The sequence below is a fragment of the Juglans regia genome, chromosome 10 (genome assembly GCF_001411555.2).
Source record: "Juglans regia cultivar Chandler chromosome 10, Walnut 2.0, whole genome shotgun sequence".
NCBI lineage: Eukaryota > Viridiplantae > Streptophyta > Magnoliopsida > Fagales > Juglandaceae > Juglans > Juglans regia.
The window spans coordinates 29913697-29985785 of NC_049910.1; the positions used below are offsets into that span (position 1 = coordinate 29913697).

Consider the following 72089-nt stretch of genomic DNA (forward strand, 5'->3'; position numbering starts at 1 on the left):
TGTGGCTCTAATGCCAATGTTAGAAATACTAGATCAAAGTATACAGCGGAAGCGATATTACCTCATCGTAAATATCTAGGATCTAGTGCGGTTGTTCCACAGATTCTTCGTCGTCGTTTATCAGGAATCTCCCGTATCGATGGTGGAGTGTGCTACGTGGTAATACCAGAGCAACACCCATATATTCCATAGCCTAAATGATGGGACTAGAGAGAACCATTTGAGAGAGAGATTTCTTGTCTTTGATGCAAGTGTCATCCAAAGGGGAGAGGGGCTTAGCCCCTCTAAGTGGAACCCCTGGCTGGCCCTTAATGGCCAGTCATCAAGTTTCATGAAGTGGTTAAGAACCACTTCATAACCACTAAGAGAAGGTGAAGGGGTGCCCACTATGGGTACCCCTTTCTTACACTCCCCCTGGGGGTGGTTCGTTGCTTTGTAAAGGTGTTGAGTCACGTTTCGGTAGGGGTGTAAACTCAAACCGGAAAATCAGAAAACCGGACCGAACCGGACCGGTTTTACTGGTTTTGAACCGGTCCGGTCCGGAACCGGTTTTCAAAACGTAAAAACCGGCCGGTTCCGGTCCGGTTCGGTTCCGGAATTTTTTGGACCGGACCGAACCGGACCGGACCGGTTGATTAAAAGAAATAAAAAATAATATTTTTATATATAAGTTTTATACAAAATATTTTATATATATTAAATATTAATATATATAAGGTTTATATATAATGTATAATTATAAATGTTTATGTGAAATTTTATATATAACATATATATTCATATATTATTATAATTTATAAATTATTACATAAAATGTTAATACTAAATCACTAAAAGTTTATAATTAATACTAATATATAACTTATAACTATACCAATAGTCTAATATTAATAATATTATATAGTCTAATATATTAATAAAAGTATAAAACAGTTTTTTTTAAATCAATTTTTTTTTTTATAAACAAAATTTTAATGAAAAATTGTGAAATTTACATTTTAAAAAAACCGAAAAACCGGACCGGACCGGACCGGAAACCGGTAAAACCGGAAGTACCGGTGCGTAATCGGTTTTGAAAAATACAAAACTGGTACATACCGGTTCGGTCCTAGATTTTATCCAAAACTGGACTGGACCGGACCGGTTACACCCCTACGTTTCGGTCTATTTCTTCTAAATATTTAGAGTGAATATATGAATATAGTAGAAAGAAAACAATCCCTGAAGTGTCTAGTAGTGATGTTGGGTGCGAATGTTGCTTTCTTCCTCTTTCTAGATCTCGGTAGATGGCCGTTAGATAGGGGCCGATATCTCTATTTGACTCAGTCTTGTCTTTGTTTAAATTTTGAGCATGTCTTGCTTGCCATCTTAACAACTTTCACTATCATAACAAACTACAGAGTGGGTCATACTCTTAATTAACAAATGCATTCCGGATGAATTTTCGGTAATATCCCGTGAGCCCTAGGAATCCTCGCAAGGCCTTCACATGCTTGGGCTCGGGCCACTCTAACATAGACACAATTTTAGAAGGATCAGCCATTACCCCTTTATCATTAATAATGTGGCCCAAATAGTCAACTTCATCAACCGTAAACCGACACTTAGATTTTTTTGCATATAGGCAGTGCTGTTTCAGCATGTTTAACACTTCTCTTAGGTGGCCCACATGCTCTTCCTAAGATTTACTGTATACCAAAATGTCTTCAAAGAACACAAGCACAAATTTCCTCAAGAAAGGTTTGAAAACATCATTCATTAACCCTTGGAATGTGGCTAGAGCATTGGTGAGGCCAAAAGGCATCACCAAGAATTCATAATGTCCATCATGGGTACGGAAAGCTGTTTTAGGAATATCACTAGGCACCACTCTCACTTGATGGTAACCCGATCTTAAATCAAGTTTGGAAAAAATCACCGAGCCAAAGAGTTCATCTAGCAATTCATCAATAACGGGAATTGGAAACTTGGCCTTTACCGTGTCTTTATTAAGTGCCCTATAGTCCACGCAAAGCCACCAACTTCTATCGGCTTTACAAACCAACAAAATAAGGGAGGAAAAAGGGCTAGAACTGGGTCTAATCACTCTCGATTTCAATAACTCAGCCACAATCTTCTCAATTTCAGTTTTCTGGTAATAAGGGTAACGGTAGGGTCTATTTGTTATGGGTTGAGTTCCCTCCTTAAGGACTATTTGATGGTCATGAGTACGAGGTGGTGGTAACCCTTGGGGTTCATCAAATATTGTCTTAAACTCCTCTAACAGTTCAGAAAATTGCCCTTCCACCAATTCATAATTTCCCTTCACTGCCCCTTCACACACAATTTGTAAAAAAATGCCTTTCCCTTTCGCTAAGGTTGCCTTCAATAACTTTTGGCCATCCTCTACAACTGAGGAATTCAACTTCAATCCCTTGAACTCAATAGTTTTACCTTCGCACACAAAGGTCATTAGGAATTTCGAAAAATCCCAAGTTATGGGGCCCAAGGTCTCTAGCCATTGGACTCCAAGCACAATGTCATACCCAGCAAGATCCAAGCACAATGTCAGCACCTTCAACTGGGCTGTCTTGCAAATGCCCTCACTGTTAAGGCCTTGGCCATTTGCCACTCTAACTTTTAAGTTCGCTGAATAATCAATAGGCAGCTGCAACTTTGCTGCTAAGGCTGAGTCTATAAAATTATGGGAGCTGCCTGAATCCACTAGTATCACCATTTGTTCTCCACAAAGACTTCCTAGTAAACGCATTGTTCTCATCGTGGGGGTTCCTGCTATAGCAGCCAAGGAAATTTCTAGTTCTTCCTTGCTACTGGTTGGTGTGGCTGGTGTTTCTTGTGCTGGTTTTTGTTCTATTTCCACCACTGGCAGCTCTTCTTCTTCTTCACACACTTCCTCATTCACCTCCAAGAGATAAATACGAGGAGTTTTACAAGTGTGTAGAGGATTCCACTTCTCATCGCAATTAAAACATAAGCCTTTGCGTCGCTTTTCATTCATTTGCTCGGACGAAATTGGTTTAGCACCCCCCATAGGTTTCCTCCATTTGTTAGAATAGTCACTAGAATAAGACCCAGTAGAGTAATTTCCCCCTCCCATGGAAGTGGTTGTCTCTCCCGTTGATTTAGCAACTTTTCTTATACTTGGAAGGTATTCCTCTTGCATCTTTGCTAACCCATATGTTGCATTTAAATTCACAGGGTATAACATACGAACTGGGATGCGAATTTCATCTTTTAAGCCACTAAGAAAGCAGCTGAGTTTGTGCGACTGAGAGAGACCTTGTAGGCGGTTGGTCAACCCTTCAAATTGGTTCATGTAAGATGCCACGGTACTGGTTTGTTTCAGTCTCGTCAACGCCTCCATTGGATCATCATAGGCCGTGGGTCCAAAACGCAGCAGTAATGCTCTAGAAAAAGCTTCCCAATCACGGCACAACCCTCCATCAACGACATTTTGGAACTATACCAGTGCATCTCCTTCCATATGATAAGAGGCCATCAATAATCGTTGAGGCAATGGTGTTTGGTAGAACTCGAAGTAGTGGTTGGATTTAAAAAGCCATATAGCTGGATTAACTCCTTGGAAATGAGGGAAGTCAAGCTTGACCCCTCTGTTGTTGAATCTTCTTGGGTCATAATTCTCCATTTCAAGGTTGGTTTCATGGTTAAAAGGTGGAGGAGGAAATGGATGATGATGTTCGTTTACAAGGGTACGTAGCATATCTTTCATTTCTTGGACATCAGTTTTGAGCTCCCTGATATCAGCTTTTACTGTAACAAATTCCTATTGGTGTTGTTCTACTTGAGTTTGTAAAACCTCAAGGTGTTCGTGTTTAGATCTGGTATTCTCAGCCATGGTAGTGATGGGTCTGTGTGGTTCTGTTTAGGTGGTGATGGAATGGATCTGTTTGGCTAGAGTTAGGTTTGGTTGGTAGGAACGATTGGCTCCCTGATACCAATGTTAAGAACCTGCTATTCTGATGTAATGAAACAACGATGTATTAAAGGAAAGATGATGGAACCAGGAATGTAGTTGCAGCAATGGATAAGCAGAATGCACACCAAGTGTTTGTCAAATTGCTAGAAAGGAAATTCACTACTGAGTATTGCTACGGGAGTAACTTTCAGGGCTCCCAACCTCCAATTGCAAATACAAGTTCAGACTATTTTTTTCTACCCTTTTCCTGTGCCATTTCTGAATTCCCATATGGACGCAGCCCATCACTAACAAAACAACTTAAATTGCAGCACGTGGAATGTAAAAGAACAGAAATGGAAATATTGTTATATAAAACACATCGTTTGACCATGGCCCAGACGCTGCGTCTAACTAAAGACACTGACCCAAACTACTTAAAAACGTACAGTTTTATTAATTGTAGTGACACACACCCACACGGCACCGTTTCCTCTTCAGCTTGATGGCCTTCTCAATCAACACTTCACACGGCGTCGTTCCCACTTTCCACTTACAGATTCACTTCACTTCATGCACACACTTTAGTTCTTCACTTCTCATCTCACTTCTGCACTCTTGAAGGAACAGAGCACCCTTTTTCTTCTCCATTTTAGGTTACACTACTGGAGTCATGATAGATAGATTAAAAAAAAAATTACTTGATTATGCTTTTTCATAGACTACGTACATATATACCTCTCCTAAGCTTCTGACTTTCATATATTAATATGTGCTAGCTAGGGACTTGTAAATTTTCTTGTCCCTCCACCAAAAAGGGGAAAAATGATTGTGATCACATCCTTATGAAAACATATCATACTTGCTAGCAAGGCTGAGGTCCCATTGGAAGCTATAGAAGGTTCTGAGTTGCTTGCCATTTTCAGGGGTCTGCAGCACTGCATTACCATGGGTGTGTCTAATATTATTGTGGAAAGTGACAGTTTGCTGAGCATTGAAGCGTTAAAAGATGATAATATGACTAACTCTCTTTTAGGGGTGTTATATCATGAGATAAAGAAACTTGTAACACATTTTGAGAATTGTTTGTTTTCACATATATATAGGGAAGGAAATATGGTAGCACATAAGTTGGCTAGAAATGCATTCAGGGTAGAAAGTATGGATGTTTGGTGGGATTGTACTTCAGACTGTGTTTCTCAAGCCCTATGGCTTGATAATTGTCTGTAATCATTTTCTATTGATTAATGATATTCTCATTTTATAAAAAAAAAAATGATGTTTCCTAATAAAAAAGGTTTCAATCCTGATATATTATTACTTGGGTCTTTATCAACTTCAATGCCTGTCCCTCCAAAATCGCAAGCAGCAGAAGTAGCCCCATTTTGTTGGTAGAAACTATTGAAAGCATAAGATGCATGTGGCACTAGACTATCTGGCTCAAAACAAGGCTGGCTAGGCTGAATAACAGTGCAGTCCACATTCCCAGGACCATAAGCCCAGTCCAAGGCATTCTGCAACTCCATTTCAAAAGACTTATTTGAAGCTATGCACCATATTTTTCCGTCTGAACTAGTCATTAATGCACGCAACACCTTAATTTTCCAGTGAAATCCAGTTTATAATAACATTTAAAGAGTGGGTTAACATGAACTATATTGTTTTGGCTATTGCATATGTTAAAACTCTGATTTGCTTACTGTGGTTAATGCCTCCAACTCAGATGCCAAGAATTGTAAAATAAATTATAAAGAACTTGAAACAACACATAGCAGGAATGTAAAGAACACAAAAGAATTGACGTGGTTTGATCTTAGTGATCTACATTCATGACAACAATAGTCAAGAGACTTTCCTTTATTGATTATCAAATACAAACTTGAGATTACAAGAACACTCTCTCATGCACACCTCTCTCTTTCTTGGAGCCGTACTGCAGATGTTCTCTCTTTTTCTCTCGTGTATTCTCTATCTTTCAATCCTACCTCAAGTACAATTAAAGGCCTCTATTTATAGAACTTAAGTTGTAACAATAAAAATTGTAACAGAAGGATAAGTTCCTATTTCATAGAAGCAGTCCAGTACTCTAGTCTTTCCACGTGTAGCCATGTGCACATGTGCACATGTGCTTTTCTCTAAATGGTTGACACTAACATAACAATTCTCCACCTTGGAAATCATTTAGACCTTCCAAGCTGCCTTTTCCCCTCTTTGACTGTTGCTACTGATCCACTCTAAGTGGCTTGGCAATTTTCCGTATTGATCAAGTTCAGGCAATGTCTAACAGTTTTGAGTGTTGCCCCATGGGAGTGCTTATAGATTTCAAATGATCCATGCCAAAACTTTTAAGAATCTTTGAAATATATGTCTTTTGTGATAAGTACAGTAGCCTATTCTTCATGTCTCTTACTATTTCCATTCCCAAGATTCTCTTGGCAGGCCCTAGTTCTTTCATTTCAAATTCTGTAAGTACTTGACTTGTTCAATTAGATTGGAGTCTTTACATGCAATTAGCATGTCATCTACATACATCAGTAGATATACTAAGACTTCCCCAACTTTCTTGTAATACACACAGCTATCATACCCACTTCTCTTGAACCCATTTTCAACTATGTGTGGATCAAACCTTTTGTACCATTGCCTAGGGGACTATTTGAGCCCATACAGGGATTTCTTAAGTAAACACACCTGATTGCTGTTAATCTCATTCGAATACTCTTCTGGTGGCTGCATGTATATGACCTCCTTGAGGTCTCCATGTAAGAAAGTTGTTTTTATATCCAATTGTTCCAAGTGCAAGTCTTCATAGGCAGTGTAAGCAAGTAGTAGCCTTATGGAGGTGTGTTTGACCACTGGAGAAAAGATTTCATTGTAATCAATCCCTTCTCTCTGTGTAAACCCCTTGGCTACCAATATTGCTTTATACCTTGGACCCTCAACCCCTGGTATGCCTTCTTTTCTCTTATAAATCCACTTAGATCCTATCAATTTTTGTTTCTCTAGTTTAGTAACCAGTACCCATGTTTTATTTTTGTTCAGAGACTCCATTTCCTCTTGCATTGCAAGTAACCATTTATCAGCCTCCTTACTACCCATGGCTTCTTGATAAGATCTTGGATCTAAATCCACTACCTCTTCTGCAACTGTCAAAGTAAATGCAGTCAACTCAGCATACTCATATCTCTGAGGTGGCTTGATAACTCTCTTTTGCCTGTCTCTTACCAGGTTAAAAGAGTTTACTCCACCTTGATGTCTGTCATCTAAGCTTGATTCCTCAGTTTTCCCAAATTGATCATCCAAATGAACTGGTGTGGCTTCTCCTTGCTCCACCTTAAGTTGCATACTGTCAGAGACAAGGTTCTAAGTTATTTCAGTTGTTTCCTTTTGTACTCGAGTAATTTATTGTTCATTGAAAGTCACATCCCTACTAATCATACACTTATATTTCCCAAGTTCATCAACCCACAATATGTAGCCTTTGACCCCTTCTGGATACCCCACAAAGATGCACTTGAGTGCTCGAGGTTGTAGCTTGTTTGTTCTTGAATGAGCATAGGCAACACAGCCAAACACTCTCAAGTAATCATACCTTGAGGGTTTTCCTGACCACATTTCTTGAGGGGTCTTAAAGTCAATTGCTGATGAGGGACTTCTATTTATCAAATATGCTGTAGCAGCAGCTTCTGCCCAAATTGATTTTGGCAGGCCTAAGTTTGATAGCAGGCACCTTACCCTCTCCAAAATGGTCTTGTTCATTCTTTCAGCTAGACCATTTTGTTGAGGGGGTTCTTTCACTGTCTTGTGCCTAGCCAGCCCTTCCTTTTGACAGAAAGTGTTAAACTCCTTTGATAAGAACTCTAGTCCATTATCAGTTATGAGTTTCTTCACCTTCCTTCCTACCTGGTTTTCAACTAAAGTTTTACATTCCTTGAACTTAACAAAAGTGCCACTTTTGTTTTTAAGGATATAAATACATACCTTTCTCGAGTAGTCATCTATGATGGATAAAAAATAGTTTCCTCCACCATGAGAACTAACCCCTACAGGTCCAAACAAGTCTGAATGAATATAGTCCAGAACATGTTTGGTGTGATGGACTGTAGGCTTGAAACAGGTCCTTGTGGATTTTCCAAGTATGCGGTCTTCACAAAATGGTAGTTCTCCCAATTGTTTCTCACCTAACAGGCCTTGCTTCTGAAGTTCTTGAAAACCCCTTTCACTAACATGCCCCAGTTTCTTGTGCCACAACACAACCATGTCATCCATTTTGTTATGAAAAGATGATGCCTCACCACATATAGTTTTCCCTATAGGCCATTTTTTATTATGCATTTCATTATTATTAAAGATCCCCTTGTCACCTTTAATACCCCTGATTCTGACTTGAATGAGCAGCCAAATTGGTCAAGCATCCCAAGAGAAATTAAATTTCTCTTTAACTCTGGTATGTACCTTACTTCCTTCAGTAGCCTTTCCATACCATCATGTAGCTTCAATCTGACTGACCCTATTTCTAGAATTTTGCAGGTTTTGTTGTTACCAAGGATCACTTGCCCTCCATCTACTTCAGTGAAAGTCTCAAACCATGATTTCGAGGGGCACATGTGAAATGAACACCCTAAGTCTAAAATCCAGTCTTTACCAAAATCTACATCAGATACATTCAACATTTCAGCACTATCATATCCATCTAATGCAATAGCAACATTTCTTTCTCCCTTAGGTTTGTTTCCAAGGTTTTGTTTCCTCTCAGGGCAGTCTCTTTTAAAGTGCCCCTATTTGTGGCATACAAAACACTTAAGTTGTTCTCCTTTTGATTTTGACCTTGATTTGTTATTCCTTCCCTTGTAACTTTGTTTTTCTACTCTACCCCTTACTGTCAAGCCTTCCCCAGTTTCTGTTTTTGTGTCAGCCTTGTTTTGCAATTCTCTTGAGTGCAAAATAGACTGCACTTCATCTAAGGTCAAACTTTCTCTACCATACATTATAGTCTCTTTAAGACTTGTATATGAGGTGTCTAAAGAACTTAGTAATAGAATAGCTTGATCCTCATCATCAATTTTAATGTCTATGTTTGCAAGATCCAAGATGATCTTATTACACTCATCAAGATGTTTTCCCATAGACATACCTGAGGTCATTTTGAAGGTGTAAAGCTTGGTCTTCTTATGGAGCCGATTTGCCAAGGATTTGGTCATATAGAGGCTTTCTAACTTTAGCTAGACCCCTTCTGATGTCTCTTCCTTGCCAACTTCGCTCAAGACTTTGTCGCCAAGGGAAAGAATTAGAGTGCTGTGGGTCTTCTGCAAGGTCTCAGTTTTTATTTTTTCAAGCAAAGAACTCATGTTCTTTTCACCAAGAAGTGCATCCTGAAGGCCCTGCTGAACCAGAAGAGCTCTCATCTTGATCCTCCATGTTTGCAAGAAGATTTTTCCCATTGAACTTCTCTACATCGAACTTGACATTTCCCATCTGATCCTAAGCTCTTGATACCACTTGTTAAAACTCTAATTTGCTTACTGTGGTTAATGCCTCCAACTCAGATGCCAAGAATTGTAAAAGAAATTATAAAGAACTTGAAACAACACATAGCAGGAATGTAAAGAACACAAAAGAATTTACGTGGTTCGATCCTAGTAATCTACATCCATGGCAACAACAGTCAAGAGACTTTCCTTTATTGATTATTAAATACAAACTTGAGATTACAAGAACACTCTCTCATGCACACCTCTCTCTTTCTTGGAGCCTTACTGTAGATGTTCTCTCTTTTTCTCTCGTGTATTCCCTATTTTTCAATCCTACCTCAAGTACAATTAAAGGCCTCTATTTATAGAACTTAAGTTGCAACAATAAAAACTGTAACAGAAGGATAAGTTCCTATTTCACAGAAGCAGTCTAGTACTCGAGTCTTTGCACATGTGCAGCCATGTGCACATGTGCTTTTCTTTAAATGGTTGACACTAAGATAACAGCCTATGTGATAGAAAAAACAAACAACAATATTATGTGCAATCCTTAATTGGTCATGTAAGGATCGTAGAGTAGTCTTGCAGCAAATTAAAGCTTACCGTTAGAACCAGTACTACATGAACTCATGGTGGGGATGCTTAAGAACTAACGCCAGAACTGTGAGCTACTTACTATAATCATGAAAAAAGATTATATGAACCTTTGTACCTCCGAATTAAAGACCCGGCCAACTTGCAACCTTGGCAAACGACTTGTTCACCTTGATCGAGTTTGTTCTTAAATGCTCAATCATGTGTATTAATAGGCCGGTTTTCTCTCAAAGTAGACATTATTATAAGAAGCTTTGTGCCCCCCTCGATCTGATCTGATCAATCTTGAAATTCGTGCATGATGATCTATATAGACTTGGGCTTGATCAGGTAGCTTATAAAAAACTTCAAGTTTAATTAAAATTGTCATTCTTGAAATTTTTGCTCGAGTCAATGCCGATCAAATTGTGTCCAAGTATCACTCGGCCACCCATGTCTCGTGTGTTTAGCAAAATTCATTTAATCCAGAGGTCTTGCGTTCAGTCTAGAAAAATTTATTATTGAGTTGTTTTAACCTAATAAACATTAGAACTTGAAAATCTTTGTGAAATATGAAATTGTAAATCTTGTTAGCTTTCGAATTAATGCCATCAAGATCGCCTTAATCAGATGTCATGAGGATAAAAATTATGACGACTTTAATTTCATTTAGGTTAATCTGATGAAATCTAGCGCACAACTCGCTATCTTTACTCAACATGATATTTAAACTCAATTATGGTTATGTTTTAATAAAATTGAAATTTGAAAAAGTATTTTTTAAAATAAATTGAAATATGAAAATCCAAATCCGATTAATGAGAGCCCAGAATTGCCAAATTAAAATTTCAAATGGGCTAAGAAAAAAAAAAACCCAATAAAAAAACTCAAATCCAACTGCATCCCAACTCCCTACAAGTCGAATCGGAGGCTAGAAGAATCTAAGTCGGAATCGGAGGTCGGATTTAACCTCCGACAAAGTTGGAGTTAGAGTTGGAGGTAGAGCACTCTGACTACAACAATGTTGGTACTCAGCTACTGCATGCTTTCCCAAATGTTTTAATTTCCTTACTTATCATTTAATCTCGGCTTTCATATCATCAGAGTTATGGTTGGCAAGAATGAAGCAAAAATTATGGTTGGTATGTTTGGCTCAAGTACTCTCACTATTATTCTTTACTTTATTATTATTTTTTACCTACTTTTTTACTATTCATTACTTTTCATCTATTTTTTACTACTATTTAATATTTTATTATTACTTTTTCATTACTTTTTCACTACTATTCACAAACATTCTCAACACTTCTCAACACTTCTCACTACCCAAACGTACCCAGAGATTTTTTGGTTACTAAACATATTTCAACTCATCTCAACTCATCATTACAACTTTTTCAAATCCCAATACAAAATATAATAAATAATTCTATTTTTTCAAATATCAAAATAATAATAATATTAAAAAATAATATTCTAACAATATTTTATCATCTCAATTCAACTCAACTCAATTCAGTTCAACATCCAAACACAACCTAAGAGAGATAAGTTATCTCATTAAGTGGATCCTTGAGAAATAAAATCAGATGAAAATTTTATAAATAGTAAGATGGTTTTTGCGATTTTAAAAAATGAGAGAGGAAAAAGTTGAATAAAAAATATTATTAAAATATAATTTTTATTTTAGAATTTAAAAAAATTTGAATTATTTTTTATTATTTGTTTAATAGTTTGAAAAAGTTGTAATGATTAGTTTGAAAAAATTATAATAATTAGTATGAAAATGTTTATATTTAAATGATATTTAAGAAAGAAATGAGATGAAATTGGATGAGACCAAAACTATTTACAAACATCTCTTTAGAAAATTTCTCTAACTAGTTAAATAGTTCTTTTACATAAAAGATTTTTATTTTAGAATTTAAAAAAATTTGAATTATTTTTTATTATTTGTTTAATAGTTTGAAAAAGTTGTAATGATTAGTTTGAAAAAATTATAATAATTAGTATGAAAATGTTTATATTTAAATGATATTTAAAAAAGAAATGAGATGAAATTGGATGAGACCAAAACTATTTCCAAACATCTCTTTAGAAAATTTCTCTAACTAGTTAAATAGTTCTTTTACATAAAAGTCAGTACGCAAAACACACCCTCCATTTAATTGACATGCAAAAATTTGATTTGTTAAAAGTTTTAATTTTAAATTTCTCTAATAAATAAAGTCTTGCGATATCAATTAAATCCAGCTTCCAAATAGAATTTTTTTAAAGCGAACACCCTTGTTCTAAGTTTCGACTTTAAAGATTGGGTTGGTTTCGATTTAATGGTTTCGTTCTAACATTATCGTGAGAGTCAGAGAATATCACAATACATTTTTAATAGGAGACAAAGACAATAAAGGTAAAGTAAAGGGGTAAAACTGCAATTGACGATTTTAATTGCATTACGCGGTCTTCTCGGTTTGAAATACTGAGGAGCAATCGTCCGTCGCCTTCTGAATACCAATACCGCAATACACACACAGTCTCTCTCTCTCTCTCGACCTGGTAGAAGTGATCGAAAATCCTAAGCAGATCAAACATGAAAATCAAGACGCCATTGAAGCAACTCAAGCTCTCCGTCCCAGCTCAAGAAACCCCAATCACTTCCTTCCTGTACTTTTTTCTCTGTTTCATTTCCTGCTTCTCTTTCTCTTTATGCTTTCAGATCGGACTTCTTTTTCTCGCTTTACTGAATTCATTTTTGGATTCTCTTTACTGCTTCGAAAGGATCGATGCTTTCATGCCTATCACTGTTGTTCTTTGATCCTATTCATTTATCCTCCATGCCTATCCTCTGTTTGGTTACCGAGAAAATGTAGGAAAAAGAAAAGCAAATAACCTGAAGTCTTGTATCTTTTAGCTTTTCAATCTTTCTAATCAGCTGCGGACACATTGTGGGGAAACTGCAAATAACTTAAATTGAGAGTCTAATACATCTACATATGTTGTCTAATATATATTCATATGCATGGACTAGTACCATTACCCCAGTTAAATAAAGCTTGGGAAAATTGAAACCATTACTCCATTTGACTAGGACTAGTACAATTTATTCCCTGTCTAGATGTTCCCTTTTTACAGGTTCTCTGATAAAATAACCGAACCATGCGATTGAGATATGAATTTTTTTGTTTGGCCCTTTAACAGCAACTGCAAAGCTAGTTCTTTGAGAATATTTACTTTTTTTTTTTAAAGTAATGTAATCTGATCAAAAAGCACAGAGGGGCGCAATCCAAGTACACTAGAAGTTTGAGAATTTATGTTTTATTTGTTGTTTTTAATTCCTGCAAATTTTCAGGACTGCAAGTGGTACATTTCATGATGGTGATCTACTCTTAAACCTGAAAGGGTTGCGGCTCATCTCTGAAGAAAAGGAGTCCCGCGTAAGCTAATATTGATTCAGATATGTTTTGTGGGTTTATATTGCTGCACTCAATTTCACATTGTGTTAGTTGTTGGGGAAATCAACACAGCGGAAGGGATAAAAGCGGTAATAAAAGAGTACACTCATGCACTCAGTGACACCAAGAATTTAACGTGGTTCGGCAACTGCCTACATCCACAGAAAAGAGCTTCACTAATAAATAGTGAAACACATTAAAATATTACAGAGGAGGGGGAGAATTGTTGAGTCCCTGCCCAAGCAAGCAGTCATTGTTGACTGCTTGCTGCTTAACCCCTAACGCCCAACTCTCAACTGTCCATTGAATGCAACAATAAATGCATTCATACGTAAAACAATGCATCTATAAATTGAGGCTTCTGGCAAGAGTCTCAGATACACCCAAGGAGAAAAGAAAAGAGAGAGAGCCGAGAGAGCTCTGAAAGAAAAGAAGAGAGTTGAGTTGAGTGGAGTGTGATCCTCCTCCTCTGTAATATTTTCTTGTGTTCCACTATTTATTAGTGAAGCTCTTTTCTGTGGATGTAGGCAGTTGCCGACCCACGTTAAATTTTTGGTGTCACTGAGTGCATGAGTGTACTCTTTTATTACCGCTTTTATCCCTTCCGCTGTGTTGATTTCCCCAACAAGTGGTATCAGAGCGTTTGTTGGAAGAAGTTTTTTACAGAAAACTCGGTTTTAGTGTGTAGCTCAGTTTTCAAATTTGAGCATACCACTGTGTTCGTCTCATCCAGACAAGAAAAGCGGTGGAAACCAGAGGCCAAACGGAGGCCGCACGCGCTCCCACGCGCCGTCTGAAGATCGGAGAGTGAGACCCACTCTCGACACGCGTCACACGCGCCAAGGAGAGTACCTAGCGCGTGAGTCCCACGCTCGACACGCGCCACACGCGCTCCAGAGAAGCCATTGCGCGTGAAGTTCACGCGCCTGACGTGCCCCTGACTCCATATAAGCGCGTGAGTTACACGCGCCTACGCGTTCCACGCGCACCAGAGGAGTTTCAGCGCGTGAGTTACACGCGCCTACGCGTTTTGTTCGCGCCACGCACTGCACGCGCGACAGAGTTCCTGTTTTGGTTCTTTTGCTCATTCCTTGTGCTATCTGAGTCCGATTTTGACGAAACAAGACTCGTTTCTAATAAAATCAGACGTTCCGGACACAACGGTGCTGTCCGTTTTGTGATATTCCACCTCAAAGATCCTGTACTTGTATTTTGTATTTAGAACAATCTAAATCCATGGAGGATTCAGCATCAGGCGCCATGATAAAGCTGACTGCCTCAAACTACAGTCTTTGGAGACCTCGAATGGAGGATCTCTTGAACTATAAAGATCTGTTTGACCCTTTGGAAGATGAAGGGAAGAAGCCAGATGAAGTTACGGATCAAGTGTGGAAAAAGATGCACAAGAAGACTATTGGTCAGATCAGGCAATGGATTGACCATAGTGTTTTTCACCACGTGGCCCAGGAGACGGATGCATATAACCTCTGGAAAAAGTTAGAGGATATGTATCAGGCTAAAACTGCTCGAAACAAGGCCCTCTTGATGAGACGGCTTGTTAACTTGAAGTTGAAAAGCGATACCTCTGTTGCCGAGCATACTAGCGAGTTTCAAAACCTAGTTAACCAGCTCGGGTCCGTCAACCTGAATCTTGGCGATGAAGAACAAGCCCTGCTACTTCTCAGTTCATTACCAGACAGTTGGGAGACGCTGGTGGTCTCCCTAAGTAACTCTACTCCAGATGGCAAACTTACCATGACGATGGTTAAGGATGCTCTGTTTAATGAGGAGGCCAGACGAAAAGAGACAAGCATGAATCAAACTCATGTCCTTGTCACCGAGAGTAGAGAAAGGCCTCAAGGTAATGATAGAGGGAGAAGTGGAGGCAGAAACAGAGGGAAGCCTCAACCACGTGGAAGGTCCAGCAGCAGCAGGAACCAGCAGACGGGTAACATAAAATGTTACCATTGTGGCAAAGAAGGCCACATGAGGAAACACTGCCGCAAGTTTTTAAGGGAGCAAGGTCAAAGCAGTAAGCTGAAGAAAGAAGATGGTGAAACCCTTGTCACTCTTTCTGGAGATGTGGCAATACTCTCCACCAGTGACGAGACGTGTCTGCACGTTGCAAGCCATGATGTTGAGTGGGTGGTAGACACAGCAGCATCATACCACGCCACTTCCCACAGTGAATTTTTCACTACGTACAAAGCAGGAGACTTTGGTACGGTAAGGATGGGGAATGCCAGTTCCTCGAAGATCGTGGGAGTTGGCGAAGTGCAGATAAAAACCAACGTTGGTTGCACCATGGTGTTGAAAGATGTTCGACACATTCCTGACCTTCGGCTCAACCTGATTTCCGGGACAGCCCTTGATCGACAGGGCTATGACAGCTACTTCAGCAAAGGCACTTGGAAGCTGTCACAAGGTGCCATGGTTGTCGCCCGAGGACATATTTGCGGTACGTTGTACAAGACCCATGTGAAGATCGGTTCTGATAGCCTCAATGCAGTGGAAGACGAGGCATCACCGAATCTGTGGCACAAGAGACTCGGACACATGGGTGAAAAAGGGTTGGATACGCTTGCGAAGAAGGCACTCATCAAAGTTGCCAAAGGAACAGCGTTAAACCCTTGTGAGTACTGTTTGTTTGGCAAACAATGTAGAGTCTCGTTTAAATCCTCTACGAAGAGAAGATCAGAGTTGTTGAGTCTGGTACACTCTGATGTATGTGGTCCCATGGAAGAAGAGTCATTGGGAGGTAACAGATATTTCGTGACATTCATTGATGATGCTTCACGAAAAGTCTGGGTATATGTTTTGAAGTCAAAGGATCAGGTCTTCGAGCACTTCAAGAATTTCCACACCCTAGTGGAAAGAGAGACAGGAAAGAAGTTGAAGTGCTTGCGAACGGACAACGGAGGAGAATATGTCTCCAAAAGGTTCGCTGCATACTGCGCTGATCGCGGTATTCGACATGAGAAGACGGTCCCATATACCCCTTAGCACAATGGTGTAGCCGAAAGAATGAACCGGACCATCATTGAAAGAACAAGATGCATGCTCAGTATGGCCAAGTTACCAAAGCCATTCTGGGGTGAAGCTGTTCTAGCTGCCTGTTACCTGATCAACAGATCACCTTCTGCACCACTGGAATTTGAAATTCCTGAGAAGGTTTGGTCTGGAAAAGATGTCTCTTACTCTCACCTGAGAGTGTTTGGGTGCAAAGCCTTTGCACACGTATCCAAGGAGCTGAGACAGAAGCTCGATGTCAAGTCAACTCCATGTATCTTTGTTGGATATGGAGATGAAGAATTCGGATACAAGTTATGGGATCCAGTGACAAAGAAAATTGTCAGAAGTAGGGACGTTGTGTTCCATGAAAACCAGAACATAGGAACTGAAGCTTCATCAAGAGAGCTTAGTTCCGATACTCCAAATCCTGCACCATTACAGTCCGCCACAGATAATGAGGAATATGCAGGATCGAGATCCAGAAGCAGAAGAAGAAGCTCAGGGTGTCGAGCAGGGGGAGCAAGAATCCTCTCCACCAGCAGCTGGTGTACCACCACAAGGGTTAGATGGTGACGAACCTCCTTTGGTTGATGAACCAAGAAGATCGGCAAGAGGCCGCCTACTGATTCCGTCGAGGAGATATCCGGAATCAGACTATATTCTGCTTACTGATGAGGGGGAGCCTGAGAGCTTCCAGGAAGTTCAAACTCATGCTGATAGAAGCCTATGGGTGCAGGCAATGCAAGAAGAGATGAGTTCTTTGCAGAAAAATCAGACCTATGAGTTGGTGAAACTTCCTGAAGGAAAGAAAGCCCTAAAGAACAAATGGGTGTTCAAGCTGAAGAAAGATGGCCAAGGAAAGCTGATGAAGCACAAGGCCAGATTGGTTGTCAAAGGATTCCAGCAGAAGAAGGGAATCGACTTTGACGAGATATTTTCTCCGGTGGTGAAAATGATGTCGATCCGAGTCATACTCGGATTGGTAGCCAGCTTGAATTTGGAACTCGAACAGATGGATGTGAAGACAACCTTTCTCCATGGAGATTTGGAGGAGGAGATCTATATGGAGCAACCAGAAGGGTTTGCAGCTCCAGGGAAAGATCACTTAGTCTGCAGGCTGAAGAAGAGTCTCTATGGCCTCAAGCAAGCGCCGAGGCAATGGTACAAGAAGTTCGACTCATTCATGATGAGTCATGGTTACAAGAGACTTGTTGCAGATCAGTGTGTCTATGTTCGAAGGTTCCAGAATGACAAGTTTGTCATACTCCTTCTTTACGTTGATGATATGTTAATCGTTGGTGAGGATAGGTCCATGATTAACAAACTAAAGAAGGAACTATCCAAGTCCTTTGACATGAAGGACTTAGGCCCAGCACAGCAAATTCTGGGCATGAAGATTGTTCGTGATAGGAAAGTCAAAAGGGTGTGGCTATCACAACAAAAATATGTTGAACAGGTCATTAGACGTTTCAACATGGGAGATGCTAAGCCAGTCAATACTCCACTTGCTAACCACTTCAAATTGAGCAAGAGCTCGTGTCCTTCTTCAAAGAAAGAGATTGAAGAAATGGAAGCAATCCCCTACTCTTCAGCAGTAGGAAGCCTAATGTATGCAATGGTTTGTACCAGACCAGATATTGCTCATGCTGTAGGCATGGTGAGCAGATTCCTTTCAAATCCAGGAAAGGATCATTGGGAAGCAGTCAAGTGGATTCTCAGGTACCTGAAAGGTACATCGAATATGTGCTTGTGTTTTGGGGGAGCTAAACCAGTTTTGGAAGGCTATACAGATTCAGATATGGCAGGAGATCTGGATAGCAGGAAATCTACTTCAGGATTTCTCTTCACCTTTGCAGGAGGAGCTGTCTCTTGGCAGTCCAAGTTGCAGAAGTGTGTTGCTTTATCCACAACAGAGGCAGAGTACATTGCCGCAGCGGAAGCTGGGAAAGAGATGTTGTGGATGAAGCGTTTTCTCCAAGAACTAGGAGTTAGTCAAGAGGACTACAAGGTACATTGTGATAGTCAAAGTGCTCTAGACTTGAGCAAGAATTCAATGTACCACTCCCGCACCAAGCATATTGACATCCGCTATCATTGGATACGCGAAGCGATGGAACAACAGCTGTTGAAGCTTGTGAAGATCCATACGAAAGAGAATCCAGCGGACATGCTGACGAAGGTGGTTACAAGTGAGAAGCTTGAGCTATGCAGAGACATAGCTGGGATGGAGAGCATCTAGGTAAATGGGCATGGAGGGGGAGAATTGTTGAGTCCCTGCCCAAGCAAGCAGTCAACAATGACTGCTTGCTGCTTAACCCCTAACGCCCAACTCTCAACTGTCCATTGAATGCAACAATAAATGCATTCATACGTAAAACAATGCATCTATAAATTGAGGCTTCTGGCGAGAGTCTCAGATACACCCAAGGAGAAAAGAAAAGAGAGAGAGCCGAGAGAGCTCTGAAAGAAAAGAAGAGAGTTGAGTTGAGTGGAGTGTGATCCTCCTCCTCTGTAATATTTTCTTGTGTTCCACTATTTATTAGTGAAGCTCTTTTCTGTGGATGTAGGCAGTTGCCGAACCACGTTAAATTCTTGGTGTCACTGAGTGCATGAGTGTACTCTTTTATTACCGCTTTTATCCCTTCCGCTGTGTTGATTTCCCCAACATTAGTTAATTTTGATGTTAGTTATCAGTCTTCGGCTAATTCATTTGATTGTACCTTAAAGCATGTACTAAATCATATGAGCTTGTTTAAATTTTTATCAACATATGACATATTTTACTTCCAATCTTCAAGAATAAAATCGTGAGAAATTTGGGAGTCCTGCAGTGCAAAAGAGTCTCTTAAAAAGGTTACAATGATACGGCAGTGTTACAAACTAAGACAGTACTGGTTCACTATTTCCGCTTAACCTTCTTGCTTTGGCTACTAATCTCTCTCTTCTACCTTGGTGAATTTTTTTATTTACGTTGCTTGAAAGTTGGGATTGCTCTCCTTTAAGTTTACCATTACCCAAGTAACCTCGTTTTCAACAATGAGGGAGACCTTAAGAAAGAGATGCTTTCATTCCAACTTTGAAATTTTACCATGCCAAAACATCAATTTGGTAGTTTTCTTGCTCCCATTAACCAGATCCAGTTTTTACCCCCTTTTTTTCATTCTTAAGGAGGGCCTGCTAGCTTTTTCAACTTCGAAAGCATTGGACTCTTTTGGTATGCTTCTTGAAAACTTCCGAAAGCTCCAAATTTGATATATCACACATCTTGTCATAAGTTCACTTATCCAAGTCCCAAGCCTCTTATGAAAGATATCGTCGTTCTTGCGTTAGTAACATCGCTGCATGGGCTATTCACTTTCAGGTTTTGTGTGTGCGCTCTCTAAATTTGCTGCATATTTTCTTTTCTTTTCTTTTTTATTGGTATTTTGCTGCATATTGTCCTTGTTATATATACATTAATTTTATTATTCATGTTTTCATAGTCCTTATTCTTTGTTTTTTGTTTTATTTTTTAACATGTAGTGTTGAGCCTCATAACATTGGCCTTCTTGTCGTGTTTGGACAGCCTGCTGACAGTAAGGAGCTAGAATTTGAATTCTCGTTGGAGGATTTTGAGACTATCAAAGTTGTTGGAAAGGGAAGTGGTGGCGTAGTACAACTTGTTCGCCATAAATGGATTGGAAAGTTATTTGCCTTGAAGGTCATTATACCAGTAAAACCAATTTTCTGCAGTTAGTCATTTTTTTTGGACTTGCCTATATGATTATATACTGTTATTACCTACCTTTACTTTTGAACTTTATATGGTCTCATGTTACATGATGTAATGAAAATCATGTCCAAACTCATAATCTTATCGAATATACGGAGATATGAAATCATCATAGGGTTTGTATCACAAATTAGAAAGGACTATATCACCATTTGGTTATACAAGAAGATGGGATGTGCCATGGATGGATGCAAATGCAGTGACCAAAGCATGGAGATGTTTATTAGAGGATGGCCTGTGTAATTTTCTGCTTGCTACCTTAAAAAGCAAGTCTGTTTTGAAAAGCAAACTTTATAAAGGTATGGGACATTATCAAAATTTAATTAGTGGACCATGGTTAAGACCAGAACAGTCACTTACATATACAAAACTCCAGAATTGCAGGGTTTGCCACTTCTCCTGGCCTGCTTTTCTTGTTGTTTGTTATGCAGGGTTGTCCACTTCTGGCTAAGCTTTGAAATTATAATCACTGATTGTGGCATTTTTCTACTTAGGTTCATCTAACTGTATGATAACTGAGGTTAACATCTTATCCTACTGCTTGTTTAGACATCGGCTCTCCAAGTATTTGCAATTGCGGCTTCTTTTATGTTGAGTTTGGTATTGCACATATTAAGATCTCAAATGATTTAGACAATAATTAGGAAGTTCCAATTAGGAGGGTGTACTTGTGTTAAATAGGAATTGTGTACTTTTGTGTTATAGGTTATCCAGATGAACATACAAGAAGATATCCGTAAGCAGATTGTGCAGGAGCTGAAAATAAACCAAGCAGCTCAATGTTCAAATGTCGTAGTTTGCTACCATTCTTTCTATCACAATGAAGCCTTTTCTCTTGTGTTAGAATACATGGATCGTGGATCTCTTGCGGATGTGATCAGACAAGTGAAAACAATTCTTGAACCATATCTTGCAGTTGTCTGTAAGCAGGTCTGTGAGCTAATTTATTGTGGCTTTTAAGATTAATCTAAGATTGGTAAGTTTGGAGAAAGTCTTGTCACACGGTTAAAATCTATGTTAATAATGCAGGTTTTACAAGGCCTTGTATACTTGCACTATGAAAGACATGTAATACATAGGGACATCAAACCATCCAATTTGCTGGTTAACCACAAAGGGGAGGTCAAGATTACTGATTTTGGAGTGAGTGCGATGCTAGCTAGCACTATGGGCCAAAGGGATACGTTTGTTGGAACTTATAATTACATGTCGGTAGGTGGAATTTCTTGCTTAAAAAATGATTTTTTTTTTCAAGTCATTATGAAGTTCATTCTGATGGTAATTTATAAGAAAAAGAATGAACATTCTAATTGTGTGTATTTTTTTTTTTTTTTTAAATTTTAGCCGGAGAGAATTAGTGGGAGTACTTATGATTATAGCTGTGATATCTGGAGTTTGGGCATGGTTGTCCTCGAGTGTGCAATAGGACGGTTTCCTTATATGCAATCTGAAGATCACCAAACCTGGCCAAGCTTTTATGAGCTTTTGGAAGCAATTGTGGAAAGCCCATCACCTTCTGCCCCAGCAGATCAGTTCTCCCCAGAATTCTGTTCATTTGTCTCAGCGTGGTAATGATATGTGCTCATGTTGCATTCTATGTTATTTTAGCATGGTGCAGTTTTGACTTTGTTTTAGCCCTTAAATGCAGATGCTTTTTCTTTTCCTCAATTATCTATACTTTTAAATTTTGGACTACCGCCTTTAGGTGGTTCTATACTCTTGGCGCCTCACAAAGCAAACCTTGTGTGAGTCCTACTTGCAAGCTAGTGTGCAAGACACTCTCCCCACTGTTGAAACTTAAAATGGCAAAAGATGATTCGCAAGAGAAGTTTAAAAATTTTAAATTTAATTTAATTTTTTTCATTCTAACATGTCAGCAGTTAGGATAGTGTGTCCTCTATCGGTTTACAAATAGAATTTTTGTTTGTTTTTAGAGCCCAAGTTGTGTACCCTAAGTCAAGTTGATGTTTGGTTTTTGAGTATAATCCACCAGGTCATCCTGCTGATGATGTAAACGTGATAAGACTATGGGATGCCTCCAGTAATTAATTTGATTTGCCTGGTTGAAACCTTATAATGAAACTGAGCAAAGAAATGTAAATACTTTATTGCCAGGCTTCTATAGAGTATCATTGAAAGAACAGCTTGAAACTACAACCAAATAATTGTGAACTAGGTTACAGTATTGGTGTAACAGCTTCTCATAGAAATTTCATTAGCTATCGTTGTGCTGTTTCCAACATATGCTATCTACTTGGATCTCAATTGCTGAGAGTAAAGTCCCTAGAAACGCTTGGAAAATCAGTTTTTTGTTTTTTTCCTGAATGGCTATGTTATTTCTTGCATATCTAGTAAATATATCTTTGTCCTGATGCTGAGGAATTTAGAGTTGAATTGTTGCCACAATTTTCTCCAACTGATGAATTGAGATATTCAGAATTGTTTGACTCTTCCCCGGGATGGTTTTCAGTTCACAAATTCTCCTTGTTGATTTCATTTCTGATTGACTTTTGCAGCATACAAAAGAATCCCCGAGACAGATCATCATCTTTGGATCTTTTGGTAAGTGATTTGGTATATGTGTCGGTTTCTTTCAGGAATTTGAGTTGTATACGCCAGAATCTTGATTGCTACCTATCTTTCTTGCTTCCAGAGTCATCCTTTTATCAAAAAGTTTGAAGACAAAGACATTGATCTGGGCATTCTTGTAGGCAGCTTGGAACCTCCTGTAAATTTCCCTCGATAGTTTGTTTACCCTGTCATATTATATATTTGCAGTGTAAAATGTATTATTAAGTCATCAGTTTTTGTCAAACATATGATGGATTTTCATGAAGCAGTTTGAACATATGATCCATAAAGCTCCTTTTGACATATTAAGGTTTGATATTCACTTTGTGATTGATTAGCTTATAGAATTTATATTGGGAGCTCTAGTGATGATGCAGCTTTGCCCTCAAAACCGTTGGTGAAGAAGATAAGATATCTAGCGATAAATTATAAGTACTATCTGCAGACGAGCAAAATGCAAAAAAATAATTATTTGTTGATAAATGATATATACAAGTCTCAAATGCACAAATCCCGCATAGTCCTAGTTTTATAAAACGGTAGTCGGTAGACACCATTAAAAAAAAGTTTGAAAAACTCACCCTATTTGTGGGGCTTACATTTTTATAAAAGGCTTACGTAAAATTTATACATTTAAAACTTGTACCGAACATTACTCCGTTTATGCAAAAATGGAAGTTCATCATGTGCAAACCATAATTTATTGAAAAAATGGAGTCACATATGTTGAAAACTAATTTATTAATTTTATATATCTTAGACATCATTAAAGCCTTGTTGCAAGGCTGCACCTTTACTTTTCTCCCTCATAATAATGATATAAACTCCAAAGGACACAAATTTCTCCCCCAATATGCAATGTTCCATGATTTGCTGAAGGCGCAAGAAGATGTTTGTAGAATGATGGACAAAAAGAATTATTTATTTTTTCTACAAAAGCATGATCATCTTTTTGCCAAATCATGATATAAATATAAATGGGTTGCAGATCAGAAACAAGCTGCTGAAAGTGGAGAAAAACAAGCAGCTGAGAACACAGAATAGAGAGGAATGGATAAGATCATTATAAAGAATAAAAAAAAAAAAAAAAGGGAAAACACATGGTGATAGAATGATAGGAGGCCTACCTGTAAAAGCATGTGGTGGCAGCTTGAGTGCCCATCAAATTTTGCCAATCCTCTATCTAACCTTTGAATGACGTGTATCCTAGTCATTAGTCAACCTCCTTATCCTCTCATTCCCTCCTTTCAAACCGACTCAACCCTTGTCTGCCTCTCAAATCTTTTATTTATTTAAACAACTAACATATATATATTTATTAGATAATATAGAAAATATTAAACAAATCTCAACAGGGATGAATGTTAGATCTTGTCCTTTGGATCAGTATTGCCATGCTGATTCTTTCTTTTTTTTTTTACACTTGGAAAATGCTTATTGGATTTTTGTTATAAAAGTCGCGTGAAAGACAGGCGCTACAGTTAAAAAATAGTGAAAATGAGGAGAAAGTGAACCGTAACTTGCTAATTAGGTTAAAGTAAAACAAGGCTTGGGGCAAAGAAAACACAGCCATGTACGTATATATACCCATCAAATTAAACTACTTGTCTAAACTTATAATGGAAAGGTTTCTATTGGATCTAACAGAGATTCCACCTAGAGAAAACCATCTAGAGAAAACCTATGGATTACATAAATCTAACCTCGTTTAGTTATGCAGTTTAGATGATATATTTTGTTGAAAATTAAATAAAATATTATTATAATATTATTTTTATTTTAAAATTTTAAAAAAATTAAATCGTTTATTATATTTTATGTAAAAATTTAATAAAATTATAATAATTATATGGGATAATTTTTGTAAAAATTTTATGATGCCTTTTCATATCAATGACGCTTTAAAAACATTGAAATATTCAAAAGAAAATGGCTTGGCTTTATGAGGCAAAGTAGCCCAGTTGTTGACCTCAGTTACACCAACGATACAAAAAGAAAAGAAAAGAAAGGGTGACTCGGATATGGATGTCTTCAATAGACCTTATCCCTTTTCCTTGTAGTATGGGAAAGCCAATAAATTTAGACCATAAGGTGATGATAATGACAAATATTAGGATAAAGGCGTTACAGGAAAGAACCATTTTCAAATCATTAAACTATTCAATATTATCCGATTCTTCATTAATAATCTTACGTGCTTCCATGTCTTTCATCAGTTCATGTTATTAATATTTTCTATATATATATATATATATATATATTATTATAATGGTATCAATCGTGTCTAACTCATATATATAATACTCATATGCTTCCTCCCAGAAAACTTGTTGGATATCATTCAGCATCAGAAAGTTTACATTAACTGAGATCTTCTTCTTCTTCTTCTTCTTCTTCTTCGTCTTCTTGGACGAAATCAAAATGGGTACTGAACAAGCTGCAAATTCAGTATTTGGTGATCCAAATCTAAAGGAAGTTGGTGGTGCTAATGGAGATAGGCATGACAATTGGATGGTGGTGGTGGAAGTTGGTGTTGATATTTGTGACACAAGATCTATCGAATCCTCCATAAACTCTGAGGAATCATCATCTTCGTCAGAATTGATAGAGGATGCCTCTTCATCAACATCATATTCATCGTCTTCGTCTTCCTCGCTTACAAATGGACCTTTATACGAGTTATCTGAGCTCATGTTCCATCTCCCCATAAAGTAAGCCCTTCAATACATGAAATGATCACTACTAATGATCACCCCCTCATGTTCTTCACATTTTTTGTTTCTTTTCATTGATATTGTTGGATACATTATTATTACAAGGTTTCTCAGTTAGATTGAATTGTGTTTTTGTGGATATGTACAGGAGAGGGCTTTCCAAGCATTTTCAAGGGAAATCGCAGTCTTTCACATCTTTAGCAAGTGTGAAGAGCTTAGAAGATCTTGCAAAGAGGGCACCACAAAGGAAGAAAATGAAGTCATGCAAGAGCTATGGAGGTGGTCTAGATGGTCATAAATCAAGCACTTCTCCTAAGGCTATTATATCCAAGAAGGCTTCAAGATCAGGATCTTTGTTGTCTTCATTGAGTAGGAGAGGTAGTTTGTTGGGTGGTCGTTCTGGGCCTTAAATTTCATGTACAAAAGAACTTCTGATATGCAAAAACCTCTTTGTTCTTGCATGGTTTGCAATATACAACTTTAGTTTCTCTGAGAAAGTAAATTTCATATCAAAGTTCATGATTTGTGTTTCACATGTTGAGGTTGGACATTTCGCTTAGGTTTTTGCTTGCAATTATTAGCAGAAATTATGGAAACTCATTTGCATTTGAGGAGATTCACTCGGTTTATGTGGAGCTGGAATTTGAACTTAAGCAAAATTTTCTAAACCCGTTTTTGTATTCCCTGAATTTCAAAACTCGATGCTCACTTCAGATCAGTTTCAACTAATTTTAGAAAGCCTACTCCTCAATGAAATTCAATCAACTTAACTCGAGTCTTGAATACATGATATATGTTGCTAATAGCCCAATAAAAAAAAGGTAGGGCTTCAGGAAGAACAAACACACGATATCTCTGGAGCATCCGCAGGTTTAGGTATTGTTCTTCCAATGATCGTAGTACCAAATATTTCCTGGCGAGCTCTAATATGATCAGATTTATAAGTAAGCATTTCTTGTAATATATGAGCAACACCAAACCCCTCTAGAGCCCAAACCTCCATTTTTCCTACCCACTGTCCTCCTTGCTTAGCCCTTCTTTTAAGGGGTTGTTGTGTAACAAGTGCATAATATTCGCTGGAAGGTCCATATATTTTATCATCAACTTGATGAATTAATTTCAAACTATGTTGAGACGACGTCGGAAAATCTCCATAGACGAAGGAACATGAACAACTCTGAGCAAAAAAAAAGATCAATCCCACACTTATTGAGGGTTTGGGGTGAGAGTTGTTTCTCGATCGGAGGATGGATGTGAAAAGAGTTGGGACTGTTGTCGGACGGTGACATATGAGACTCGTGCTGTCGTGCACTGGTGGAACGGGGTTTTGATATCAGAGTTGGGCTAAAGCTGAGGGCAGTTCATAGAGGAAAAAAAAAAAAACAATGAAGAAAGAAAATTAAAAAGAAAAAGAAAAAATAGAGAGGGGAGTGGGGAATGCAGGAGTCCGAGTGGGGAAGAGAGGAAATCAAGAATAAATCTTTATGATTTTTTCATACTCCACGTTTCATATTTTTTTTTTAATTTGTATTATTTTTTTTATCAAATATTTATTATATGAATAATAAATAAAAAATTTGAAATAATTTTAGAAAAATAAACTTAAAAAAAATTTAAAAATTTAAAAATTTAAAAAAATGTAGAATGTGTAATGTGATGGAAGTTGAGTAGCAAAACTCAAAAATCAATACCTTGGTTAAGACCACTTCCATACAAAATAAATACAAAACTTTACCAAGTTGGTAAAATTGGCAGTACATCCTCTCTCTCTCTCTCTCATCTTCTTTTATAGTATAAGAAGTTTCCCATCTTGTAAAAGAAGAGTAATACTATACACCATATTCTTATCTTATTTTTATCATATAAAATAATATGTGACATATTTATTATCATTATATGATAAAAAAATATACAATAAATGATCATTTAATAGTGATAATTTAATATTTTTTTTATTATCATTTATTAATGATAATTTATTATCATATAATTTTTTTTTATTATCACTATTAATGATCATTTATTATCATTATGTGACACATTTAATATTTTTTTATCATATAATAGTGATAAATGTATCGCATCGTACTTAATGAGATGAAAGTAAGATTAGAGTATGGTGTATAAAATTTTTCTTAAAAGAAAAAAACAAAAAGTGGCTTGGTCTATGAAAAATCATATACAATGACAATAGCCTTCTACAAACTGAATCAAAGAATATCAGTTTTTAAGAATGGATTGTTTGATTCATAATCCATTTCATCTAGGGGTGTAACTAGTTCGATTTGGTCTGGTTTTGAACAAAATTTGAAACTAAATCAGTATACACCAGTTTTGAATTTTCAAAAACCGATTCCGCACTAGTTATCTCCCTATACTTCCGGTTTTATCCGTTCCGATCTGATTCAATCCAATTTTCTGATTTTAATATACTATATTATATATTATATAATAATATATTATAATATATAATACTATAATGATAATATATTGTAGTAGATTATAATATATATTATAATTGTATCATAAACTATAGTGATATAGTATTAATATAACTATTAATACAATAAATTTAATATTATATTAATTAGTAATTTATTATATAATACAGAACTATTTTATATATAATTATATATTATATATAAAAATTATGTACAATATAAAAAAATTATAATATACATATGATCGGATCTAGTTCGATCCGATCTGGTTTTAGATAAAGAAAAATCAAAATCGGATTAATTTTGACTGATTTTAAGAAAAATAAAACCGATACCGAACCGAACCAAAATGGGTACTGGATCAAACCCACTAGTTTGGTTTATCGGTTAAGCCAAAATGCCAGTTTGCTTGAACAAAGTCTTGGCTGCACGTTGGCTTATGTGCATTTACGGCTTGTTGGGTTCAGTTTTGTAACTTTAAAAAGCCTTACATTTGCGGCTCTATCCACATAAATATCCAACAGCCATATTGGAAGTTCACCAAAACTTGGAAACCAAATACCGTACAAAATGAATGGCATACATTGAATGTATATTGATCCATTTAATTGGGGTATACGAGCAGCAGATACATTGTATAACATTATATCTTGTAGACAGGTACTATTCCAAGGAGATGAAAGCATTTCCGCATCACAGTTGCCGTCGCTTCGCACAACAAGAGCCTGCTCGTTTCCTCGGCTGAACCGACGACCTGACCAAGTTTCAATATAAAACAGGTTAATTCGGAGAGTTTTCATGTGTTTGATCCCTATTTTCATTTGCGTCTTTTGATCTCTCTCTAGAAATAGGAATATGTTTATGCCATCTTACTGAACAGAGAATCAAGAAAAAATAGAAATTGATGGTGTGATTTAAACAGCACAGCATAAATATAAAGCATGAGATTGAACGTATGTGGAGCCTACCTGACAGTTGGAATAGAATCTTGTAAAGTTTTCTGACAGATTATAGAGATATTCACACAACACATTCGGCAATAGATTGGTGCAGCCCTCCTCAACAATCTGAAAAGTGGAATGCCAGTTACAGTGGTCAGATCCGCACATCATGTCAGCTCGTAAAGATATATTTGCCCCAAGTTCAAGAAATATGAGATCGATAAATTATTTTTTATGCATATCCTACCTCGGAAAATTGTAGCAGATGAAGCCCCAATGCACGCTCATCCGCATGATCCAACACTATTGTCCCGGTCTGTCTCAATCAAAAAAGCAAATACAAGAACCAAACCATCATTCGAGTTCAATCAACAAGTAAATTAACTAATTATTAACATTAAGTCGCTTTACAGCAATGTCGTGTGCAAAACAAGCTAATAATTTCAATCAGGCTAAAAAAGATATATGGCATCTGAGTTCTCTCAATTGAATTGAATTGGGTACACCTGGGTAAACCCGAATAATTACTGCTTGAAGTGGGAATTGAACTTACATTCTTCAACTCCTCTACGTCTTTACCAGATTTTCTGATGATTGAACAGATTCGGGCATGAGCATACAGCAAGTATACAGCAGTATTACCCTGTGCATATCAATTTTAGGTAAGTTCGTAACAAATATTAGTTATATTGAGGTAATAAAGCAGTATTTGCAAATAGTAGCACCTAAAACATGCATGGCAGGAAGAGAGAGAGAGAGAGAGAGAAGAAGAAGAAGAAGAAGAAAAGCTTATAATAACAAAGTAGGAATCTCTTTAGAAAAAAAAAAAAAAAAATTAGTAATCCGCTTCATAGCCAGGCTCTGAAGGTGATTCGCAAAATCAGTGAAAAAAACAGTAACACGGAAAATACAAGAGTAGGCATGGGCAAACGGATTCTTAACACAAAACTGATCTAATAAATTAATAGCTTCATAGCTTAGCTTCAGATAATCTGCACACCAATAACAAGTGAATATTAAATGCACCTTATCATCTAGCATATTTTTTTTTCCTTCTTTTAATAAGTACCTTATCATTTAGCATCTGATCGAAATTAAACGTGTAATTTGTTAATCTGTTGTTCTTCAGGTCAGCATACCTGCCAAAACCATTTTAAAAAAAAAAAAAAAAGAATCAAATTACTAAACACTCAAAAAGGGAAAGATTTGTTCATTCCAGTAAAGTAGAAAGGCCATGCATGAAGCCACCAAATTCTTAATCATTCACAATCATGTAACAAAATTTGTTGTATACGTTTGAAATTTTTTCAGCAAGAGCGAATTAGTAGTATTACGTGGACCTTGTTTTTAATAAAAATGTATGTCATGATCTGTTTCACTATCTGAACTTTAATATCTTCTGAACTTTAATATCTTCCAGCTACAAAACACATTAAAACTGCCTAGGCCAGGAAGCTATCCTACCCAGGTCCTCTTTCCTTCCAGTCTCCAGAATCCTAAATGAATAAGCATCATGTATATTACCCCCATATAGACAAGGACTATTTATACGAATTCCAAACTTCATGGTATTATCTGTAGGATAGAAAGCAATATTACAGACAAACTAAAATTGACATTTTTTTTAAAATCTTTTTGCTATGAAATTTTGAAGAGAGCAGTATAGCCCTAGTAGGGGTAAACCCCCAGCATTGTATCACAGGGTCCATAAAGACCAGGGGTTGTGCCATTCAGCCCATGGGCTGTTTTTCTTAAATGGATATAATTATTAATTTGGAAAAGGTGTTTTAGTTTCCCTCTTCTATAGAGATCATCTAGAAAGCGGGCTGTTTGAATGGACTGAAATGAACAACACAAATCAAACCATGAGCTGGCAGGAGGCCCCCAACCTTGTAAGACAGCCAGAGATTTGAGGTCTTACAAAGTTGATACTTACAGACCAGACTAATCTGCAGGTACTTAAGAGACTTATTATGCATATTATTGATGTAGATACAAGATTATAAGTAGCTTACTTGACAGCACCATAACCTACTGCCTCGGCAGTTTGCTCAAGCTCCTCTTCAGACCACTCTACATCCTTGCCTGACAAAGATAGAAGAATTATATAGACTTCAAAAGTTCATAAGCTTGGTACTTACAAATGTTATTGAGAGGAAATAGGCATATTAAGGATCATAAATCTTTTTTTCATTGGCACCAGGTGTCTGGGAACAAAGTCCCGACTAATCTCGGTGGTGCACAAGCTCAGCAAGGAGTTTCTCACAAGTGCAATTAGGGTAATTTAATGGAAAATTCCCCCAGTCTAATGGCCCCTAAAAATTTTTTGCACCCAAGACTTCAAACCTTAGACCTAAAAGGAGCATGCCACCAAAACCAAAGCTCTTACCACTTGAGCCAACCCCTAGGGGTTAAGGATCATAAACCTTACAACTGTAAAATACAATCCGTCTTAACATCTACAAAAAAAAGATACACCGAGCAAAACAATGATTGTAACAAGTAAATGAAAAAATAGGCCATTCAGTATCATACCACGATCGATAAGAGCTGTTTTGCTGCGACTCTTGGCTTCATCAAGTAAATCGACTAACCGAACCACTTCAGTGTTGCGAGTTCGAAAGCGCTTCCCATCTTCTCCAAGAACAAGTCCAAAACCCACATGGCTAGCTTTAGGATACGTGTTATCCTCAGCTGGGAACCAACCTGCTCGTTTGGCAGCCTGAAATATAGAAGCAAATGTGTCTTCTGATCAATAAGCAATGGTACCATCCCCCGACTTATAAAGCAGTTACTTCAGATGGCTGTCCAACAGCTACGACCATTAATGTAGAACAAGAGCACTTAGATTAATTTTTTTTATCAGTAAGAGCACTTGGATTAATAACAACGTGCATGAATGAAAAAATCATACATGCGTTAAGGCTTTGGACACATACCCGAAACACCATATCAAAGTGCTGCTGCTGGCCAACATCAGTAACATATATAATCCAATCAGCTTTCTCTTCATTAAGGCGATACCTATACATTATAATTGGCACTGTCAATAAAAGTGAACTTATTATCCTCCCCATTCTGCAGCCACTCAGCAGTCTAATGAGTTACACAAACTCTAGAGATAACTACATAGGTAACGGCCTTATCCCAAATGAACATGTTAATGAGCAGTGACCCTTGATTCACACGATAATGGTCGACCACAATTGACCAGTATCAGTGCAAAGATATTAGCATAATATGGGTTAGAAGGGGTGGCAAAAAATATAAAATAATCACTGCAAATGGAATCGGAAAGATAGTGGTTTGAAGACCTCCATTACAGGAACACAAATATAACTCTTGCAAAAATGATTATTTTAAAGAAAACAACTTTCGAGAGTTAAAAAGAGGGGTGACAAGGGAGAAAATTTAGGAAACAATGTATATAGCCAAACAATCAGATGTCTTCCAAACTATCAAATATCCAAAATTTCAGTTTAAAATGTTTAGGAAGTTAGAAAAAATCCCCATGGTCAGCCATCAGTATATGTTAGATATCAACTAGTATAGCATATCTCATCCAACGAATATTTGGTTATGCAATGAACAAAAGAGTTCCAAAGTTCCCCAGAACCAGTGGCTTAAACGTACAAATACAAGAACATACAAATAGAGAAGGAACGGGAGTAGAAGGAATGCATATACAAGAACAGCTAAAGCATCATAAATGATGGGAACCGGGTTCATATCAATAAAACTAAGGAATCATTACCTTCAAATTTCAAATTAACTAGGATGATGGTAGGAAGAAAAATACTAACCAAAGAGCTGCTAGATCAGTTGAAGCATAATTGAAACCGCCATCACTCTTCACAACAATAAGAGGTATATTGAACCCTTCAATAAAGATCACACGAGCACCCTGACTGTCCTCAACTAAATTTTTACTGGTCAATTCCTTCAAAACCTCAGGAATATATGGATTGTAGAAACTTTCCCCCTGTCAGCAAGAAATTATATATTTAAATATGTGCATAATTTTTTTAAAAGTATCAATATGCACTTCATTTCTTACCTACTTTTCAGCAACTCAGTATAAATATAATAACTAAGAACTTTGTAGTCTACATGAAGAAAGGGTCCATCTGCATTTCTTGCGACTTTAAAGAAAAAAAACAACAATCTTGTAATTGTCAATTTTTTTCACTATAAATTGGAATTTTTCTATTCAGTATCGTATGTATGTCATTGCATATGCAAATATTCTTTTTTTTTATAAGTAAAAATATTATATATACATATATATATTAATAACAATCGGAGTAACCAAGTACACTGAACGCATACAAGAAAACACCTAGCCCATACTAGAGAGCCCTTAATGGCCAATAAGCCTGTAAAAATTAGAAATCTATCCAAAATACAGCAAGTCCAAATGGGAATAGAACACACCTCCCCAACTCAAGCCCTTATTTCCCGTAAGACTAATACTCCACCCGAAACTCCCTCTACGAGGACAGCTTCATAATGCCCTCCCTTTAGTCTTCCCTTGACTTGAACTATGTCCCTTAGCGTCGTAGTTGATTGCCCAAAAAAGATGCTTCAACTCCCTACTTTTCTTAAATCTTGATTTGGTCTCCAGTGAGAGGCCCACCTCAATCGCAGTGAGTAGTGCTTTAAATTGGTCTTCACATCCTTCATATGAAATCCCCACACAATACTGAATCTCGTTAACCTTAGGCAGAACTCAATCCAATGGTGAACCCGCTATATTGTTTATCGGAGGACGAGAAATCAGGAGAACAACATTGTCCCCAAATACCCAACTGCACTCCCGATCCTAAACATTCGTCCTCAAGGCACCAACAACAAACCCATAATTCCCTCCCCACCATATCCTACATCAAAATCCCGAACCTCCTCAACAGCTATATTGTTGTTGTCACCACTAAAGGTTGCTTCAACTCTGGCATAGGTGTCATCGTTCTATCAACGAGAACATTGCTTGTAGGAGCTCCACCCCCCAACAACCTTTTCTGTGCCACTTTGTTAGACCCTACTGCTCCTTTAGGAGGCATAGAATAGGTAGGGGAAGCACTACCTTCTGTTACCCCATTTTCATCTTTTGAAAGAGGCTGATATGCTTCTTCCAAAGTACTCAAAACCCTGGAAAGACCTCCATCTTCAACTGAAAGTGAACCCTGGAAAAGGGTACCAACCCCATTTGCAACTGGTGATTGAGGGCAATCAAACGGCAAGCTGCCGATGTCCTTAGTGACACCAGCGTGAACAGTAATGTTGGCGTCCAATGACCCTATCTGTGACGGCGTCTAAATGCCCTTTGTTGGCGAACTTGAGGCCTTTAAACCTATAGGATCTACCCCCCGCCCCCCCCTCGTTCGTTTTTTACCCACCACCCAAACCCATGATCAGGTCCAAACACTTATACACTTTAATCATAAGATCTCTCACATACTCCATAACTCTCGTCAATTGAGCTATGACAGCCCATAAGACCCTCCCCCTCCACTTCTGCCACCCTCAAACACCCGACAGAGGCGCCCATTCCACCATGCAACACATGAGGCGCGTGCTTACCCTCCACTTCTCCCAGTGTCACCTGACAGCCTTTTCCTCCTACAAGTGCCTTACCCTTTCCTTATGCCTCGGAGCTATTCTAGCCACAATACACACCGGTGACCTCAACACCGAGGCGTACGAGGCACCTTTGACCGAGTAATGCCTTCCCATTGTCTTTCCATCAACAAACTCCCCTCCGTTTACATACTTCAGAATAGAGGTTTTAGACCCAGTGACGCTTTGAATGGAATGCAGAAAACCTTTCCATCCAATGTCATTTGCGCCTTCAGGGATCACCAACAAACCTTTCCTCCTTCCATCCCAGAATTCTGAGAGTTGCAAAAAAATGCCCCTTGCGTTAATATGATGTTGAATGCTGAGAACTCCATTGCCCATCCTTAGCTCCTTGAAGAATCCATCATGACAGAGGAGTTCTAAACAATCCTCTATCCCCTTAGCAACCCATGATGTTGTCATCTCACATAGACACATGAACTTAGCCATCCTTTTACTACGTTCAGAGATGCGAAAGCTCTTTCGTAAAAACGAAAGTTTTTTATTCCACCTCTCACCTTCCATCTGAGACAATTCTGCATCGCGCGTCGTCATCCTCTGATCCCAAATCACAAGATCATCTCACTTCTTCATCTCAAGTAGAAAAAATGTTATATGGGAATAAAATGCAGATCTAATGTAGGTTTGATGCCAGACTACACCAGATCTGCACCGACGAAACCAAAGTAGTGGTTTTCTGAGAAAATCCCAATCGCCGGAGGGAGGACCAATGCCAGATTGCCCCCAGAGGAGTTGCTGGAGCCCGTCAATCTTGTCTGTGGCAGTGGCAGGGATCTGCAACTGTCTTACCTGAGCAAAACCACCTGTGTCGACAAAACCAAAAGGATCCTGAGAAATCCCGATCGCCGGAGGGGGACCGATGCCGGAATGCCCTCAACAGAGTCGTCGGAGTCCGTCGGTCTAGTCTATTGTGGGGTGTCTAACCTGAGTGTCACATGCAGGTTAGTGCCTTAGGGTTTGGGTGAGAGATGACGGCGGTGGTTTTCTCTACGTTAGGGTTTCTCTTCGTAGTCAAACAAACAAATTTTTTCCACAAGATATCTATTGTTCCAGAAGATATTGAAAAAATGGCACTTTTAAACAATCCAAATGACCCATAAAAGGGAGAAAAACTCCCATGTGCAAATATTCAATACCACAAAGGCACTTAGGTACAGCAGGTCTATTACTAAAGCTCACATTGCACTTTCAATGTAACAGCAACCTCCACCAACCCTTTGTCATCCCCACCGACTACCATAATGAAACAAAAATAAAAAAATAAAAAAAAGTTCTCAAAGAAATATTGTGTAGCTTAAGGTAATTCTCTCCACTTTATGCCTCGTGGTCAATTCAATTTTATTATGGCAAGAATTCCTCTGTTTTAAAGTTGCATTTGAGGTATGCTATTTTCAACATAATCATACACACGAAGACCTACAAACCTGATCTAGAAATAAATCTTTTTTTATTGAAAATTTCGAACTAAAGCTTATAAGGAACATTGACCAAAACTCAGGGCAAATGTTTCTGTAAAGGAATAGTCAAGCACAAGATGAGTTCTATGGTTGTTTGTGCTTTTGAAAAGTTTTTCAATCCAAACCTAATATCTGTACCATCCCCATCCCACCATTCTATTACCTAAGTCAGATGAAAACATACAATTTTTCCATTTGATGAACATAATTTAGGAGAAAACAGAAGTCAATAACTATCTCAGGGCACCATGACACAAAGTTTGCATACCTTTTCCTCTATATGAACTCCAAGACATTGATAAACCCTATTAAACTCATTCCGACTGATTTCACAAATCTGTGCCCATGCCTTACGATACCTCTCTTCACCACCCTGTCAAAAGTTAAGCCATTACAAGCCAACAATTATAAGTTGGATTTTACAAAAAGCACATAAGGGTACAACCTGAGTACACAGGAAGTATAAAAAGCAAAAGCACCACAATTAGGGGAGAATAGAAAAACAGGAAACAACAGACATTACGTGAACCCTAAATATTCAATTTTTAAACAGTTTCCAATATATTGCATTATCTTTCGACTTCAGTCCTTCAGCAATAAGAGTAAACAAATCACCTGGAGTCGAACTACAGCTTTTTGTGCCTTCTCCTTAAATTCAGGATCACTGTCAAATCTCTGTTTCGATGCCTTATAGAATGCCTACAAAAGTCCCATTCAAATTAGAATCACAATTCATTTAAAAAATTTATTTCTTAAAAATGGGCAACAAAATAATTTATTATAAATGTCCTAAAGCATAAAAATTGAAAGTATGAGAATCATACAGTGGAAATGACTACATAATCTTAATGTTTACACTCACCTGAAGATCTCCAACAGCTGTTTCAGTCACATCTTCCCAGTTTGGAAATTTTTCAAAGAGGAATTCAATCAACATACCAAACTGCAAAACACATAGACGAGTTAGCTATATGGTAATGGTACTCACGCAACATGTGTAAATGGTACAGAAGGGGGGGGGGGGGGGCAATGGGGATATTTCCCGGCATTATAGAATAACTTAGCTCAAGATATTAAAATGTCATGTTCAGTGAGCTTAAAGTGTAAAAAGAGCACTTCTGTAGTTTTTTTAAACGTGTGTGTGTGTGTAATATCTGTTTTAGCTATCATTGTTTGTCTGGGCCATTAATTTATGAATTAAAAATATTTGGTGACAATAATCATGGTCTGACTTAGTGATGATCATGATGATATACACATTCAGATTGCATTCTATTTCTGACTAGTATTTTGGTTTAACCATGAAATTTATTTTGATTATGATTATTAAGTATCATTGTTCTATATATTTTGAAAAGCACAAGAGAACTATATATTTTTATTGTGAGGAATCTCGGAGAACATCTTTTACATAGTTAAACCCCAAACCCGGTTATTTGTCGCAATCATTGTTTCACTCGGCATATCTTGTTTTTGTAATAACATATATGACAGCTTGTATTTTACAGTTGTACAATTTATGACCCTTAACCTCTAGCAGTTGGCTCAAGTGGTAGGAGCCTTGGTCTTGTGGTATGCTCCCTCCAGGTCTAAGGTTCGAACCCTTGGATGCAAACAATTTTTAGGGGCCATCAAACTAGAGAATTTCCCCTTGAATTACCCGGGTGCATTTGTGGAAAACTCCTTTCCGAGAGTCTGTGCAGCTTTGGGATTAGTCAAGACTTTTTCCAGGACATCAAATGCCAATACTAAAAAAAAAAGTTCATATGCTGCACGTAATCATTTTTTTTTTAAATTACTGTATTTTATGAATATTTTGTTAATATACATTATTTTTTAGAAAAACTCTATTTTGTCAATTACTTTTTCCAGGACACCTAGTAAAGTACATACATGACCATTTGATTTGGAAAATGAATTTTAAATTTTGAATTTTGAATCTTACAAATCAAATATTACCATTTAAGTGATGTGGATGGTGTGCTCTACACACCGGCTTGAGAATAGAAATAACTCTATTTTAAAAATTAAAAAAAAAACATTTAGGGCTAGTTTGGGTAGTGGAGACTACTATTCATTATTTTATTATTACTTTTCATTTACTTTTCATGACTATTTACTACTATTTAATATTCTATCATTACTTTTTCATTACTATTACAGAATATCTGAGATCACCTCACTACCCAAACGCAACCTTAAGTTTTGCTTTCAATTAGGTGCGCTTGCGCTTTGCCTGTAGGCTCTAAGCAACATTTGCACTTAAGTGTGATTGATTCTTACACCAACAGTGACCTAGTCTCTAACATACACAGCATCAGTGTTGTATCTCATGTTTATTAATTAATGGCATGGCCCTTCATGATTTTCTTGCCTCTAATGTGCCTACCTAGTTAGGGCATCAAAGTTGTGTACTGGCTTTGCCTTTCTTTGATCAATACAATTTATTTATTTATCAAAAAAAAAAGTTTATTAGTAATCTACAAGGGATATGCCATTACAAGATTACCCAGGCAGTAATATGAAAGTTGCAAACAAGAGCATGCATGTGATGCCCTAATCCAATTAGGAAGACATATTCGAGCAAACACTATGTTAGATGAGCAAAAAATTTAAAAAATAAACTTTGTTCACCATGTATATCGAGAAATCATTTTGCTTCTGAGGTTCATAAGTCCAACCTTATGGATTATATTTAAAGGTGACAAGAATAAATGGTATTATATACAAAGAGCAAGAATAAAAAAACTCGAACCCTCAACAAACACATACAGCTACAGTGTAATAAATATGCAGTTTCATAAACTGGAAATACCTGTGTCCCCCAGTCACCAACATGATTTCGCCGAAGAACTTCGACATGTGAAAACTCAAGCATGCGGGCAAGCGTATCCCCAATAATAGTAGATCTTAAATGTCCTACGTGCATTTCTTTAGCTATATTAGGCGAAGAAAAGTCAACAACAGCCCTTTTGATTGCAAGCCGTGGTGCCCATGTATCAATACCATCAATTAACATTTTTTGAAGACTCTGCAGCAGCAATATTTAGAGTTGAGCCACCACAAAAATCAGTTATATCAGCTACAATAAAGTAAATCATTCTCTTCCTTTCTGTCTTCCCTTTCTTCGGATAAGATGTTATGAAAGGTAAAGGAGATGTTCCTTCACATATTGAAAATAAAAGGCACAGATAAGTTCTAAAAAAAAAAAAAAAACAGTTAATGACATGCGCACACCTTGGCTATCCAATTCTTGGATAATACGACATTAACAAATCCAGGCCCAGCAACAGAGCACGATTCTACCATTTCAGATTGCGGGAGATTTCGCATTATGGCCTATGAATTGAAAACAAAAACAAAAAATGTACTGATGACATCCCATACCATCAAATGAAGTCTAATAGACAATTTTTTTTAAGTATACTAGACAATCATAACACAGATGTCAATGTCAATACCTGTCCAACAGCTGGAGGACCCTTAAATTCATTTTGCTTTCCTTTTATTTTAGACCATAGGCCCATCGCGTTATTACTGCAACAAAGAAAACCCCAGTTTAGCGGCCAAAAAGAACTCCATATGAAACCTGAGGCCAAGAATTAAATATATTTCAAAAAACAGTTTCCGGGGTAAATCCCTTGCCTAAATTTCACATATATTATTCGTGACAAAAACTGAGCATTACCATTGGTAATCACCAAATTTTGCAGTGCATGCAGCAACCAAAGGCTCTACATCTGGCTCATTAGGCACTGTTGCATTAAGTGCTGACTCAAACAGTTTGGCCAACTGTTGCTTCACATTTCCCACATTTTGTTCCTCCTGTGGCACAATGCAAATTCCTTCAGCGACAACTCGATCGCACTGCATTTTAAAATTAGCAAAGAAACTGGCACCAAAATAATCCATTGCTTCGCCCACTATATTCCACATCCAGACTTGAAATGAAAAGAGTATCTTTGATGAAAAAAAAAACAAGAAGAACACTAACAGGCGCAAGTGATTGAGTTGTATTAATTTACATTTGCCATCGCTGAAACTGAAAGAAATTATCTTTGATGAAAAAAAAAATAACACTAACAGGCGCAAGTGGTTGGGTTGTATTATCTTACCTTTGCCATTGTTGAAACTGATTGTACCTTGGATGCCAAAATGAGCCTCCTAGATGTCGCCCTCAACAAGTCTGTCTAGTTTCGCATCGAAAACATTAAATTATAACGAATTCATGAGAAAACGACTTCGAATCAAATTCTAGGACTCAAAAGAGCACGATAAATGGTACGAGACATTCTGAACACATTAGAGAACAAAAAATAGGGACTGCATTAAAATTTAGTTAAGTTGCCGCAAAAGCTCAGAGGAAAGAAAATCCAGACAAACAGAGAATAATTAAGCATTGAAACGTTAGAATGTGTAAAACTTGGAACCCTAGGAAGCTGAAAAGGGTGATAAAGTCCACAAACAAGTTCATATTCGAGAGAGAGAGAGAGAGAGTACCGGCAGCGGGGAGAGAAGGAGAGGGGTGAAGGTGAGAGAGGCGCTGGAAGGAGAAAAATGGAGAGGGAGAAACCGGACCAAGGAAAAGGGCGGCCAAGGACGACGCTACTATCATCACCTTCATTCTGTCTTTCTTTCTTATATTTATATATAAGTTGTTCGAGCATAGGAAAGAAAAACCACTGCCCGCTCAACGTTTCTGTTACCCGATTCCTCTCTGCTTAGGGTTTTGCGGGAATCCTCTTTTTTCTTTTTCTATTTTTTTTTTTCTGTTTATTCTCTCTTATTCCTTCGTTGACCAATGAAATCACGGCATGTCAGCAGAAAGATGGGGCTGGGAAATTTTTGCTTGTGTTTTATCTTTCTTTACATTCGCATTTAATTGTGAAAAGTTTATTAGGGTGGAAAAATAATGAAAAGTGATAGGGTTATTACCTTTTTATTATTTATTTATTATTTATTTTTTTTAATTTTTTATTTTACTTAATAGTTAAAAAAGTGACTATTAGTAAAATTATATATTTTTTAATTTTTATTAATGATTAAGGATGTTAAAAAAATTCTTCAAAAAAAATGATAAAAAAAAAAACTTCAAATACACTACAAGTAGTAAATGAGTAATAAGAAGGTAGTAACCCTATCACTACTACGAGTAATGCAACATAGAACATACTAAGTTCCTATTCCACTCACATACGTGGCATTTTTTTTTTTAACAAAATGGTTTTTTTTTTTTTTAAATGTAACAAAGCTTCTTAGATAGACATATGTTCAAAGAATACAAGATTACAAATACATAGAGGGACTTCCTCCACATCTATAAGAACTTTATTACAAGATAATGCATTCTTAGGTAAAGCATGAAAAACTTGATTAGCATCTCTTTTAACATATTGACACAGCCAAACATCATGCCCATGAAAGAAAAGTCTGATTTCCTCCACTATATGACTATAGTTGCTGAGATTTATGTCAGATTTGTTGATAGCATGAACAACCATTGCTACATCACCTTCTAATATAACATGTGATAAACCCAAGTCTTTGCAAAACATGCAAGTTGTAAGTGTTGCACGAGCTTCAGCTGCAGTTGGATTAGAACAAACAACACTAGGTTCCCTCATGATGGTAGTGACTTCTTCCATACAGTTTCTGATCACTATACCAATATCAATTCGAGTATGATCTTTATCAATTGCTAATCCCAACTTGCTTTTAAATAATTTTCCTGAGGAGCTTGCCACTGAATTGATGCAAACTGATCCAATGAATTTCTGTCAACATTGTCATTTCTTGCAGCTTGATACTCCTGCAGTTGTTCCACAGCTTGAGAAACCAAAGTATTTGGGTTCTTGAATATACCATCAAAGATCACAGCATTCCTCCTCAACCAGAACTTTCTCATTATGACAGCCACTTCTACAAAATCCTGGGAATCAAGAGCATCACTGAGAAACAAAATAAGGTTAAGAAAATTCTGAAAATCTCCATTTCGCTTATGCACTTTCCTGCAACAGACACTTCGTACATCCCTAGTTGTTGCACAATTCCATAGGGCATGTACTACATCCTCTCTTACAAGTCTACAAATAGGGCATAGATATGAGTCAATTACTGGTTTCAACTGTAAGTTAGCTCTTGTAGGTAGGGCATTATTACAGGCCTTCCACAGAAACAATTTGACTGCCATGGGAGTTTACAAATTCCATAACTTTTTTCAAAGAGAGTTTGTTGTATTACTAGTAGAAGGCTCCCCTACACCTCTATCCATCAACAACTTCTAAATATGATAAGCACTTTTAATAGATAAAACTCTAGAGTTATTATAATACGAGATCTATTTATCAATACTATTTAGCATACAAAGGGGTATTTGCAATATAGCTGTAGCATCATAGTCATCAAAGATAGACCTCGCGAGCTCTGAGTTCCATCTCTTTGTCAAAATCAATTAACTCCACCATAGCAGTACTAGCAAGAGTATTAGGTGGAGTATGAACTGCAAATATCAACGGTTTGGTTGACCTAAGAGGCCAAGACAATCCAAAATAAAACTCTAATGAGTTTATATTTTGTTGAATAAAATTTATAATTATATTCTATTATAATTTCGGTCTAACAAAAATTTTAGACCCAAAAAAAATTATAGATATAGTGAATCACTGGGTTGAGCGGGGGGCGGGCCGGGATGCGGTTTCAACCCCACCCCCTGCTACCGGGGCGGGGTTGAAAACCCTCCCCCCGCATGGTGCGGGGCGGGGGGCAGCGAGGGGAGCTTTAAATTTACCTTTGTCCACCATGGCAGGGAGTCCCAAGTATTTTTCATAACACTTGATGACCTGAACACCACTTAAACATTGAAGATGCTACTTAACTTCTGATCTAGCGTTTTTACAAAAATAAAGGGAGGTCTTGTCTTTATTCAACATCTGTCCAAAAGCAGCCTCATAAGCATTCAAAATGTTCTGCAGACACCACAATTCCCACATTGGTGCTTTACAAAAGAGCAAATTGTTATCAACAAATAGAAGATGACTAATGCTTAGACCCCCTTTCCAATTTTGACACCACCAATATGCTCATTCTGCTCTGCTCTCAACAAAGCTGAACTCAACACTCATCACAAAGAATAAACAGATAAGGGCACAAATGATCCCTTGTCTAAGCCTCTAGTAGGAAAGAATCTGTCACAAGGGTTCCCATTTATTAGAATTGAGTAAGAAACAGATTGGAGGCATTGCATGACACAATTGATCCATTTCAAATTAAACTCCATCTTGAGCAAGACAGCTTCAACAAAAGGCCATTTCATTCGATCATATGCTTTACTCATATTAAGCTTTAAGGTCATATATATCCTTCCCTTCCATTCAGTTTCGTGGACATTGAATGTAAGGTTTCATAGGCAACTAAAATGTTATCTGAAAGAAGTTTACCCAAGACAAAAGCACTTTGGTACTTACTAATAATGTGGGACATGATTGGTTTGAGCCTATTTGCAAGTACCTTGGAACAAATCTTATATAATACATTACACAAACTGATTAGCTTATAATGTCACCTTCCTGGGAAGTCTATTCTTTGGAATCAAACAAATGTAAGTGTCATTAACAGACCCCCACAAGTTTTGTTTAGTAAGACATCCAATGACTACCTTGCTGAGCTGATCACCAATAATATGACAGTACCTTTGACAAAAGCAACCTAAAAACCTATCAGGCCCAGGGGATTTAAATGGATCCATCTGAAACAAAGCAGTTTTGACCTATTTTCTAGTGTATGGCTTGTCAATTTGAGCATTAAACTCCAATGGAACTATTGAAGTAAGTCCTAGGATTTGGTCAATACATGTAGGCTGTGCAGTAGAAAAATTGACTTGAAATAATCAACAAATCCAGGCCAACATCATTCTGAGAATGGTAAACTCTACTCCTTTCATTTGTCACACTTTCAATATAGTTAACCCTTCTTCTTTGTGTTGCACATTGATAAAAATATCTTGAATTCATATTCCTATGTTTTAACCTTTGTTGTTTAGCCCTCTGCTTCCAAGCCACTTCTTCTCTCTCCAACAAATCTTCTATTTCTTTTTTCAACTGTGTTATCTACTCTAAGTTAGTAGCATCCCCCATATCCTGATAATTAGAAAGCAAAGAAGTCTTTTCCTGCACAACTTTCTTAAGAGCCTCACCAGTATCTATTCTCCACTTCCTCAAATGAGCATGACATCCCCAAGATTAGCTTGTGTTTGTTGAACCTGATTAGTAGAATTCTGAAATGAAGTCTAGGTGTTCTCAACGAGTTCATGGCAATCATCAGATAAAGTCTAACTTGCTTCAAATTTGAAACGTTTATTCCTTCTTACAGCTTTAAACTTTTTAACCAAATGGACCAAAACTGGACAATGATATGAACTACAAGTAGGCAGTACAATTACTTCCATAGTTGGATAAGTTTCAATCCATTCCCCATTAGCTACAACTCTATCTAGTCTCTCATCGGTGAAACTTTCATCCTTCCTATTATTACTCCATGTATACCTCGGTCCCCTAAAATCAAGGTTGCCCAACTTACAATTAGACAAAACATTTTGGAATTCTACCATTTGAGATGCAAATCTTCATGCACTTCCAAACTTCTCATATTGAAAGAGGATTTTGTTAAAATCACCAAAACATAACCAAGAAATGGGCAAAAATTTCTCTAAGAGTCACAACAAAGACCAGCCTTCATCACATTTACTTACCTCTGGATGTCAATAAAACCAGTCAGCTTCCAACAACTACCATTTGAAGAATAAAAAATAATTGTAGAAATATGATGCAAGGAATAGTTTTGAATTTCTAAATGAACTTCAGTTTTTCACAACAATGCTAATCCTCCTCAAATACCCATACTATCTACTGTAAATACATTTGCAAAACCAAATTTGGGCATCAGTTTCACCATTCTACTATTTTGGCATTTTGTTTCCATAAGAAACAAAACATCAGGATTGTAATTCCTCACCAACTAGTGAAGATCAAGAACTGTTTGAGGGCTCCCAAGCCCTCGACAATTCCAACTTAAAAGACTCATAATGATCAGTGGGGCTGGCAACCAGCCTCCGCCATTTCATTACAATTGTATTTCTTCCTTAGTTTCCATAAGTAAAAAGTGTCGTTAGAAGGATGAAACTTACGAGTACCCAGAGGTTTACACTTCAAACAAACTTGGACACCAGTCCCTTTAGAATGCATAGCCTGAGACAACCTTCTCTTCCAAGACCTGATATGTTTTTCAGGCAGGCACATAGTAGCTTTGTCAAAAGTATGAAGAGGATCCACAGCAGCCTGACCCGAACAACAGGCCCAGACATCCTCAGTCATGTGTGTCTTCAGCCGAAGGATTATTCTTACCAGCAACAGTAGGTATTACATCAGTCTCATTTATAGTTGAGACATATGGGTTCTCTACTTTTGAATTCAAATTTTGAATCACCATCGAGAACTTCCCTTGAAAATTAGCAGTTTATAAACTGACTCTAGCATAATCGCTGTCATCAACCACTTTGTTTCCAGCCATCTTGCTGCACTTCTCCAAACTTTCTACCGGCAAACCTGGTGATTGAGAAGAGGCAGACATATTACTCCTCAAAGCAAAAGTCGATGATGCAGGAAGCCATGTTCCATATTGTTTTGGCTTGTCTTGAAAAAGTTCACTGGAATCTTTGACACAACCAGACAACCGATGTTCTATAACACCACAATGAAAATAGAATTTGGGAAGACATTCATATTTGCAAGCAACCCAAGTACGAGTTTCCCCAAAATTTAACCATCATCCCCTTGACCAATGGTTTCAGCAAATCAACCAAAACACGAATACGCAAATACTTGCCCCAGCCTATGTCTTTATTATCAACATCCACCATATCCACAGTACCTATGACAGAGCCAACGTTTTCCCAACAAATTTTTTCATTCCACCCAAAGGAAGATGATGGAGTCGAACCCAAAAAGTCTCATTGTCAAACATCATGTCCTAAATTGGTGTATAGCCATCAAAGTCTTTGAAAAGAACTAAGTGTCTATCTAACAGCCATGGACAACCTCTCTTTACTTTCAACAGATCGCTGACTTGCAAAAAACTAACTTGCTCAGAAACTCTCCAAATCTTCAACATTGTAGTATGAAAAGCTTCCATGTTAAGAGGTTTATCAGCAATTAATTTCCCCACAAGGCAACACTTCCCACGCAAGAAAGTATAAGCAACATCAGCCACCCCTATTTCAATACCAACTTTTTCTTGCTCAGTTAATGACAAATGACCACGTAAGTCAGCCAAGTCATCCATCATGTTTTCTTGCAATCTCTAAACACTCCACTGGTTACAAGTTACAACCAATGAGATAAACTTGCCCCAGGCAAACTGCTCCTATCACCCCAATCACCTAAGAGAGAGACCAAAACAGGAGTAACGAACAATGCAATTACAAAATCACCCCGCAATTACAACCCCCTCCTCCCATCCAGGCAAAAGATTGCAGGAGATCTATATTAATTATTCTCTCGTTAGCTCTAATTTAACTGTGTTTGGTAAGTGGAGTATATAGTAGGGAAAACATCAGCTTGTAGCCGCAGCACACTCAATGTATTGAGTGTAAAAAAAAAATATCACATGAGGTGTGCTGCGGCTACAAGTTGATGTATAGTATTGTTCATATAGTAGACTATTCATAAATAGTTTATATTATTTATAAATTATTTATTATTTTTTTAATATTTTTTTATTACTATTCAAAGATAATCTGAGATCACCTCAATATTCATAAATAGTTCTATATTATTTACTAATTTTTTATTTTTTTTATTATTTTTTTTACTACTAATTGTTCAAACAACGAGAGACTCGATTTCACATACCACCTATCTCCCAAACATAAGAGTCCCTAATTTTACATGCCAGCTATTAGCGTGATATAAAAATTAAAAATAATTATTAACTAATCTCAAAATATATAGATGATGTGTTATTTTTATTTGAATCAAAATATATTGTATAAATATAAATTTTTAATAACATATAATCTATCCAAGTATACCTGTCATTCCCCGGACTTAGCTAATATCTATGAGCAATGCTAGGTACAGTCCCCACTTGGGGACTGCATGTGCAGGCCTAGGCTATTTTAACTTTAAAATTTTGTAAAGTTACAAAATTATCCCTCCTAAAATAATGTTTTCTCTCATTTAAGCATGTGCCTGCACATGCAGTCCCCACTTCAGGACTGCAAATAGAATTTCTCAATATCTATATTAACGAGGATCCATTTGGCAACACAATTCTAAGTATTCTTAAATATAGATTTTTTAAACATTATTTAAATATAAAATACTTTTAACTTTTAAATTTTAATTTTTAATTTTTTTTATTTAATAATTACAATTTTTTTAAACTCTCAATAAAATATAAAAAACAACATATTTTTTCAATTTTTTTTAAAAAAATAATATTAAATAATTATATTCAAATAGTATTTAATTTTAAAATATTTTTAGTTAAATTTTTTATATCTTTTTTAAAATTTAATAAAATATTTTAATACAAACCATTTTAAATATATTAAAATATCTTAAATATCCAATATGTCGTACAAAAAAGTAATATTTTAAATACTGTATCGGATGTCGTACCGGTCAAGGCACTAGAACGAAATATTTCGATACCGATATCGTTTCGAGATAGTTGATATATGAATAAATTATATATAAATATATATATATATATATATATATATAAATTATAAATAACATAATCTGAATTGGAGATTAAAAAATAATTTTATAATCTGAAAAAATAAAAAATAAAATTACAAATCGAAATACAGGTCAATATGACCAATACAAAATATATATAATACATGCTATGAGATTAAAAATATTGTAAAAAAGTCAAACAAAATAGGAGGGATAAGCATTAATGCAAATACTTTTTTAGTTTTTATAATTAACAAAGGGTGTGGCTAAAGCCATGATTTGATACTTATTAATAGTTAGATGGGATGAGATAATTTAATAAAATAATTTTAATTAATATATTTTATAAAATTTTAAAAAATAAAAAAATTATAAATTTAAAATATTGTTAAAATATATTTTTTTTAATATAATTTTTATTTTAAATTTTAAAAAGATTGAATTATTTTTTATATATTTTTTAAAAGTTTATAAAATTATAATAATTAAATAATAATTAGATAAAAAATTAAAAATTTAGAATTAAAAAATATTTTTATTCATGATATTTAGATATTAAAATAAAATGACAAGATGAGAGGATATTGCACTCCGCCGCCTTATGCGATGAGCTTTCGAATAAAAACAAATTGCAGGAAATCACGACCTTCCGAAATCCGAGAAGACAATGGTTTTATCAGAAACTAAAAACCAGGAGGGAGTACTACCTCCATGACATGCCGTCCTCCTACAACCTAGTCCTCAAGAAGCTTTTTGACCAGGGCCACTTCTTCAAGTTGATTCTGCCCAGACACGACAGGGGCCTTGTCAATGTTTATTTCAAGCACGGTGACTCCATTGATCTAAAAAACTATGAGCTTTCAGGTGATGTCTCAATTCTCAGTGACTTTCTTCTATTTTCTTCTTTCTTTCATGGGGGGGATGGATTTTGACGCCTGGTTTCGTTGCAAAGGAAATGTAAGCATGTAGGATTAGAAAGCAGTTGTAGATGTTGGATGATATATGATGATATTTTTTAACTTATACGCTTCCCATGAAAGAGTGTGAATCTAAGAATTGGCAAGGTTTTTACAGTGATTACTTTGTGCTTCTGCTTCTTCATGCTCCTTGGTCTATTCTCTATTGACATGAGTATTGCATCTCACCAATTAGTCTCAGGAATTTTTGGAATCATTTAACTTACAGTGATCGCTTTCTTTTATGTTTTTGTTCCCTTGAGCATTTTGGATAGCGAGGACCTGAAGTGAGCATAATCTGTAGAAAGACTTGGAAAAAAAAATGGTTCTATTATCAGATTAAGTTACAAAAACATGTTTGAGTTGCATGGCCTTCATTAAGTTGTGGAACATGTATGTGCATAGTCATGTTAGTTCGCCCTTGAGAACTAGTGAAGCATGTCTGATAGCTCGAGAGACTTTCCAAACTTCACGTTGTACCAAATGCCATGTCTCAGCAGTATTCAAAGTCTTTGCCTTCTCAATGGCATAATCTATGCCGGGAAAGAAGCTGGATCCATAGTCATCGTGCTCCGAGGGCCCATAAATCTGCAAAAGAGAAAACAATAGATTCGGCAAGATATTCAAATGGTCTAATCAATTCAGTTCTCATTTCTGGAAACTTTTCTCTTTTTATGTTGAGCTTTTGAAAACTATGCCAAATTCAAATAAGGATTCACAAGTTGGTTGAGACAAACATACCAAATGCTTATACCATGGCCTTCTGGAGAGTCCATCTCGGTCTGTAAATGCACGCTCTGTCATCATTTGTCTGTCATTGAGCTCTCTCACCTTCAAAGGATCTTTATTCCATATTGATGCCAAACCTTTTCGTTCTTTCATTTCCTAGAGATTCGTACTTCATGATTTTTAGATATCAAGTGTTATTTGTTTCAACACAGTATATAGAAACTCAATCTTATACCTTGATCTGGTTGTTCACTGTGGTGGCTGCTTTTTCAAGCTCCTCTATGGACTCGAATAAAGGGGTTAGGCTCACATTCTTATCTGAGATCCTATCTCCTATGTCCTTCGTGTATGTCTGTTATTCATTTCATGGATTCAATTCATTGTATTAATGTTTGCCTCTGTTTTCTAAGACTACATGTGATTATTTTGGTACAATTTAACATTAGCGTACCTGGAGCTCCTGTGCATAGGAGAGATAGTTGTAAGGCAAAAATTCCTCATCTGCTAACCAAAGAGCTACTAAACCCCAAACACTTGCCACTGTTTCCAAGAAACAAATTTGATAGAATTTTAATTTTTTGGGTAGTTGAGACCAAATAAAGGGAAAAATGTTAGTTTCCAGCTAGAAACTAATCTTGTACATAAAAAAATAAATAAAAAAATAAAAGGGTTATGAAAAAAAATCTTTTTTATTCCTTTGAAAAAAAAAAATCTTGTACATGAAATGTTAGTTTTTAGTCCTTTTTTTTTACTTGTCTTGGAGTATATGCTGAACAAGCAATAATCAAGGAATACTTCAGAAGCTATTTTTTGGGTTATGAAGGAATCCAGATTGTTTTTATGCTGCTAGATAAAACTCTTATCTCACCTGCAACATGTCTACGAAACATTGGATCACCATATTTTTCCATCCAGATAAAGTCATCGTACATTGAGTGGTATACAGGGTAACCTGCACTTGATGACAACTATTTAATGGCAAGTCATGAAACTTCTAAATAGCATGCTTCCATGTTACACTGCTTATAATTTACTAATGGACAAAATGTTTTGATGTTTTGAAACTTATTAAGGTAACGGTGTGTAGTCGCTCGCTTCAATATTGAATATCACTTTTTTCATCCTTGGTAAGTTTTGTGATTAAACTTTGGATGTATCAGTTCAGGGTTAATTTTGGCTGGGAATTTACAAGTTGTTTCATTTCAGGAAGATCAAAAGTTCCTTTAGGTGATGAACCATGCATATATTTCAAAATCTTTTTTTTTTTTTTAGCTACTACTGCAAAGTAATTCCTTTCTTGAATGTGAGAAATTTGAAGCTGTTCTCTGAAACTCTGCCATATTCTTAATTAGGCAAGGAGATTGTTCTAAGAGGATTAGGTTGGAGGTTTTGGTTATATTGCGATGGTTATCTAGAAAACCCCTTTAGTACTGACCTATGATATTTACAATGCGATGAGCATTGGTTATAGCAGGTGGTTGTCATGTATTCATTAAATATGATACCATTGCTTGAGTTTCAACACTTAAATTAATTATTTCCTTATGTTTGTTTTGCTTTACTTGGAGAACGAAATTTTATGGTGGAACCTTTTCAATTATCAAATTCTTTATACCTATCCTCAGAATTATACAAGCAGTTGCTTTCTTTAGCAGAAAAGTGGCTCAAGCATGCGTGATAGATGCATATATCATCTTATCAACTAAAGGATTATGTAAAAAGAACAGAATTTGTACTTGTTACCTCCTCCGTAAGACATCGCAACTGCTGGAATTCCTACATGTTGCACAAATGCTGCAAAATCTGATCCTCCTTCTCCTAGCCTCTCGATCTTTGTATAGAAAGTACAGGTTAATGAGCCTAAGTAATTAACCATATAAGTTTCAAGATTCACTAGATAAAAGTCATCTCCTTTGCGTTATCTGTTTTTGGTAATATGTTAGACGTGCAATTATAAATATGAGTGAGTGGTTTGCTAGAAATAAACTCAGTTGCACCTTTTATGTTAAGAATTACTACAATGCAGCTTTATTTCTTTCTTAAAAGTATGGATTTGAAATTATAATGCCAAGTTGATGCTACTAGGCATTTGAACTTGTCTTACCAGGAGAGAATTGTTGGAACTAACCCACGAATCGTAAATAGTTTGTGATGAGTTATCTGGGTCTTGAACCTTCAAATATCAATTAGTGCAGTTGAGATAAGTGAGATAACAGCAGCAGTAGATAAAAATAAATACTTTTCTTTTGGCATGAACCAGGAAGGGATTGAACTCCAGATAGATTATAGATTTTGCTAAAAAAAATTATTGGCTTAAGAACACTTCTTACTCTTACCTACAAAAACTGTCACATTGCACCCTCTAATTACCTTAACAGGCAAATAACAAACGCGGTTAAGGTTTGATGCGTCACATGTTTTCCTCCATTTTGACCATTAGATCTTAACCCAGGGTGTTATTTGCCTGTTGGAATTAGTTAAAGAGTCCAACTATATATTTTGATAGTTTGAAGAACAAAATGTAAAATACCAAATAATTGAGGTTAAGAAGTAATCTAACCCTTTTTGGTTTTACATTGTTTCTTGGTATATACAACTGCTAATACTATTTGCATGGACTGGAGTGGTGATATCAGAACATAAACTCTTGGTAGGGGTTATTAATTGTTGCTTTTGCTACTGGGTTATTGTAGCTGCTACCATACCTTATGCTTATTCTTGCATTTATACGTTTGAGATACCTGTTGAGTTGCTCGTTTGAGTAGTTCATCAAGCTGGGGAGTTGCAGAGGCATGGAATCCTGGTCCAGATACAGCAGAGTCAACATTCAAGTAAGCAACAGCCCTTGAAGCTAGTGTTTCTCTGTTCTCTTCTACCCATTCAGTGGATCCTATCTGAATACAGTAGTTTGGTTAATATATATATATATATATATAGAGAGAGAGAGAGAGAGAGACCAGTCCATATTCCTCAGCGTCCCAATTGCACAACACAATTGTTCTTCGAGGTTTCCATCCTTTTTTTTGCAATTTCCCCAGTCTTTCTGCAATCTACGGTAAGTATCAAAATCAGGTGGTGCTGTTTTGGTATTTTTTTCTCATCGGGTAGATACTTGACAAGGCCATCTAATGGAATCATGTTTACCTCTAACAACGCTGCAGTGCCACTGTTGGGATCAACGGCTCCAAATGTCCATGCATCCCGATGATTACCCAGAATGACAAACCTACAAATAATTGTAAAGTTATGCGACTTTTCTGTTATGCTATGATGAGTTACTAAAGCATGGTATGAACTTTATGCGCGCTTTCCTTTGTTGGATACGTATTGAACTGGAAATTTAGCTACTCCTTTTGTTTGTGAAAGAAATTGTACATACCTATCTGGCTCTTCTGCTCCTTCAATCACACCAATGACATTCTGAATTGTCCCTATGAATTGCTTTCCCTGAAAATAACATCCATGGTGGCAATTAAGCAAACTACAAGCAGCTGTTGGTTCTAGTTTTCCTCTGGTTTTATCACTAGGGCTAAGATTCAACGTTTCTACATTGTGCATAAGAATGTATAGATACTGTGTCCTAGTTTGAGCTTACAGTGTAATTGAGATTGACAATTCCTGGCCCTGGTCCAAGCCTATAAATAGGTGCATCTTTGCTTCCCTGCCAGTCCTCATTGGCGACTTGTCCACCAATGGATTTCAAGATTATTTCACCATCTGCCGCCGACACCGGCAATGATGGTATGAGGGGAACATCCCCTCCTTTCTCTACCTCCTCTTCTGATAACCTTTCACATTCTCTAGTGCTCGCCCATCCTGGTGTAGTAGGGTCTCCGATCCCTTTGTAAACTGATCCCACCTGTACTCCGCTTGGTGGTATCCATTTATCATCTGGGAACCACCGCACATCCCCTCCCCCACCGCCATAGTCCTTTCGATCTGTATACACCAATACCCCTATAGCGCCTGCTGCATATGCAGTCATTAATATGTCTCCTCGGTATATTTTTCCATATTTTGCCAATGCAATAGCACCCGAGACATTCACACCCATTTCTTTCAGTGTCATGTAGTCTTCCACGCGTCCGTAGTTCACATAAACCACAGGTCCAGAGACATTGCCTGACTTTGCATATGCATGAAAGGTAGGCTGAACTTGGTCTGCTACATCAGCATATGGATCTCCATCATAAATTTCTTGGCAAAGATTGAACGTAGTGGGTGGCTCTGGAGGTAGACGTGTTAATATCAAGGAACGAAATACAGGGTAAGTCAGAGACACCTCATAGGATGCTATGTGTGATTGGATATTGCTGGAAGTAAAGATGGATAAAACATAGGCTGCCGCCTCGGCGTTAGCCTCAGAGCCAGCAACATGAGGCCGGCGAGTGAGGGTGTGTAGGTGGTTTGCTACTGAAAAGTTGTCGGATAGAGAAGGAGATGTGAATAGGGAGTGATAGGAAGATTTTGGAGGGGGAGAAATCAGGAGGAAGGTGAAAGAGGTGGCTAAGCCTAGGAAGGTGATGGCGATTGCTTTGAACATGGACTCGTTTCTTCTTTTTTTGAGGTTTTGAGAAATTTTTTAGTGACAAATTTTGTTGCCGTGGAGATGTTCTTGATGTAGAATTCCTCTTATGAATTATCAGTAAGCAATAGAGCCTCTAAGGCATGGAGAGAGAGAGAGAGAGAGAGAGAGGATTGTTTGTTAATTATTGTTATAATCTAACATTGGTTTATATCTGATTATTATAATTTTTTTAAATAAAAAATAAAACATAAAATTTTAAATTTTAAAATTTTAAAATAAAAATAATATTAAAAAATTATATACTAATAATATTTTAATTTTATAATATTTTTTATTTAACTTTTTTATCTTTATTTTCTGAAATTTAATAAATGTTTAATTTAAATTATTTCATAATTATTTATAAATCATCTTATTACTATATATAAAATTTTTATTTCATTTCATTTTTCGAACATCACTTAGTTATAATAATTATTATAAGATAAGATCTAAACACTGCTTTATCAGATGATATTAAAAAAACATCTTTAAAATACTATTTTTTTATAATTCTGGTTAGGTCGTGTATGCTGTCTTAGTTTTTGTCCTCTTCAATGTTTTTTCTATCCTTTCGATAGATGTGTGATTGAGACATGTTCCAACTTATTTTGTCATTTTGTTCCTGCTTTAGGGATGACAACTCAGGAGATAAATAAAAAAATATATTTTAATAAATATAGTTATAATATTACATTTTCTTTTTTATAAAATAATGTTCGATATAGGTTTCTCTAGTGATCATATCTGGACCCATATACGACCTAAAAATGGGTACTTGCGTTGAAGAGCAGCTAGCGATGGGTTGAATTTCGTTGCGTTGTGACAAATGTGAGAAAAAAATGTGTCATGTCATGGTGCAATGTTGGTGAAACAAACATCGTGGTTGCTTGCCTGAGGTTGATCTCTGTAGTGTTTGATGGTGGCCCAAAATAGTGCACAGTTGCGTTCCTAATATGGGTTGCTTGTATTAAGTAACGATTCAGATAGTGAGTTGAAATGAGATAAATTAAGATAAAAATTAAAATTTAAATAAAATATTATTATAATATTATTATTATTTTAAAATTTGAAAAAATTAAATTACTTATTATATTTTATGTAAAAAATTAAGAAAATTATAATAATAAAATAAGATAAGAAGAATCATTTCTCAATTCAAATAGGACTTAAGTAGAATAAGATATGTGGAAGTCACATGTCATTGGAAGATAATATATATATTTATATATATCCTCCTAATACTTAAAAGCATATATAAGATCAACAGTAGTGAATAGTTCTTAATAGTCATTACCGTCCAGCGTCCTCTTTTTGATTTCTCGTTGCCTTCTATGAAATTTCTTTCTTTTTAGTCAGAATTTTACTCTTCTTCGTTGAGTTAGAAACATCTTAGCATTGATCTATTTTCGTGGTGCGACAGTTGAAATATCTGGCCTCTTCATACAAGAGATGGAATGCAACGTCTCTTGCTTTTCTAGCATCTGCAGAACAACTTTCAGACTCAACTGGAGGATGAAAAAAAAAATCTATACTGTTTGAGATTTTTTCTCGCCGTTGGTATGCAATTCTCTTCTGATTTCACCTCTAGCTTTTGCATCTTGTTTTTCTTTTTCCGTTTCTCGCATGGTTTTTTTCTTTCTACACCTCAACAACATAAATCTATTTCTTCTTCCTTTCTATTTTTCCCGTGCGGTTGCTTCTTCGTTTCAGATTTATTCTTCAATCTCTGTTTTGTTTTTTTCGATTTATTTTTGCATCTCTGTTTTTTTTTCTTCTTCATTTTTTTCTTATTCAAAGACAAAGAGGGGGAGAGAAGTGCCGTGAGAAATGGGTTTCTGGGTGCAAATCGCAATGTGCGACGGAGAGGGAAAGGGAACTTCGTGGTGGCTGAGTCCACTAGAGGTTGTCGTCGGTGTCAACTGGTGGAGGTGCAATGGCCTGGGTGGCTGGCTGCCTACGGCCGCGAAACTGCACACAAATGGGTCAAACCCATTTCAGTTCTATTTCCGCAGGGGAGAGGGAGGGCTGCTCGTGGGGGACTTCGATGGTGGCTGGGTTGGTCGCCGGCTTGAGAGGGACTTGTCGATGGTGGTCGTGAGGTTCGGTGGCCGCGTACGGTGGCACAAGATGAGATAAATGGGAGAAACCCATTTCAGTTCTATTTCCGCGGGGGAGAGCGATGGCTGCGCGTGAGGGACATTGGTGGTGCCAGGGTTGCTCGTCGGCGTGAGGGGAACACGCCGGTGGTGGCAATGATGATGGCCGGGGCTCGGCAGCACCGGGCTGCGCTGGAGGAGAACCGGTCGTGCGGAAGAATCGCGTAGAAGAGAGAAAAATTAGGAAATTTTTTTTTCTACAAAATTACTATAAAATCACTTTAAAATATATATATATATATATGTTCCTATATTTTACAATTTCTCATCTGAAAAAGATTAAATAATAGTAAATTCCTTTCTTTTTTTTTTTCAACTTTGCTTTTGTCCTTACTATAATATTACATTGTTGAATTTTTTACATAGGTTGAGCTCCGTGACGTTGAAAGTGGAAACAAAATATCCCAACGACTAGCTACTTATGAGAGTGTTGAAAGTATGGATCCTTTAACTTTTTAGTTTTGTACTGTGAATTAATAACTCAAAATTATCAACTATCATTGTTGGAATATTAATGGTAAATGCTTGGAGATCATACACATTTCTTACTTTTCTTAAATAATCTAATTTGCTTCTCTGATTTTAAGATCTTTTAAGTCAATTATTTAATGTTAACACTTGAAGAGATAGTAGATAGTTGAATACTAGCTCAATGATTGTTTTGCATGGACTTTGAGCTGTTTTTAACTCATAAAGGATTCAAATATGAATTCTGTCTCATAAATCCACCAATGCTCATAAACTAGCCCAATGACCCTTAGGGAGACTTTTCCTGAAATCTTCCACTGTAGTCTATCTAGAGTCTTTTGCAAATGTAGCAGCTTCTATATAAAAGAGGATCTACCACATTTATCTTCTCAAAAAAAAAAAAAAAAACCATCTCATCTCACATTTACATCCAAACATATGCTAAGATAAATCATATAAATGCAAGATGATATTTGTTATAACTTAGATTGAACCCACAGGTATATACACGTGATACCACATCTTAAATTATAATTTTGAATTAATCTAAAAATAATACTATATTTTAATTAATGAAATATCATTGCTTAAAACATTCACTAACGATATTTTATTTAATTAGTTCCACCTGTTTTAGTTGATTTTACATTATAATTTTGCTTCTTTTATAATTCCAAAATAAAAAGAATAGGTTTGCCATTTGAAAAATGACATCAATACTTACAGTGTTACCCATATAATTACACGTAATCAATTATTGAAAAGTTGAAAATTTTAAAAATTGAAATTTGAATTAAATAATTTGATAAAATAGAGTACATACTCAATAAAAATAATATTGTGCATAAAGTTGTACTTTAAAAGATGCTTGAAAAATAAAATGAAATAAAAATTTTGTGAATAGTAGTAAGAAAGTTTATGAATAGTAGAGAGATAGTTTTAGATTAAGTAATTATTGGATTTTAAGAGATGAGACATAACAGTTGAATAAAAAATATTATAAAATTAAAATATTTTTAAAGCATAATTTTGTAATTATACCTCTTTTACTATTGTTTTACTACTAAGCAATTTTTTTCCCTCTTGCTATTTATATTTGGATTAAAAACCTCGGAACTTATTCTTATTACATAATATAGAATACAATTAATTCAATCAATCAATATAATTATATAATTTAATTAAAAATAAATTTAATTTTATAAAATTTGACATTCTTTTGCTCTTTGAGTTTATTTTTATCATCAAGCAATATCAATTTCTTAAAGTTGTGGACTTATAAACTAGCGTTCTGACATAGTTAGGTGTTATATCTTATTAGTTATGTATGCATGTTTATCAAAAAAAAGTTTTTTACAAAATTGCTATAAAATTGCTCATAAAATTTTATCAACAAAATTAGTTCTATATGTATATAATTTTACTATAAAATTACTATAAAAATTATTATACGTAATTAATTATTGAAATGTTGAAAATTTTAAAAATTGAAATTTGAATTAAAATAGTTGATAAAATAGAGTACATACTCAATAAACATAATATTGTGCATAAATTTGTACTTTAAAGGATGCTTGAATAATAAGATGAAATAAAAATTTTGTGAATAGTAGTAAGAAAGTTTATGAATAGTAGAGAGATAGTTTTGGATTAAGTAATTATTGGATTTTAAGAGATGAGACATAACAGTTGAATAAAAAATATTATAAAATTAAAATATTTTTAAAGTATAATTTTGTTTTTTTTCCTTTTACTATTTATATTTGGATTAAAAACCTCAGAACATAATCTTATTGCATAATATAGAATAAAATTAATTCAATCAACCAACATAATTATATAATTTATTTAAAAATAAATTTAATTTTATAAAATTTGACATTCTTTTGCTCTTTGAGTCTATTTTTATCATCAAGCAATATCAATTTCTTAAAGTTATGAACTTATAAACTAACGTTCTGGCATAATTATGTGTTATATCTTATTAGTTATGTATGTATGTTTATCAAAAAAAATTTTTTTACAAAATTGCTATAAAATTGCTGATAAAATTTTATCAACAAAATTATTTCTGTATGTATGTAATTTTACTAAAAAATTACTATAAAAATTTTGTAAAATTTTTCTTACAAGATTACTATAAAAGTGTTTTACAAAATTACTACAAATTTTTTAAGATGTTTCCAAACATGTGTCAAATATAGTTGCTGTATCTTAAAGTTTTAGAGAACATATTTCAATTGGTGAGGTTTCCTGCAATTTTTCAAATACCAAACATAATATTTTCCGGAAACAATTCTCAAGCTTTTAGAATGTAAATAATGAAATCCATTTGATTAGTCCATTAGGATTAATTACAACCTTACCATTGCCAAATTTTGTTCTCTGTTATTTCAAATATTATAAACATCTATACTAAAACTTATTGTTTATATACACTTAGGTAAGTAGAGATTTTTATTGCCTGTGAAATTCTGTTTTATTTAATTATGGGCTTCTCCATTATACTACCATTCCCTAGATTGTTGAAATTATTGACCCATATCAAGAAGATCCACTTTATAGGATATCTTCGGACTCCCTATTTGACAAAAAATTTATTTACTGATTATAAAATTAAAGGCTATAAAATTGTTTGATGTCAAGATTCTAGGCAATATATCATTATAAGTTTTAAAATAAGTATGATGTTAAATAATGCTGAGTTGACATATGATTCTAAACAATTTATAGGAATTAGTGTGTTTTTTTTTTTATGGTGATGCCAATATTACTGTATAGTCAAGAGTAATATACAAATGGCCTTTGGCTCAAATGGCATTAGCATTGGTTTGTCATCTGGAAAACTAAGGCTCAAATTCCCTCCACCTATTTCTTAGCCAAAATATATATATATATATATCAACAGTACATGGTACTCTTAACATTTACGTAATAGAACTGTCATGATTGACAGATATTCAAAATATGGGTATTATTTTTTAATTTTAATTTTTTATAGCTAATGTATGTCTAGAAATATAAAATTCTATACTCATAATAATATCTTTTACATAAGCCAGTACTTTTTCAAATTATAAACTGGCCCATTTTATAAATTAACAATATTATTATTAGATGTAAACACTACATTTATATTTATTCACCATACTTTATTTATTCTATATTAACATGCTTCTAAATCTTTCATAACCATGCTTAGATTCTAAATTTATTTCATGCAGGAACATTTACCGTATATCTAAAATATTACAAAATTATGTTCAACCAAAAAATGGATCATACAATTGGGTGCAGATTTAGATCAACTCCAAAAACAACGTCACAAAAACTTCAATGTTCTCTCCATAAATACTGTGAATGAGGAGAACACACCACTTTGAATCCATAACCCGCAAACTTTACTTTCAGTAACGAAAGAAACAATTATGTAACATTTATTCGTTTCAGAAACAAACTGTAATATAAATTCGAAACATAAACCTTTACTTTCCAAACTTGCTTGAACGTATAGTTTGTTTAAATTTATTGCTATTTGATTAGTAATTTCTAATTAGAATTAGTTATATTATCTTCATAGACCTTATCATTAAATTCTCTTCTTCTACATTAGATGTTTATATTTTAGAATAATTTAATATAGGGCAAACGTGCCTCGCACGTAACTTCACTGCTAGTATATATATATATATATATATATATATATATATAAGTTGGTCGTGTTGCGTCCCAATGTGTTATCAAAATGCGTGAGTTGCTGTGTTGTGTTGTGTCAAGTAAAAAAGTAATGTTATATATAATTGTGAAATATGCAAGTGTCTCGTAATTTTTTTAAAAAAGATTAATAAAGTCTATTATTAAAAAATTAATTTTTTTCATATGAATCTCGTATTTACTCATTTTTTTTCAAAAAAATTGTACGACAATTTCATAATTGCAAATATCATTTGCCCTATGGAAAAATGCATCAGAAATTAAGCTATCTGTGTTTATGGGAAGAATAGGGCATGCTCGAAATTGTCTCTATTTCTTATTGAATTTACTAATTTATTAAATGGTTAATCCGTAGAAGATGTATAAGAGTGATGGAAAGAGGTAACAATGCATAGATTTATAAATTTGAATCTAGAATGGGTGGAGTGTGAAATTTTTGTCCATCGCAAATGTCTCAAAAAATTACGGAAATGGCATTTTCGTTTACCATTAAATCGTTGAGAAAAGTCAATTACGGCGATATATATCGTCGCAAAAGGTTAATAAATCGTCGAGAATGACTATATATTTTTTCTAGTAATTATGAATTATCGTCATCATTATGTATTCCCAACGAATTTTACTCGCCGAAAAAGAGTTTTCACAAAATAATAAAAAAAAAATGCACAAAAATAGTATACATAAATTACTTCAACTTCCCAACTCACACCCAAAAAGCTAATCGCTCACAATTTCTAAATCTACCATACCTAAGTTCTCAGTTATAACATTGTCACGTATCATCCTCACAAACTATTATCTCATTGTAGATATAGGGCTTTCTAAACAAATTCATTCAGTTTCAAAGTTGTCTCTCTCTCTCTCTCACCCCACATTCCTAAGATTCTATTTTTATACCTTCTTGGGCCTTTTATGCTCCTCCCAAAATAGAGATGAACTATTACCCAAGCTATACTTTATATTAGAGTCCCTTATATATAATATATATATATATATATATATTTATATATAACTATAAGATATAATTAATTCACCTAAATAGTGTAGCAAATAGAAAAACTAGTGAGGAACGTGCAAAATAGCCGAAATCTCCATACCAATGTTGGAACCAAATGAGGTACCAGAGTGTGGACAAAGGAAACTATAAAAAACTGTGCATTCACATTTAAATTTCCCCACACATTCCAATGATCTAAAGAAATATATATATATATATATATATATCACTAAAAGACTAAAAATAGTAAATCCTATTCGCTTCATACGCATTGGAATCACAGTAAATGATCTTCCTAAGCAAAAAATACAAAAGAGACCTCTTTGCCATAGCACCCAGATTTTAATGAAAGCGTACTTTGTAACTAGAAATGAGAGATGAAGTGGATAGCGGACATACATGACAACACAGTAATATAAAGTCAGAAATCAACATCATAATCTGCATTCACTCACAACCACAGAACAAATCAATGAGAGCATAGGAAAAAGATATATGGGCACTCTTATTCACAATGAACAAATTAAAAAATCTCCAGCAAGAAGCATTCAAATTTAAAAAAAAAAAAAAAACTCTTTAAGATGGGACGAGAGTGCGAGAGAATGGTCTCGAGAATGACCAACCAATCCATTTTCTATGCAATGATTGAATGAACAACCTGAACATGAAAAAAACAATAAAAAAACGTTTAAAAATTTAATTAGAGTTCAATAATGCATGTTTGCTAATCCTCCAATTGGTCTTTAAGACAGAATATCAAAGGAGAAAGGCTTTTACATCTGAAAAATATATATGTTGTTCATTTATGCTGTTATGATCTCTTTCTCTAAACGATGAAAGAAGGCTGACATGTAGTAGTCATTCTCCTTATGCATCAAACACTGACCCAAATGTAAAGATTTAAAGACAGCATTTGTTCTTAAAGTTAAAACTTTAAAACTTTTGGTATTAAAATATAGATAAACAGGATTGTGATAGTATTTTGTTTTCTCTCCTTAGGCTTAGAGGTCACCTATGACTATGGGTGAGATGGGATATAGCTCTAAATAATTTTTTCACATGTACTTGAAACTTAAAAGTGATAAAAGGAATGCAAACGCAACAATTTTCTTTGGAAATATGTGCCAGTACTGTAAAACAAGACTCAATCATGTATATTCTAATTAAGGCTACATTTGGATATTGAGCTGACCTCAGTTCTTTATAAATAACAGTGAGTTGATTAGTGGAGAGAGTTATGAGAGGCTCATTTAAACTGAGTTTAACGTGTGTTTAGATGTTAAGATGAGTTTAATACTTTTTATGAGAAGTTGAAAAGCTTGTGGGTCCCACGTATAAATAAGTGTTAAGTTAAAAAAGGTTGTAGATCCCACATGTAAGGAAGTTTTGAGTTGAGATGAGTTTACTAATTTGAAAGTTGGGTGTTTAGATGTTAGATTCAACTTAAAATTAAACTGAGTTCAGATGAATCTTGCAACCAAACGCAACCTAAATCTTGGGCAATGCTAGGGATCCCACTGGGGGATCCCATTGATGTCTCACTCAATTTTTTTTTTTTTACATAGTGATTAAGAAAATGTTGTTGAATAATATTATGATTTTTTTTTTTTTAAATTTTTAAAAGTGTTAAAACATGACTTGAAAAAAAAAACTTTAATATTTTTTAAAAAATATTTAAAACAAAAGAAAAATGATAGGGATTGATCCTGCTGGGGAATCCCATTGATGTCCCGCTCCCCTTTTTTTTTAGTTTTTTTTTTTTTTTTACTTAGTGATTAAGAAAATGTTGTTTAATAATATTGTGAATTTTTTATTTTTTTTTAAATATTTAAAAGTGTTAAAAGAATGATTAAACCGCATGCACCAACACTAATCGGCAAAGGAAATAAATAATAAAATAAAGAAGAGAAATACTAATTAAGTTGAAAGGTTGTACGTAAAGCGTGTTCTAGATTAGTGCGAGCCCCTTTTGAGAAGTTACTCCGTCTATCAATATTAAAAGCAAGATATCACAAGCATGTTGATTACATGCTGGATAACTTACCTCTTCATCGTGGCAGATTTTGTCCTTGACATTACTCCCTCTATCAATTGATGTTGGATTAGAGCTAGGCATGAAATAAGTCATAATATTTTCTCAATATAATACGAAAAATAAAATAAACAAATCTGCCACGGTATCTATCTTTCTCTCACTTATAAAGCTTGGAGAAAAATTTGAAAGAATATTTTTAAAATTTTTAAATGCTAAAGATATATATATATATATATATATATATATATGAATGTATGTATGTATATAAAATCATCAACATAAAGAAGGAAAAAAGATAAGGTTCAAGAGCCAATTAGAGTCACACATGACCTGATCCCAACAACACCTTTGAAATCCTCTTCAAGCGTCTATATTAGGATCACTTTTGATCAAGTTTATAATGTTGTAAAATTATTATTAATCCTCCCCCAAAATTAATTAAATTGCATAAAAAAAAAGAAAAGAAATGAACAACATATTAATTATATTATACACATAGGATATATATATATATATATATTTATATATATATATAATCTAAGTAGAAATGATTTAGCAAGTGGTGGATATAAACAAGAAATTGTGAATAAACTAATAAGGAAGCCAAAATGGATGTGCAGGGCCTTTTGTTAAATAAAGAAGCCAAAATGGTTGGTTTTTAAGAATTTTATGTGGGCATATTTGAACATTATTAATGAAACAGGAAATAATGATATTCCTCCGAGACAACTTATAATGTTTCTTCAGAAACTCTCTAAAAATGGCAAATAGTAACCACAAGATTTTATCTCACATTTAAGGTGGTGGGGTGTTAAAAAAAAAAAGATATATATATATTTTTTTAAAAAAACTTTGTTATACGGTAATCAACATAAGAATTTCCCATTTTGATTTTTTTATAGGTAATCAAATATATTGTATTCATAGAAATAGGCAAGGTCCAAGTACACAAGAAGTATACATGACAAACCGCCTAGCTAGAGGTTACAATAGAAAGAAGAAGATCATGGACACTAGATCCGTTACAAACTCTAGCCCCCGCTCAAAGGAACAATGACTTAAAAAAGAAAGCTTTAAGCTCAACCAATGTTCTCTCAAGATCATTAAAACATCTAGCATTTATCTCATTCCAAATACACCAACACAAGCATATTGGTACCAATCTCCAAATTGCGAGAAAGTCCACCAACCTACAAAGCATAACTCAAGACAATCCGACTCTTAAGGAGACATCATCTCATATAGCTTTTATCACCTCGCAGTGTAGAAGCAGATAATCAACTAACTCCCCATGCTTTTTGCACATACAACATCAATCCAGGACAATAATCCGATGTTTCCTCAAATTATCTGTAGTGAGAATCTTGTCTAAAGAAGCTGTCCAGACAAAGAAAGCTGCTTTTGAATGAGCTTTCATCTTCCATATGCTCTTCCACTGGAACATAGACAAACCGGAGTTCGTGAACTTATGGTAAAAAGAACTGACAGAGAAAGTACATTTCTTAGAATGCTTCCAAAGCATATTGTCACTGGAACCCCCTGGAATACTTGCGGAATATAATGTCGCAAAGAACTCCGTAAAATACTCCAACTCTCAATCATGAGCTGCCCTAATGAAATCAACATTTCATTAAGGGGTGCCATTAGAAAAGACCAAAAGGTCGGCAATTAATGCCTCCTTTACTCTAGCAAGCGCAAAGATGGTAGGGAATATCACGTATACAGTGGTTGCCACAACATATATCAAGCCAAAAAGGGACACGCAAACCATCGCCTACAACGAAATGTTCATGACCTCAGAAGGCCCCCCAAAGGCTTCTAATGTTTTTCCACAAACCCACTCTATGAGAACCTTGTACCTCATTCAAGCACCAGCCTTCCCAAACTTCCCCAAATTGAGAATCTATAACGGACTTCTATAGTGCCTCTCTTTCATTTTGGTACCTCCACACCACTTACCCAAGAGACCTTGATTGAATTTCATCAAATGGCGAACCCCCAAACCTCCCCCCAAAATTGGGGTACAAATTGTTGACCAATCAACCAGGTGGAATTTGACCTCTTCCCCCAATCCACTCCATAAGAAATCCATTTGTATCTTCTCAATGCGATTAGCCACCTTTAAGGGAAGCGGGAACAAAGACAAAAAATAGGTGGGTAAGTTAAAAAGAGTGCTTTTAATCAATGTTAACCTACCATCTTTTGACAAGTATAGCCTCTTCCAAGCAGCCAATCTGCACTCCACCCTTTTGACTACATCATTCCAAATCTTTTCAGATTTAAAAGAAGCATCCAACGATAAGCCAAAATACTTCAAAGGAAGTGAAGATATCTTACAACCCAGGGTAGTAGCTAGAATCTCCATATCGAGGGCAGCCCCCACTGGCACTATTTCCAACTTTGCAAGGTTAATGCTCAAACCTGACACAACAGCAAAGCAAAGGAGAAGTGCCCTCAAGTCTCGAACTTGTCCAAGGTGTGCGCCACAAAAGATGAGTGTGTCATCTACAAATAACAAGTTATAAATGTGGAGATTGCCATTCCCCACCATCCACCAGGCCCTCAATCATCTTGCTGAGAGCTTCCATGACAAAAATGAAAAGAAGAGGAGAAAGCTGATCTCCCTATCTCAGGCCACAAGAGGAGTTGAAGAAACCCACCGGAGAGCCATTTACCAAAATAGAGAAACAAGCTGAAAAGATACAAAATTCTACCTATTTCTATCATTTCTCCCCAAAACCACATCTTTCAAATAAGTAAAGGAGGAACTTCTAGTTTACATGGTCGTATGCTTTCTCTATGTCAAACTTACAAAGCAGCACAGGTTCTCTAGACTTTAATCGACCATCCAAGACTTCATTTGCGATAGGTACCGAGTCAAGAATTTGTCTACCTTTGAAAAATGCATTTTGCGGCTTTGAAATTAGTTTTTCCACCACCGAGCTTAGCCTATTTGCTAATATTTTGGATAGAATTTTGTACATCTCATTCACAAGACTAATGGGGCGAAAGTCTCTCACATCTGTAGACCCCACCTTTTTAGGAATGAGGGATAAAAATGTGGCATTGAGACTCTTTTCAAATTTAGCATTAAAATGAAAATCATGAAAGACTTACATAATATCCTACTTGACCACCTCCCAACAAACTTGAAAGAAACCCAAAGTAAAGCTATCCGGACCGGGAGCCTTATCACTTACCATACCTCTGATAACCTTTCCCACTTCCTCTTCTGTAAAAGGTCTTTCAAACCACCCAGCGCACTGATGGTCTAAAGTGGAAAAAGACAAACCATCCACTCTCGGTCTCCAGTTATGCTCCTCAGATAGGAGTTGTTGATAGTAATGTTCAATGTGGTTTTTTATAACCCTATGATCTGAAGAAGCTACCCCATCTACCATCAGTGTATCAATAGCATTGTTCCTCCTGTGAGAGTTAGCCATCCTATAGAAGAATTTTGTACATTTGTCCCCTTCCTTAAGCCAGAGAACCCTTGATTTCTGTCTCCAAGAAATCTTCTCTATCAAAGGAACCCTTTCAAGATCAGCAACTACCTGACTTTCATGAATTTTCTTAGGTTCAGAAAGGATTCTAGCCTCCTCCTCACATTCCAGAACCTGTAATTCCTCAATAAGGGAGCGCTTCTGCTGAAACATATTGCCAAAAACTTGATCATTCCACTACTTTAGGTCCTGTTTTAGCGCTTTCAACTTTCTTGCCATAATGAAGCTTGGAGAGCCTTGGAAACTATAAGAAGTCCACCATTCTCTGACCCTGTCTACAAAACCATCAGTTTTAAGCCACATATGCTCAAATTTGAAATACCTTCTACCCCCTTGGATACCTCCACAATCTAAATGATGGGGAAGTGGTCGGAGCATAAACAGGGTAATCTTCTTTAAGCTACATCCGGTAAATGTGACTCTCAATCGGACATTAGCAAAAATCTATCGATCCTCGACCAAGAAGGAAAATCCCGGTTATTGGGCCAGGTAAATAAGCCTCCTGATAGTGGAATGTCCATGAGCTCCTGTTCTGAAATGAAATCAGAAAAATCACTCATGGCAGGAGTGATGTGGGGAGCTCCTGATCTTTCGCTTGGAAAGCGAGATGTATTAAAGCCCCCCCCCCCCCCCCGATGCAACTTGGAAGCTCCCACCAACTAATGACTCCTGCCAGTTCGTCCCACAAAAATCTTCTCTCAGAATCAATATTTGGGCCGTAAACACCAGCGAAAGCCCATTTGAAGCCTTCTTCTAGATTAACAAAAGCGCATGCAACCGAGAAAACACCCACACACTCTTCCACCCTTTCCACCACCCTTGTATCAAACATAATGAGAACTCCCCCGAAAGCTCCTCTTGAAAGTAGATAAGACCATCCAACATGTTGCCCTCTCCATAAGCTTCAAACTACTTGTCTTCTGATAGATTCCAACTTAGTCTCTTGTAAGTAAATAATGTCCCATTTCCATTGGCAAAGTAAATTTCTGACTTGGAGCCGCTTATTAGGATCATGCAGCCCCCTCACATTCCATGAAATTATTTTTGGCTTCATGGAACAACCACTTTACCCCTCCCCTTACTATGCTCCCAAGTAGAGCTCTTCTCACCTCTATCCTCTTTCATTGCCCAATCTAGCCTTCTAAGTTCTCTTTCCCTTTTTTTTGCTGAAGCCAAGAATTGATCGGACTTGGATTGGGCATTCACAACCTCTAAAGTAGTAAGTAGAGCCATAAATTCAGATTCAAAATTCCCATAAGAGATTCCTACCATATGCTTAATGCTCATCGCTCTCTGAATAACTTAGTCTGACACATTGAGATGAAAAGAGAAGACTGGAGTAGGTTCATCCTCCCCTCCCTGTAATCAGAAGACAAAATCAACGTGCCAGCATCTTCTACCATCTCCAATCCCGGAGAAACTGCCAACTTTGGCAAATAATTTGTCACCAAAGAGTCTGGTGAAGGATCAGAGGGTACCGGCAGTGTAGACTGTACCACCACAACGGGTGTGGCCCATCCAAGAACTCCCCGAGTTCTAACAAACCTTGCGCATGGCCATTCGCTACCTCAGAGGTTGTCATCGCTTGGGATCTCAAAACTGTGGCTGTCGTCACCACTAGAAAGTCGGGTGAAGGGTCAGAGGGTACCGGCGACGTAGTCTGAGCCACCACAATGGGTGGTGGCCCATCCAAGGATTCCCCGAGTTCCAAAAGACCTTGCACTCGACCACTGGCTAACTTGGGAGCTGCCGTCGCAAGGGATATCGAAGTTGTGTGCTGCCGTCGCATGAGTCGCCGACGACAGGGAAGCTAGAGATTTCTGCTTCAGAGAAGATTTCGGCGATGGAACGACTCTACACAGATTCGAAACAATGGACCCAGCAATCTCCGTCGAACCCGCCAACACCAACTCCATTGCCCCAGAATTCTCCGTCGAACCCACCGCCACCTCCAACGAGATCGCTGCCATCGCCGTCGACCCTTGCCCGACCGTCGAAGGAGGACGTTGAGATGATGAAAGGGCTTCTCTGTAAGGAGCCCTACATCTCCAGGCAACAGACGAGCCCTAGGCCTAAACAACGGGCTGGCCCAAAAAATTAGGCCTTTGGGCCATGGGATAGCTGGCCTGCGAGTGGGGCCCATAAGAAGGCCACTGGGCCACTGGAAAGCAGGCTTGCGAAAGAACTGAGAAGAAAAAACTACGTAAAAAAGAAACCAAATGCTGGATCAACTAGCGATAGCAAAACAACAACGAAGAAAAAACATTTTTCTCAAGTGTACGGAGAGAAAAACTCTAGGGTACTTCTTCCATTTTGATTATTCATTCTGCTTGATCTAGAAAAAAGCCATTATGGTGTTCTTGGAAGAATATTGCCTCATAGGTAGTACGTACAATCATTAACTTGGTAGCAAATCTTTTGGCAATGGATTCTAGTACTCCATGCATGCATCTGCTATGCCCTTAATTAGTTTATAGGAGACTCACTCATTCAAACGTCTTTCATCATTATAAGCTAGCAGGTTCACTAGGGGTAGGACTGAAACAGCAATATGCATGCAAGCTAGCTGTTTTTGTAATATAGGTATGCACCCAGCCAATCGCTACAACAAAACAATTTCGATGTTCAGCTAATGTACCCGAGGAGCAAAGCTAAATGCTGCAGGCCAGGCCAGAGGAGTTGTCTAGGAAAGGTGGTGGAGGAATGAGGAAGTACTTGTCCGAGAAGTTTATGCAACTGATTGGGTTTGATATTTGTGTAGTAGTGTTGTGTTGTTTTGAAGACATGTGGTCCAATATTTATTTGTGAGCTTTTTGTGAAGCTTAAGGGATGTATAACCTGAAAATGTCTCAACCATGGAAATGGACAAAGTAGTACTTATACCAAACAATGTCATGAGCTCATACGAAGTTCGCTAGATCGACTCCTCTTGAGGGCCGGTAAGCGCGCCATTTTGAATGATCAGTACTTTCTATTGTTTATAAAATAGATCAAAATACGTTTTGTTTATCATGCTGATTAATTTATATATGTAGAAGTCACTGATATGGCAGACTTTTCGTAAGTCTGTAGCGATCTGTTTGATGAAGCGGGCTTGGAATTCAAGTACCTGACGGCCAGGTGTATATATAAGCTTGTTAGAGGGTTTAATTTTTTATTTTGCTAAAGTTTACTAGGGGTTAACTAAGATTGAAGTAAAGCCAACAGTAGTATAGTAAGGATGAAAGATGGATAAGGATGAAACTAGAGAGAGAGTTGAATTATATATATTAAAGCTCAAAGTCAAGCTGGCAGCTAAATAAATTTAATCGTTTCATAATTTTAATTTGTGAATATTTAAGGGAAGAAAGAGCGAGTACGGTTGGCTGATCACGAAGATCAAGATCATGCGCAGAGCATGGAGGGGATTCTTTCACAACCCTTTTTGAATTGTTGTGGAGTTTAATTAATAAATAATGTGGAACATAATGACTAAGTAAATAAATCAAGTATCCCAAAATAATTGGCATAAATTAATGGGTGTCATCTGTATCCCGGATTGTTAAATGATAATGGCAAAGCATTCATCGTGTCAAGTCCAGCTGCATGATGGATCTTGTCGTCATTATTTGCAAACAGAATACATGGATTAAAGACAAGATCAAGTTCTTCTATGAGAACATATGGTATAGTAATGGGCCCTAAAAATCTAGTATATATATATGTATACATATTTATTGCTTGCTAGTGTTGGCGCTAGAATTTGGTATTGTTTGATTAAAAATGGTTATTTGTAGGAAGAATGTGGGAAGCTGTTGTTGGCTGTTATGTCAGCTGTGTCAAGACCCTTGTTTGTTTCCATCATGAGCTTGTTACTTGAGAATAAAAGAGATCTAAGTGATGGATCTCAACTAGTAGTTTTGCATATATCATGCATGGTTGTAATCTTATTATGAGAGTTGACATCATTAATTATAGTTTTTTTCCTATTGAACTCTTGTACTAAGACTTGCCATTTGTGGGATGCTATATAAGAATAATTTGTTTATTAATTCCCAGTAATCAAATGTTAATTGTACTTTGGTACGTCAGGCATTCCTTCCAGAGTAATGCTACATACAGTCTCCATTTGGGGACTGCATTGCAAGTCTAGTTAATTTTTTCTTTAAATTTTTTCAAAATTACAATAATATCCTTATCAAAATGATACTTTTTTCCATTTAATGAAGGGTTTGCACATGCAGTCCTCAAATGGAGACTGCAAATAGAATTTCTCTTCCTTCCAAATAAACCAAATTGGCCAGATCTCATACAGAGGTGGAATGGGCAAGTTAAAAGAAGAAAAGTACTGGGATCTTTTTGCCTATTTCTATCTGCAATTACATGTATGTAAGTGTTTCATTGTTATTCCCCCTTATATATAATTAATGGCACCAATCGTTTGATCTCATGTCAACTCAATTTGTGAGATTTATTTTTTTAAATTAAACATGTAGTATAGGTACTTTTAATTACCATAGTATTTTTAAAGCAAAACCTTTCTTATTTCTGAATTCCATATGTATAGTGATTAATTTTTCAGCTCTGCTAGATACAATCGGCCTGCGAAACCGCAGTGCAATTGGCTATTATTTATTTCATTCTTGGATTAAAAAAAAGGAGGGGATCCACCACTGCTTCCCATCTCTTTGTTTTTTTTTTTTTTTTGTATTCGTACAATGTCATGAGACAAGTCTTAGGCAGGCCCTCATCTACAAGAGCTCTCCATCGGACCCTGCTTCAACTTCATTTTCAGGAAAACACCAACACCCCTTGAACAGTGGTTTTCCGTTGGATAAGGAAACCAAAGTTAAAACACTTTTCCTACTATTCATGGTTCTTATTATTGACTGAGACTGGTTTCAGCGATGCTAAAAAAATTAATCTGGAAGTTAAATTTGTCCTAATAACTTACATCTATGAATAAGAAAAGGGAAAAACTTTGGAAATCTTTATGGCCTAAAATTAAAGAGATTCAAACTTAAGAAATTTCTTTACAAAAATCTGATAATGCATACATATATATCCTTTTACTTTCAATATTTGATTACTCACCATAACACTTTATTTCAACATCAATTTTCCTGAGGTTCATCTTTGAGCCCGACTGTCACTCTGCCTATTTATTTATTTCTTTAGGTTAAAGCAAAGGCAGCCATTGATGTTGTCTGCAATCCATTGGGGAAGTCTGGCGGTATGGAGGACTGATTGTAATGGGAAGAAGTGCAGATTTAAGACATTGCAGGTCTTG

At 36.1% G+C, this 72089-nt stretch overlaps 5 protein-coding genes and 1 long non-coding RNA gene across 7 annotated transcripts; 3 read left to right on the forward strand and 3 right to left on the reverse strand.

The window, feature by feature from the left end:
* Positions 1-1678: 1678 nt before the first annotated feature.
* On the reverse strand, positions 1679-3364 carry LOC118349695. Its single transcript, XM_035695231.1, has one exon. It carries the CDS (start codon positions 3362-3364, stop codon positions 1679-1681), a length of 1686 nt encoding a protein of 561 aa, XP_035551124.1.
* Positions 3365-12459: 9095 nt separating this feature from the next.
* LOC109002837 (mitogen-activated protein kinase kinase 6-like) lies at positions 12460-23103 on the forward strand. Its single transcript, XM_018980752.2, has 8 exons — positions 12460-12621; positions 13307-13391; positions 19987-20121; positions 20899-21123; positions 21223-21405; positions 21538-21761; positions 22710-22755; positions 22847-23103. The coding sequence occupies exons 1-8, from the start codon at positions 12548-12550 to the stop codon at positions 22937-22939; spliced, it is 1065 nt and encodes a 354-aa protein (XP_018836297.2). The 5' UTR covers positions 12460-12547; the 3' UTR covers positions 22940-23103.
* A 1918-nt stretch (positions 23104-25021) lies between these two features.
* LOC109002836 lies at positions 25022-26092 on the forward strand. The gene is made up of 2 exons (XM_018980751.2): positions 25022-25475; positions 25627-26092. Exons 1-2 carry the CDS (start codon positions 25186-25188, stop codon positions 25886-25888), a joined length of 552 nt encoding a protein of 183 aa, XP_018836296.1. The 5' UTR covers positions 25022-25185; the 3' UTR covers positions 25889-26092.
* Positions 26093-28391: 2299 nt separating this feature from the next.
* On the reverse strand, positions 28392-40711 carry LOC109002835 (arginine--tRNA ligase, chloroplastic/mitochondrial-like). Of its 2 annotated transcripts, none has more exons than XM_035694605.1 (18): positions 40455-40711; positions 40070-40144; positions 39643-39779; positions 39416-39491; positions 39192-39293; positions 38770-38985; positions 36817-36897; positions 36570-36653; positions 36223-36327; positions 32664-32842; positions 31800-31884; positions 31396-31582; positions 30876-30945; positions 29930-29999; positions 29414-29503; positions 29108-29176; positions 28888-28986; positions 28392-28673 (listed from the first exon to the last, which is right to left on the reverse strand). In XM_035694605.1, exons 2-18 carry the CDS (start codon positions 40076-40078, stop codon positions 28563-28565), a joined length of 1770 nt encoding a protein of 589 aa, XP_035550498.1. In that variant the 5' UTR covers positions 40079-40144; positions 40455-40711; the 3' UTR covers positions 28392-28562. The 2 variants fall into 2 exon arrangements, with proteins under 2 accessions (XP_035550498.1, XP_035550497.1); XM_035694604.1 differs by having other exon boundaries at positions 40070-40140; positions 40455-40681.
* Positions 40712-48287: 7576 nt separating this feature from the next.
* LOC108979118 lies at positions 48288-56625 on the forward strand. The gene is made up of 6 exons (XR_001994161.2): positions 48288-48556; positions 52071-52208; positions 52315-52432; positions 52539-52665; positions 55368-55504; positions 56470-56625. It is a non-coding gene; the product is annotated as an uncharacterized LOC108979118 (long non-coding RNA).
* Positions 48928-54061, reverse strand: LOC108979117 (probable glutamate carboxypeptidase LAMP1). Its single transcript, XM_018949711.2, has 12 exons — positions 52973-54061; positions 52757-52824; positions 52522-52603; positions 52335-52427; positions 52119-52271; positions 51482-51550; positions 51121-51208; positions 50246-50329; positions 49829-49917; positions 49613-49729; positions 49390-49533; positions 48928-49236 (listed from the first exon to the last, which is right to left on the reverse strand). The coding sequence occupies exons 1-12, from the start codon at positions 53918-53920 to the stop codon at positions 49054-49056; spliced, it is 2118 nt and encodes a 705-aa protein (XP_018805256.1). The 5' UTR covers positions 53921-54061; the 3' UTR covers positions 48928-49053.
* Positions 56626-72089: the final 15464 nt, after the last annotated feature.

Coding starts and splice junctions, on each gene's coding strand:
- LOC109002837 (XM_018980752.2), top strand. CDS start 12,548: ATGAAAATCAAGACGCCATTGAAGCAACTCAAGCTCTCCGTCCCAGCT. Junction 21,124..21,222: donor TTGCAGTTGTCTGTAAGCAG/GTCTGTGAGCTA, acceptor TTAATAATGCAG/GTTTTACAAGGCCTTGTATA. Junction 21,406..21,537: donor GAACTTATAATTACATGTCG/GTAGGTGGAATT, acceptor TTTAAATTTTAG/CCGGAGAGAATTAGTGGGAG.
- LOC109002836 (XM_018980751.2), top strand. CDS start 25,186: ATGGGTACTGAACAAGCTGCAAATTCAGTATTTGGTGATCCAAATCTA. Junction 25,476..25,626: donor ATGTTCCATCTCCCCATAAA/GTAAGCCCTTCA, acceptor GGATATGTACAG/GAGAGGGCTTTCCAAGCATT.
- LOC108979117 (XM_018949711.2), bottom strand. CDS start 53,920: ATGTTCAAAGCAATCGCCATCACCTTCCTAGGCTTAGCCACCTCTTTC. Junction 52,428..52,521: donor GCACTGCAGCGTTGTTAGAG/GTAAACATGATT, acceptor TACTTACCGTAG/ATTGCAGAAAGACTGGGGAA. Junction 49,730..49,828: donor CCTATGCACAGGAGCTCCAG/GTACGCTAATGT, acceptor AATGAATAACAG/ACATACACGAAGGACATAGG.
- LOC109002835 (XM_035694604.1), bottom strand. CDS start 40,578: ATGAAGGTGATGATAGTAGCGTCGTCCTTGGCCGCCCTTTTCCTTGGT. Junction 39,492..39,642: donor AAATTTGGTGATTACCAATG/GTAATGCTCAGT, acceptor TCTTTGTTGCAG/TAATAACGCGATGGGCCTAT. Junction 30,946..31,395: donor AACAGCTCTTATCGATCGTG/GTATGATACTGA, acceptor TATCTTTGTCAG/GCAAGGATGTAGAGTGGTCT.
- LOC118349695 (XM_035695231.1), bottom strand. CDS start 3,364: ATGGAGGCGTTGACGAGACTGAAACAAACCAGTACCGTGGCATCTTAC.